Source organism: Malus domestica, chromosome 15 (assembly GCF_042453785.1).
Source record: "Malus domestica chromosome 15, GDT2T_hap1".
In the NCBI taxonomy this organism is placed as follows: Eukaryota; Viridiplantae; Streptophyta; class Magnoliopsida; order Rosales; family Rosaceae; genus Malus; species Malus domestica.
The window spans coordinates 42970373-43042461 of record NC_091675.1 but is presented as its reverse complement, the minus strand read 5'-3'; the positions used below and the strand labels follow the sequence as shown (position 1 = coordinate 43042461).

Sequence of the window (72089 nt, the reverse complement as noted above, 5' to 3'; positions counted from 1 at the left end):
TACCGTTTGACGCAAGAATCACTATTGATCAGGTAGGACTAGCTCGGTTACTAAGCAAAGTCTTGGGGGGAACAATTATTACTTTATTGATAACAACTAACTTTACTTTATTTAGAACAAAAATTAAAAATTACTCAGATGAAAAGTAAGTTTTCCAATCTCACTCCCCACAAACCATGTTGCTGTGAATGTGCAATTTTCAAAGTATAACTCATGAATTAGTGTATAAGCAATGATAAATGGAAAAGACTCTAGTGTGAGATTAACCTTCACCATGTCCATTTGTTCTAACGTTTAAAATAAGGGAGTTTTAACAAAAAGCCCGTGGTACTGTTCACTTTAACGAAAAATCACAATTTTACACTAAAAAGTCAAATATGATACTATTCACTTTACCCTTTATTTTGTTCTTATCGTTAAAACTCAAAGTTTTCAAATCATTTTTATTAGTTTTCTTTTAAAATAATCTATGGATATTAACTTAAAAACGAAAATTTTTAACTGACTCAAAAATTAAAAAACTAAAATTTCTTATTTACCACCCCCAAACTTAAATCACACTTTGTCCTCAAGGTGTGAAAAATAAAATAAAAATAAACCAAAACAAATTAGGCCGATAAAAAGAAAAATAAGAATAAACAATAGCTAATATTATGAAAGAAACGGACAATAAAAGACAATTAAAAAAATATATAAAATAAAACAAAAAGTAAAGAAATAAAACAAAAAGAAGGAAAAGAATGCACCTGGGGAGGATTCGAAGTGGCGACATGGTGCAAGAAACAGAGGCCCTGGAAAAACAATGAAAACGAAATCCCTAAAGTGCAGTGCGTTAGTATTGAACCCGTAACCTGCTGGAACAACATAAATTGTTGAGCCTCTTCACAAGGACGACACGTGCTGAAGGGAACCTTAACGATATAAATGGAGCTCCAGCCGTGCCTTTCTTCTTTCCTCACTGCTGCCATTCAACCATGCCTCACTGCTGCCAAAATAAAAATAAAATCAAAAAATACATAAAAAGTTATGTACGAAAATAAATCAACCTAAATAAAAATAAAATCAGAGGAAAATTAATGAAAAGGGCTTGAAAACTTTGAGTTTTAATAATAAGGACAAAATAAAGGGTAAAGTGAATAGTACCAGGATTGACTTTTTAGTGTAAAAATGTGGTTTTTCGTTAAAGTGAACTGTACCAGGTGCTTTTTGTTAAAGTTCCCTATAATCAGCAATGAAATATATATATATATATACAATAATAATTAACTAAGAATATGATAAATACAAATTATTTAAAACAATCCCCGGCAACGGCGTCAATTTCTTGATAGGGTTTTTTACCACCTACAAAAGTGCTCAAGTAAGGTCGTTTTCCATAGGGATTGAATGAATAATTTGTATTTAAACTAATTCTTAATTAATTATTTAAAACAAAGTTTGGAAAATGTTGATTTTAGAATTTAATATAATAAAAACGAATTTTAAAATAAAACAATTAAAGAAATTAACTAGAGAACAATTTAAAAGAAAATCAATTTGTAAAAGCCTAGGGTTCCGCCGTCCCCTTAACAATCCTATGCAATTTTACCAATTACTTATGAATTCCACATATATGCTTTGTGACACACCCCGATCCTAGAATCAAGGCGTGCTGGCCATCACGTGAGCGTGACGTAGCCAAAAGTGCGACACGGAAGCAAATGATATGAGAGATATGAAGGAATTTAAACCAAACACTAGCAGTAATCCAACTAGCATACTAGAGTGAGTTATAAAGTAAAACACACAATTTCAGAGCGATGATACTAGGTGCAGTCAGGTAGGGCTATAATTAAAAGTACAACACCCGCAGGTGAGTCCTACATGCAGGACGTCTGTCAGAACGCTGAAAAGAACCTCGTGAGCCACCAACTGTTAACTAGAACCTGGAGGGGCGCAAAACAAAGTTGAGTGGGTCAGTAAAACCAAAGATTTTCCAAAACATTTCATTTAAAACATTTCTAACCCCTCTCTGTAAAACCTGTATACTTTCCCAGAAAATAACATACTAGCATAATATTTACTCAACTTGTTCAAAGCATCAATCTTATCAAAATCCAGTAGTTATGCCGAGTAGTAATGTCAATGAATAAAATATGGATGCATCAATATGACAGGTGATATAATGAAATAACCGGAGACCCTACAGTGGTCCTGTACGGCTAATTCTATAGCTCAATATCCCCCCCAGCCGGAGTCACCACAGTGACTTATACAGCCCTACTCTGCACGTCACTCGGAACTACGTAAGGTAGTCTGTACGATAGAAAGGTGTAAGAATACGCTCTAGTGCTTCTCTCATCAATCATCGGCACGCATAAACTAAGGTCACCCACTAGTCGGAATCACCTCTAGCGATCTATACGACTAGCATGTCGGAACCCTCACATGGTCTGTACGACATTCACCTACTTGGATCCAAGGCGAGCGTGCGGTGCGGTGAATAATATAAGCACTAACACCAATGGTGCAGGTTATGAGCTCTCAATGCAATTCACATAAAATAAATCGTATGAATAACGTGAAACTCACCTGTGCGTCCACAGCATCAATTCATATATATATATATATGCATCAATTATCAATTCAAAAATCTCATAATATGCATGCATGGCATTTTAAAATGTATTTTCATATAAATTCATTTTCTGGGAAAATCAATAGTATATAGGTAATACGAAAACAAAACTGCCCACTCACTGGTAAGTCGATGGGTCGTAACCCCCGTGACGTCCCTGGATGCGCTCGTCCTCGGGATAAGTATCACCTATATGCGAAACAACTATAAAAACGTTAATTAAAACACATAACCAACAATTCGAAATAACTTCTCATACGGTGCTCAATTTGGGTATGTGAATATACCACATCGACCTACTTGACGTCACGGACGTCGACAAATTTTTAGAAAAAATTTTGGGTTTGCCACGCGCCCCCACGCGCGCTTCTTCTTCCTCTCGTCACCGGCACAGTGTCGCCGGCGCCGGAAACTTGCAACTCGACCTTTCTCACTCGTTTCTTCACCATTTTCCATGAAATTTTCACCTACGAGCTCTAAATTAAGAGGGGAAGGGATCTATACATTCAAAAACCTTTAAAAACCTCTGAAATTTCGTCGGGAAAATCCTCCAATTCGGCCAACTTCGAACCCGACGATCCTGAAGTCCAAAACCTTCAAACGAAGCACTCCGAGCTTCCTTGGAACCTTATTAAGCTTACTATAAGCTTAGAATTTCCTGAAATGCAAGATTTTACGTGTGCATGAATAGTGCACATTTTCGGGGTTAGGGTTTCACGATGATTCTGAGGGTTTCACTTCCTAAAACTAGTACCATTCAACTCAGAACGTCAAAAGGAAGAAGAACCATACCTTATAAGCTTCGATCTGTGATGTTTAGAGGGTCCTTGGGTGTGGTCCGTACAATTCGAGAGGGAGAGAGTGAGAGAGAGCCGTGAGGGAGGAGAGAGAGAGAGACACGGGGTGAGTGAGAGAGAAGGAAATGTGTGTGTGTTCCATCACAAATCCTCACCATCCAATTCTTTTCCTAATTCCCTAACCACACAAACAATCCAACATTTTTAAATCCCACTTAATAATTTTATAAAACTTAAGAAGTAATTGTAAGTAGTCCCAAAAGACATGCCACACACACACATACCTTAATACCCGTCAAGGGTGATTCCGTCATTTCACATCCCCAATGAATATAATCCCGGAACGGGCTGTGACACTTTGAAGGTTAGGTTTTCTTAATGCATATGTTCAAGCGAAAACGTATATCTAACATGCAATCCGTCTGTGATGTTCAGATTAAATATAAACATGTAAGAATCATTAAGTTTTGTGAAAACCCTTTGAAAAACCATGCAACTCTTAAGAGCGTGATGTTCGCCTTAAGTGAACTTACAATTACTAATCACAAGAAGCCCTCCTCAATTTCAGGGTGATGTTCCAATAGAAATTGTATCAAATTACTTGTCTAAAACCCCTAATGGTTGCGAATCACTAAGACAATTAGATAGTTTTAATCAAGGTGATTAATAATTCAAAGCAAGCATGCATCTATTCATAAGCAAATTAATAAAATTACATATTCATGCTAAGACTCAAGGCATCGCCCTAGCAAAAGAACTTAGTAACGAACAATCATAAAACAAAATATTATTAAGGCATCGCCCTAGCAAAAGAACTTAGTAACGAACAATCATAAAACAAAATATTATTAAGAACATGGAAAGAAAACACCTTGAAAATAAACTTCCAAAGCTCTCTAAAGTAGTGCTCGTGTTCTCCCCCTATTTCTTGCGTCAAAACCCTAATGACTATAAAGCGTTATTTATTTCCTCAAAATATGCCATCTTGATCTTCAAAATACCCAAAACGTCAAGAAACGTCCATCTAGGAAAGCTGCGCGCTGGACCTTTATTTCATTGCCATAGTCAAACGGCTTAGTCGAAAAATCTGAAACTTCGATACAATCATCTTGAAAAACTCACGAACATCCTCCAATTGGAATCACTCCAAAATTCATTTGTTTGATCACTTTTTGCTCTAAAGGAAGTCAAATGTCCTACATTAAAAATACATAATAAAATATCAAAATTATACCAAAATAACTAATAAATTAAACTAAAATTAAGGTAAAATATATAGTATAATATCGACTCATCAATATGTTGCTTCTAATTTTTTGTGGTATATTGGCCTTCTAGAGTCATGCAGGATAATAACAAGAGATTTGACCAAGTAGGATGTTAATACCCCTTTCTTTGATTATTTAAGAAAAAATGAAATTGAGAGAAACCGATGGTCTTCGTTTGACAAAGAAAAGAAAAATATTGGTGAGGGCAACACTTGATTATAGTACAAGAATCTTTTAATCAATAGTTGGTTATTTGTATAATTTGAAGGTATTTCTATCTATTTAAGTGATATTTTGGATAAAATTAAAATTTTATTTTTTTATAAAAAAATGACATTTTTAAACTTAAGAGTTAATTTTTAGCTATTATTTATAAATTCTGAATTTGACAGACAACCATTCATTTTTTCTTAACAAAATTTAAGCAAGCAACTGAAAAATAACACATTCATCCACCCAAAATGGTAAGCAAACAGAGCATGTAATCGATACCAATATATTATATTCTAAATAAATATTTGGTATATATTGTCTCAACGAGTTCTTTTGTCGATTTGAACAGAACTTGTTGTAAACATTCCTTAGACTATGGATTTTGTCCCTACTTGGGTTTTTGCCATAGCCTTAGGGTTTTTTTAGTGAGACTTACTACTTATGCAAGTTCCTACCTTATTGAGAATAAGCGTTGTTCCTTGGAATCAGTGCCGACGAGTGGACTTCCTTAACTTCTGCATGATGCTGAATCTGCCTTAAGTATTTGCACACTCAAGGGGGAGTGTTGTAAACATTCCTAGAATAAGTATGATTGTGTAAATCCTAGATTAAATTTGATTCTAGTTATCCTTTCCTATTACAACTTGTATTACTTGGAGGAGAAGGAATATCTTCTTTCCCTTTACTACTATAAATAAAGGCACAATGTAGGAGGGATAACAACACACACATTCCCCTACAATTCTACAAACACACATCTCTCTTCTCTCTCCCACTGCCGCCGGCCCTCTCTATTTTGTCAGATAAAAATAGACCACAACACGTTATCAACACGCTCCTACCGCTGCGCTTAGGAATCTGACGTTGGAGATTTTTTCTGCATCAAACCAGTTCATCCATATCATCACGCAATCAGGTTCTTTCCAAACAACGGCTTTTAACTCGATATTTTGCAAGCCCTGATAGCATGAACATTCACCATGATGCATGACCCAACTTTACGTTTAACGTATTTTAGATTCTACATAAATTGTGTATGCTTCATAACCAAAATTGCTCCAATTATGTGAATTTGATATTTGTCATGAATTGAATCTTACATATGTACATGCATTGAAACTATTATTTGCATATGCATCAAAGTAAATATGTGATTCATTGAATTATATATGTATATAATTGAATTGGAAAAATATTGGAATTGGGGAACTAGGGTTCAGTTCGAACCCGTGCTTTGCACCTTGCAAGGCCGCAAGCCACCAGGCCTGCAGCCTGCATCCTAACCGCAAACGCCGAGACCCAGGTTGAAACCCAGGACAACCCGACGCCAACCACGGTGTCCACCACCATCATAAGATGGCCTGCAGACCACCTTCACACTGTGAGTCACACACCGAGTCCCCATGAGGGCTCCTGAACCCGTGACCCCGTTGGAAACCCGACGCCTATGGCGTCCCAAACCCAGAAAATCCACATCGCTTGAAACGATACCATGACTTTGCCGTGTGATTTTTTGCATCAATCCGACATGGAATCATGATCTTTGATCCAATCTCACTGAAATTCCTGAAGAATTTCATCTAATTTTTATGAAATTTCAGTTTAAATTTCATTAGGTTTTCCACGATTTCGATTCAAAATTATAGGGTTTTTCATAACAAATATCAAGATTTTTTCAAATCTCCGTTCATATTTGTGGTTTTCGTAGACCTACGAACTTGTCCCGACCTTGGAAACGCCTGTTGACACGGTGCCGTCCACTAATTCCGGTGTTCTTCCCTGGTGAACACACCCATCTACGGCTGGGATGCCTTTTGGACTCTACCCGAGACCTATTGGGCTTTGATTCTCGGCCTGCTTCCTTCACCGGCCCGCGAACATACAAAACAGCAGCAGTTTCTTCGATTGGGCTTGGATGCTGCAGCCCAATCCCCTGGCCCGGTTTTATCCGTTCCCTCCAACCCGTGAAAAAAGAAAGAAAAAAAAACAATTTTTCTGGGCTCCTCTGGAGCGGCCCGCATAAAAAAAAAAGAAATTTTTTTTTCTTTTGTTTTTGTTTTCTGGGCTTGCCTGAAGCAGCCCGTGTTGGAATTTTTTTTTTTTTGGACTGCCTGCAGCAGCCCAGCCCCCTCCCCGTAGGCCTGCAGCCTACACCTGAGACCCCTAGCCCAATTTTTGGGCCTAGGTAGTACGGACCAATTTTTTTCAAGTCACCCGTGGCTTAGTTTTTTTGTTTGTACCCCGAATTTTATTTGCTTAATTAATTTTTCACCCACATTTTAATTTGGCCCCGAAGACCCACATAAAATTAATTCAATTATAATTATACAATATTTCTTGCATATATTTGTAGCATATTTGTTTGCATATATATATTTGTGTTTGCCTGCAGGAATCTATGAACCTGAAGTTCATAATTACTTTGAAACCCGAAGTTTCTTATAAACATGCCTTGTTTGAAAACCTGAAGTTTTCTCTTACACATATCACCCATGAAAACCCGAAGCTTTTCATGCAAAATTAAACCAATACATGTCCATTAGAACCTGTATGTTCTACTCTTATGTGAATGGATTGATTTTTCTCCATTACACTAACCACATCTTGTCCATCTATTTGTGATAGGAACATGTCGAATTTGAACAAACTCGACTTCACCGCTTTGGAGGTCTCTGGAAGGAACTACCTCAAATGGGTTCAAGATGTGAAGCTCCACCTCACTGCTAAGAACTTGCGTCCTGCTATTGAAGAAGCAACAACTGAACCTGTTGGCGAAGCTGAAATAGCCACTGCTATGATCTTCATCCGAAGACATATTCATGACGCTCTGCAAATTGAGTACCTTGCTGAGGAGGATCCACGTGCATTATGGGTCGCTTTGGCTGATCGTTTCGATCACCAAAAGGACATATTCTTGCCTGAAGCAAGACACGACTGGCAGCACTTGCGCTTCCAAGACTTTAAGTCTATGAATGAATATAATTCTGAAGTTTGTCGAATCCGATCACTTCTCAAGTTTTGCAATGAAACTTTGACTGAAGAGGATCTCCTGGAGAAGACCTACTCGACCTTCTCTGCTTCTAATATTGTCCTGCAGCAACAATATAGAGCTCAGAAGTTCACTAAGTTCTCGGATTTGATCTCTGTTTTACTTCTTGCTGAAAAGCAGAACCAGCTGTTGATGAAGAATCATCAAGCTCGACCTACTGGGGCTACTGCTGTGCCTGAAGCACATTATAGCACTAATCAGCACCCAAAACGCCAAAAGAGGCGTGGTAAGGGCGGCCAGAAGCCATCCCACCAAGGTCAACAGAGTCAAGGCTCATCCAAGGGAGGAAACAAAGCCCAGAAGCGCCCAAACCTCGCTCCCAAGGCCCCGAACTTCAAGAATAAAGGCAAAGCACGTGCCACAATGAATGACGATATGTGCTATCGTTGTGGTTCAAAGGACCATTGGTCCCGTATTTGCCGTGTTCCCAAGAAGGTTGTAGATGAATATCATTCTCGTCGTAAGAAGTTTGAATCAAACTCCATGTAAGTGGACGAACCGGAGACTACAAAGATGGAGGTTTCTGACTTTCAGGAGGATACCACTCCTATGGAAGATTAGAATCTTAGACATAGACTTTTTTTTAGTTGAAATAAGACAATTGGGGCCGAATTCCACATAGTGGCCGCACCCCACCTTGTTTTTTGGTTGATTTTGAACAATTTTCCTTTATGTTTTGGATTATTAGTTGGCGATTTATTTTGGATATTCAGTTTTAATCCTTGAATAAATGAAATTATTTTGAATTGATACTTGTTTTTATAAACTTTTATGCATGTGACCAATTCAAATTAATTTTTCATTCTAGGTATGACTAGTGGGAAAGTTAGTTGTCTGGCAGATAGTGCAACCACGCATACTGTTTTGCGTGAACGCGTCTATTTCACTAACTTCGTACCTAAGAATGCACCTCTGACAACCCTCTCAGGCCCATCCAACCTGATAGAAGGATACGGTAAGGCACGTATAATGTTGTCCAATGGTACAATCTTGACCATTGCTGAGGCACTCTATTCTCCACGTTCCGGAAGAACGTTACTAAGTTTCAAGGACATTAGAGATAACAATTACCACGCTGAAACCCACGTAGAAAACGGAGTTGAATTTCTGTGCGTAACTTTCTACGAATATGGCCAGAAGTGTATTCTAGAGAAGATGGAGCGTAACCCGAGTGGTCTGTATACTACGACCATACGCCCCATCGAATGCCACTATGTGGCCGGCCCTACCACAGGGACCGCGCACGAAATTACACTTTGGCATGATCGTTTGGGACATCCTGGACGAATAGCGATGCGCCGTATCCTCAAAACTTCACACGGGCATCCACTAACCCGAAGCTTAGGTTCGATCCATGAAATCGCATGTCAAACATGTTCTATGGGAAAGCTTATTACTAAGCCTTCTTATGACAAGATTCGTTCGAATCCTGCCATTTTTCTACAACGGATTCAGAGGGACATTTGTGGACCGATTCAACCTCCCTGCGGACTATTTAGATAATTTATGGTTTTGGTTGACGCTTCTACACGTTGGTCACACGTGTGCTTGTTGTCCACAAGGAACGCTGCATTCTCCAAATTGTTGGCTCATGTTATCAAGCTCAGGGCTCACCACTCTGATTATCCGATCAAATCTATTCGATTGGATAATGCTGGAGAATTCACATCTAAAACTTTTGATGACTATTGCATGTCGGTTGGGGTTGAAGTTGAACATCCTGTACCCCATGTTCACACCCAGAACGGCTTGGCAGAGGCTTTCATTAAGCGTTTACAAATGATTGCTTGATCATTGGTCATACGTACCAAGCTCCCGATCGCTGCTTGGGGCCATGCAATATTGCACGCAGCAAAGTTGGTCCGCCTGAGGCCTGTTGCGACACAACCATTTAGTGCCCTTCTGTTGGTCACCGGATGCGAACCCGACATATCGCATCTGCGCGTTTTTGGTTGTGCGGTCTATGTGCCGATTTCGCCGCCCTTACGTACAAAAATGGGGCCTCAGCGAAGGATGGGAATCTATGTCGGATATGATTCTCCTTCGATTATTTGTTACTTAGAACCTTTGACAGGCGATCTGTTTACCGCTCGTTTCGCGGATTGTCACTTCTATGAGACAGTCTTCCCGCCGTTAGGGGGAGATAAGAACGTCAACGTTCCGAATGAATGACGTGAATTATCGTGGACGACTCCCACTTTGTCTCATTTAGATCCCCGCACCGCTCAGTCTGAAGCTGAAGTGCAGCGCATATTAGATCTCCAGAGCATAGCTCAGAGCATGCCAGATGCTTTCACCGATCTAGCGCGCGTGACAAGATCACATATTCCAGCTGCGAATACGCCTGCAAAGATAGATGTACCAAATGTACGACGGACTACCCTCCTGGAAGCCCGGGATGCCAATTCTGGTGATCCACGTACATTAGCGGCTAGCCAATCATCTGCCCCTACACAAAAGTGTGGCAGACCCCTTGGTTCAAAGGATTCACACCCCCGGAAGAGGAAAACCACGGCACAAGGTCCTGAAGAGCCTACCGTGAATCCGACTATCGCTTACTCATTTTATCCAACTCATGAGGACATTCTAGATTATGGAAGCGTCCTTGAAGAGACGAATCCTCCTCCCGAGAATCGTGAGATTTCGGTCTATTATGCTAGCTTAGATGATGTGTGGCGTAGAAATGAGATGATTGTCGACGATGCATTAGCATTTGCAGTAGCTACTGAGATCATGTTAAGCGATGACATTGAACCGCGTTCTGTTGATGAATGTCGACATAGAGCTGATTGGTGAAACTAGAAACAAGCAATCCAAGTCGAACTTGATTCACTTGCGAAACGTAAGGTGTTTTGACCTGTAGTTCCTACTCCTCCACATGTGAAGCCCATTGGCTACAAGTGGGTTTTCGTTCGGAAGCGTAATGAGAAGAACGAAATTGTGCGTTACAAAGCTCGTCTTGTAGCACAAGGTTTCTCACAATGCCCCGGGATTGACTATGACGAAACTTACTCACCCGTTATGGATGTGATTACTTTTCGATACCTTATCAGTTTGGTAGTTTCTAAAAAACTGGATATGCAGCTGATGGACGTAGTAACCGCGTATCTCTATGGGGATCTTGATACGAAAATTTATATGAAAGTTCCCGAAGGACTTACATTGACTGGTTCAAATATTTCCAAACCCCGGAACACGCTCTCAATTCAGTTGAGGCGTTCACTATACGGTTTGAAACAATCCGGAAGAATGTGGTATAACCGTCTGAGTGAGTATTTGACTAGTCAGGGATATGTGAACAACGAACTATGCCCTTGTGTGTTCATTAAGAAGTCATATTCCGGATTTGCGATTGTTGCAGTATATGTCGATGACATGAATCTCATCGGAACTCCTGAAGAGCTCGCGAGAACTGCTTCGCACCTGAAGTCGGAATTTGAGATGAAAGATCTAGGAAAGACTCGATACTGTCTCGGTCTCAAGATAGAGCATTGTTCGGATAGAATCTTAGTACATCAATCGAACTACACCCAGAAGGTGTTGCGCCGTTTTAATGAGGATAAAGCGAAGTCTTCGAGTACTCCTATGGTCGTTCGTACGCTAGATGCAAAGCGAGATCCCTTTCGTCCGAATGAGGATGATGAAGAGATTTTGGAGCCTAAAGTTCCTTATCTAAGTGCGATAGGCGCTTTATTGTACTTAGCTCAATGCACTAGACCCGACATCTCCCTCGCTGTTAATCTTTTGGCAAGATACAGCAATGCACCAACACGCAGACATTGGACTGGCGTGAAAGACATCTTCTGTTACCTTAAGGGTACTACGGATTTGGGCTTATTCTATCCCTACGAATCCTCGAGTGATGCCACACCCTATGCTCATCGGGTTGATTCTCGCCTTGTTGGTTATGCCGACGCTGGATACTTATCTGATCCGCACAAGGCGCGTTCTCAAACGGGTTATGTCTTTACCGTTGGAGGCACCACAATATCTTGGAGGTCAACTAAACAGACCTTAGTTGCCACTTCGTCTAACCATGCTGAAATTCTCGCCTTACATGAAGCAACTCGGGAATGCTTTTGGCTGAGAGCAGTAATGGGCCATATTCGAAGCTCCTGTGATCTTTATCTCGCTGTTAATGCCCCGACGATGATTTTTGAAGACAACGCAGCTTGCATCGAACAGCTTAAGAAGGGTTACATCAAAGGAGACAACACCAAGCATATTGCGCCGAAGTTCTTCTTTACACATCAACAACAAGAGCATCAGAAGATTGAAGTCACGCAAATCCGATCACAAGACAATCTGGCCGACCTTTTCACCAAATCACTACCGAAGGCGACGTTTCAGAAGCTTGTTCATGGAATTGGTATGCGTAAACTTTCTGAGTTGTAACTTTGCTATTTCTCTTTGGAATTATGTCAAACTCAGGGGGAGTATCTTCTGGATACTTGCTTGATCTTAATGTACTATTTTTCCCTACGATTAGAAGCATTTTTCCCACTGGGTTTTTGCTACCTAACTAGGTTTTAACGAGGCACCCACCTTGGGCTGGTCATATCCCTGATGACGTCCTGTAGACGTTTTTTTTGACTTTGCATTTCTCACGCATTTTTCCTTAGACTATGGATTTTGTCCCTACTTGGGTTTTTGCCATAGCCTTAGGGTTTTTTTAGTGAGACTTACTACTTATGCAAGTTCCTACCTTATTGAGAATAAGCGTTGTTCCTTGGAATCAGTGCCGACGAGTGGACTTCCTTAACTTCTGCATGATGCTGAATCTACCTTAAGTATTTGCACACTCAAGGGGGAGTGTTGTAAACATTCCTAGAATAAGTATGATTGTGTAAATCCTAGATTAGATTTGATTCTAGTTATCCTTTCCTATTACAACTTGTATTACTTGGAGGAGAAGGAATATCTTCTCTCCCTTTACTACTATAAATAAAGGCACAATGTAGGAGGGATAACAACACACACATTCCCCTACAATTCTACAAACACACATCTCTCTTCTCTCTCCCACTGCCGCCGGCCCTCTCTATTTTGTCAGATAAAAATAGACCACAACAGAACTTATATTATTACAGCATACTTTTGAAGTAGTTCACATTTTTGTACGACCACTAAAAGTCCTATAAAACTATTTGTATATGTAACTTACAGTTAAAATTGCTCCTAATTTTTTAAACCCTAAATTTATTTTTTGTATTTCTGTTGACCTTGACAAGAATACAATGAGATCAAAATTAAAATTGAAAATCCCACTTACAATTGTGTGGATTCCAATGGAGGCAGCTAATATGTCATAAAAATAACATAATTTTTTTAGACTAAATTACACAAAACTACTTTAACTATGGGTCGAACTACAATCTCATACCTTATGTTTTAAACATTGCAATGTCATACCTTAACTTATGAATTCGTTGCAATGTCATACATCCGTTAAGTTTTTTTGTCAATTTGGCTGTTAAATGATAACGTGGCATGGGCGGGGTCCACTTATTCCCCACGTCATCATTTAATAGCTAAATTATTAATGTTTATTAATTTTAATATAAATTATTAATTTTTATTCATAAATAAATAAATTATTAATTAGTTAAATTTGTATTCTAGTAGGTGAAAGAGTGGGCTCGGCTCTTGTCACGTCATCATTTACCAATCAAATTGACAGAAAACTTAATGGAGGTATGACATTGTAACAAATTCATAAGTTGATGTATGAAATTGAAATGTTTAAAACATGAAGTATGTGATTGTGGTTCGACATATATAATTCAGGTAGTTTTTTGCATGGGCTAGGCCGATTCGCTGAATTGGGCCTGTCCCATTTTGCTAAGAATTTGTTAGCATGGCCATTGCAGCAGTGGCGACGGTGACAATGGCACTGGCAGCAAGGCCAGCCTCGAATTTGTTCCTAACACCGCACAAGATGAGGTGGGTCTTCACCCCTTTTGCCGTTTCGTCTTCTTCTTCTTCTTCAAAGCCTTCACGAGCACTCATTCTCTACTCGAAGTCCGGATGCTGATTGTGCGATGGCTTCAAAGAAAAACTTCAGGCCGCTTTCTTACTTTCCGGCCCTGATTCCCTCCACGACGTCGATTTGCAGGTAAACCCACCAAGTTTTTTTATTTTTTATTTTTTATTTTTTTATTCTCTAATAACATTTATAATCTCAAGCTTTTGGTTTTCTCTGGTTTCAATGGAGTTTGCTGTGTTGGGTTTTGCTCAGGTGAGGGATATTACGAGCAATCCAGAGTGGGAAAGAGCTTACCAGTATGAGATACCAGTTTTGGCCAGAGTGTTGTCTGATGGCACTGAGGTTAGTTTCTTCCATTTAGTTTGTTGGGTTGGCTTTAATTTCAAGATTAATTTGTGCAATGTGCTGGTTTTGCATTGGAAAAGCTTACAAATACAGTAATTTATTTGTTCTACTAAGTGAGTTGGAACTTAAACTTTATTATTGTTCGAACAGAATCCCGGGAATTTTCCAAGTTGAGGAACGCCACTTAAGTAAAAGAAATATTTAAAGCTAAAACATTGAACTTCTGATCATGACCAGAGACCTTTTTTTTTTTTTTTTTTGGGTTGTGTGTAAAGGATGCATTCACATGAAGCTGTCGTACTGAGTTTATGTGCGCTTTCGGGGATTTTTAGAATAAACGAAGAAACTGAAATCACACAAGCACTCAAAACTTGATCACAAGTTTTGAATTTACGTAGTACATACTACATGTCCGTAGTCCAATATAGTAATGTGTTGCCTCACCAAATATCACAAGCAATGCAAATAAGGGAAGCTATCCTGGCCGGACGCAAGCCTAGACTGGACCTAAAGCAACTGTCCTTTGGTTTTCACATACCTATGGCTGATTTGGTTTCAGCGATCCCAACAGAGTTTAGCTCGGGCTGTATAAGGGTTGAGGTACCTGTTAAGCCTGATAGGCTGATCCATATCATAATATGAGGCCTACTTCCAAAGTAGACTACTTTCCTTCTGTACATATTTTATTATTACTTGAATTTCTTGTCTTAATATCATTGTTCAACTTACCTTATTTTATTTAGTAATATAAAGTGTCTAATAAACAAATATATTTTGATAATGCTCCCTTTTATCAAATTACTGTATCCTTTATGTTGCATTTGCTTTCATAGTAGTTTTCCATTAACCTGGCGCAATTAGTGAAAGCTTTGATGCCCATCGTGACACCAAAGACAGATTTAATATCTTGCTATTGACACTAAATGGTTGAATCAGTTCTTTGTTGACGAGAATGCAATCATTTGAGAAACAATTAAGATGGCATTCAAATAAGATGATTTTAATGTCTGTATGTTGGGTTTGAATGTCTATGATTTGATGAATCTCATAAATTCTTCTATCCTGATGATTAAAATTTTTCGGAATCATATGGCTGAAATGAATAACTCCGCCTGTGTAAGTTTATCTTACATTGTCGGTCCCAAACCTGGATAAAGAAGGAGGGGGAGGGCGTCAGGTAGTCGACAGCCGGCACTCATCGGTTACGTCGAATCCTTATGAAAATGAATCCAGAACGAAATCGCACTAAAGCTAGAGCGTCACCCGTAAGTGGCGCGCTGTGTGGCCCGAGCACAGTGATAAATAAGTAAGGGTCGCTGTATCTCCATTGGCACCTGGATGCAGTGTTAAATGAGCAAGGGGGCCATAGAAACTTCTTTTCGAACGACTCCACTCAAAGTTGTTTGGGAGCATATGCTCCTATCAACTTTACACAGGACACACAAAAGAAGTACTTTGATCCTATTAGATGGGGGAGGGTGAAGAAGCTAGGACAGAAGAGTAGAGTTCAAGAGAGTAGAATGCGTTTAGGAACGTGGAATATAGGAACCTTAACGGGAAAATCTATGGAAGTAGTGGACGTTATGGTGAGGAGAAAGATAAATATTATGTGCCTACAAGAAACTAAGTGGGTTGGTCTTAAGGCAAAGGATTTAGAAAACTCAGGGTTTAAACTTTGGTATTCGGGTACAAATAGAACGAGAAACGGTGTTGGCATCATTGTGGACAAGACTTTGACACAAGATGTTGTAGATGTTAAGAGGGTAGGAGATAGAATCATGGCAATCAAGATTGTAATAGGACAAGAACTCATCAATGTGATTAGTGCGTACGCACCTCAAGTAGGGTTGGATACGAGTTCGAAGGAGAAATTTTGGGAAGACCTTGGAGACTCGGTGCAAGGAATTGCTCAGACGGAGAAGTTATTTATAGGAGGAGATTTAAATGGACACGTGGGCAGGGAGATAAGCAACTATAGAGGTTTTCATGGTGGCCATGGTTTTTGGGAGAGAAACGAGGATGGGGAAGCTATATTGGATTTTGCAATGATATATGATCTCTTCTTAGCCAACACCTTCTTTAAGAAGAGAGAAGAACATGTGATCACCTACAAGAGTGGGTCGTAAAAAACACAAATAGATTTTCTTCTAATGAGGATAGGGGATTGTATAACTTGTAAGGATTGCAAAGTTATACCGGAAGAGAGAATCAACATCGCTTGTTGGTGATGGATGTACATATCAAAAGAGTGAGAAAAAAGAACAAGACTTGGAAGTGCCCAAGGACTAGATGGTGGAATTTAAAAGGAGAAAAATAAGCCATTTTCAAAGAGAAAGTAATCACCTAGTGTGTGTGGGATAGAGAGGGGGAAGCTAGCCAAATGTGGGATTCCATGGCTAGTTGTATCCGAAAAGTAGCAAAAGAGGTATTAGGAGAGTCCAAGGGCTTTGCTCCACACCAAAAGGAATCTTGGTGGTGGAATGAGGAGGTACAAACAAAGGTGAAGGCTAAGAAGGAATGTTGTAAAGCCTTATACAAGGATAGGATCGATGAAAATGGGGAAAGGTATAGAAAAGGGAAGCAAGAGGCGAAGAAAGCTGTGAGAGACGCTAAGTTAGCGTCTTATGACGATATGTATAAGCGACTAGATACCAAAGAAGGAGAGTTGGATATCTATAAACTAGCTGGAGCAAGGGAAAAGAAGACAAGGTACCTAAACCAAGTGAGGTGCATCAAGGATGAGGATGGAAAGATTCTTGCTACAGAGAACGCGGTCAAAGACAGATAGAGAGGTTATTTTCATAATCTTTTCAATGAAGGACATGAAAGGAGTACTTCTTTAAGAGAGTTGAGTAACTCAGAAGAGTGTAGAAACTACTCCTTTTATCGTTGAATCAGGAAGGAAGAAGTGGTTGTAGCTTTGAAGAAGATGAAGCATAGAAAAGCAGTGGGCCCAGATGATATACCGATCGAAGTGTGGAAAGTCTTGGGAGAGACAAGTATAGTATGGCTCACTGACCTTTTCAATAGGATTTTGAAAACGAAGAAGATGCCAAATGAGTGGCGAAAGAGCACTTTGGTGCCTATCTACAAGAATAAGGGCGACGTACAAAATTGCATGAACTATAGGGGTATTAAGCTAATGAGTCATACAATGAAGCTCTGGGAGAGAGTCATTGAGCATAGATTGAGGCAAGATACATGATTTTCGGACAACCAATTCGGGTTCATGCCAGGGTGCTCAACCATGGAGGCAATCTATCTCTTACGAAGATTGATGGAAAGATATAGAGATGGGAAAAATGATTTACACTTGGTCTTTATAGACTTGGAAAAAGAGTATGATAGGGTCCCAAGAGACATTCTTTGGAGGATTTTAGAGAAGAAATGAGTATGAGTAGCATATATCAAAGCTATAAAGGATATGTATGAAGGAGCAAAGACTGCCGTAAGAATTCATGAAGGACAAACCGAAAGCTTCCCCATAACTGTAGGATTACATCAAGGCTCATCCTTAAGTCCTTACCTTTTTGCGTTGGTAATGGATGAGTTAACAGGACATATTCAAGATGATATTCCTTGGTGTATGCTTTTCGCAGACGATATAGTGTTGATAGATGAAACTCAGGAAGGGGTAAATGCGAAGCTTAACCTTTGAAGAGAAGTGTTGGAATCTAGAGGTCTTCGCCTAAGCCGATCAAAGACAGAATATATGGAGTGCAAGTTCAGTGCAAATGGAGGCCAAAATGAGTTAGGGGTGAGGATCGGAGATCAGGAAATACCAAAGAGCGACTGCTTTCGCTACCTAGGATCTATCTTGCAAAAGAACGGAGAATTAGATGGAGATCTCAACTATAGAATACAAACTGGATGAATAAAGTGGAAGAGTGCATTCGGCGTGTTGTGTGATAGCCGTATGCCACTGAAGCTCAAGGGAAAATTTTATAGGACGGCAATAAGGCCGGCGATGCTGTATGGCACAGAATGTTGGACGGTGAAGCATCAACACGTACACAAAATGAGTGTAGCGGAGATGAGGATGCTTCGTTGGATGTGTGGGCACACGAGAAAGGATAAGATTAGGAATGAGGATATCCGAGGTAAAGTAGGAGTAGCCGAAATTGTAGGAAAGCTGAGAGAAAATAGGTTACGGTGGTTTGGACATGTATAAAGAAGGTCTATTGACGCTCCGGTTAGAAGATGCGACTACGGGACAGAGGTTCAGGGCTGAAGGGGTAGAGGAAGACCTAGGAAAACTTTGGAAGAGACTCTAAGAAAAGACTTAGAGTACTTGGATCTAATGGAGGACATGACACAAGACCGAGCACAATGGCGTTCTAAGATTCATATAGCCGACCCCACTCAGTGACTTGGATTTTTCAAGTCTCCAACCGAGAAGTTTTCCTCACTCGGGAAATTAAGGGAACACTACCTCAACCTACATGCTCCACTCACAAAGCTTCAACATACAAGCTTCAACAAAAGAAAAATTCAAAGAACTTAGTGAAGAAGGCTTTGGTGTATTTAACACAATACGTTGAAATGAAGCAAAGCTTATTTATTGATATCTCCGATAAGTTACAAATATGTACATATACATGAGTCAAAATAAACAAACAAGAGGGAGCCTTCACAAAGGTTGCTTAGGAGAAGTCTCAACAGTCGGTAGAGCCCCAGAAAAAGAAGGCACTAGAGGGTGATCATTCGGAGCCTCAGTACTGGACAGAACCCTAGAAGGAGAAGGCATCAGAGGTCGATAATTTGGAGCTTCATTACGCGGTACAGCCCCAGAAGACGAAGGCAATAAATGCATTTGGAACAAACCCACAAACCTTTGATGATCAAGTAAAATCTGACCATCAGATTCCTTCATTTGGTCAAGCTTCCTCTTTATGTTTGTAGCATAGTCATGTGCGAGCCGGTGCAACTGTTTATTCTCATGCTTGAGCCCTCTAATCTTATGTTTAAGACTTATCACTTCACCCGCCAATGATTCAACTTGGCGGGTTCGAGCGAATATGTGTTGGGCCATATTAGACACAGAACCTGCACACTGAACACTGAGAGCCAGAGAATCCTTAACAGCCAACTCATCAGACCGTTTAGAAAATAGTCTGTTATCTTTGGGAGTGAGAAGGTTCCTGGCCACCACCGCAACAGTCATATCATTCTTCATCACGGAATCCCTAACGGTAAGAGGACCAGTAGGGGATAAGAAGGATGGGCGCCATATGTTGTCTGGAGAAGGCGTGGCTGCCTCTTCAACAAGGTTCAAGTCAAAACGACGGTCGGAGGAGCCAGACATTTTTCAAAGGTGTTGAAGAGAGAAGAGGTTGGACAAATCAAGATCTTAGAGTGCAAGAAGGGAGCTTCTACTGGTGGAGATTCAAGTGTGCTTTGGAACTTAATGCCAGCCTCTATAAAAATCTGCACTCGACGGAGCTTCAGAAATCGAAGAGGCGCCTGCTCAGAAATCGAAGAGGCGTTTGCTTTCTCAAAAGCTGGGCTGCTCAAAGACCACGAAGGCCGATCTCAGAAATCGAAGATGCGCTTGCTTTCTCAAAAGCTGGGCTGCTCAGAGACCATGAGGGCCGATCTCAGAAATCGAAGAGGCACCTGCTTTTTCAACCTTGTCAGCACCTATCACATGCACATTCAGCTTTGCGAAAATTACGGGCATTCTGTCAAAGATTTCTGGTGAAGTATAAAGCACGTGAATCTTACTGTTCAATCATCCACTTTCAACACGCAACATCAACTCATGGGTACCACAAATAACTTTGCTAAAGATCTCTGACAAATTTTAGACATGTGAAGCTTGCAGCTCCCACTACATCGCTATGACCAAGAAGGGTAAAAGAATAGCAAAGAAACAGCACTAACAAAGTTTAGACACATAAATTTTGAAGGTCTAGCTACCATATTATTACCCACAAGGGTAAAGGAACAACACCACTGCTGGATAATTGGAAAGTCCCTGTGTGTCAACCTTTGTGCTCCGTGGCAAGGTAGACTAGCAAACATGCCCAACCTTTACTCACATTCGAGAAAACACTCCCAACAAGATTGCTTGCACCAAAATCGAAGAGGCACCGCCCTCCGAATCTCGAGAGCCAGACTCCCAACATGATTACTTTCTCAAAAATCGAAGAGACACCGCTCTTCGAATCTCGAGAGCCAGACTTTCAGCAGGATTGCTTTCTCAAAAATCGAAGAGGCACCGTTCTCCGAATCTCGAGAGTCAGATCCCCGACAGGATTGCTTGTTCGAAAACTGAAGAGGCACCGCTTTCTCAACTTCGAGAGCCAAATCTCCTTGGATAAAGCTTGTCTGTAATCTTCACACGCAACATCAGCTTTTCAGATACCACAGACCACTTTTTCAAAGTGTTCTGACAGAGTTAAAACACGTGAAGTTGGCAACTCCCATTACAGTGCTATGACCAAGCAGGGTAAAGGAATAGCATTACTACTTGTTGTTAGGGAGACTCCTATATATGTCGACCTTCATCCTCAACGGACAGGCAGACCTGCAAAAATGCTTAACCCTTCCTCATATCTGAGAGGGCACTCCTAACGAAGCCTCTCGAAATACTCAGCTTTCTTTCTCCTCGATAATACCTCTGCAAACAAGCTACACCAGAGCAAGAATATCTCATATCATCAGGGTTAAAAGCAAGAGTATCCCATATCATGCTTTTTCCCTGTCTTTTCCTTTGTCCTTATTCTTACCTGCAAGATAAGGAGAAAGAGAGCAATCAGTCAGCACTTGGAATCAAGCTTCCAGTCAGGAACTAACTGCCTGGAACCCCTTACCTGATTACCTACCTGGCATTGCTCTCGAGTACTCATCTTTAACATCTTATGCTTCCAGAGAAAATACCACATCTGTCTAAGGAACATATAGGGCAAGTGAGAAGGATACAAGGAAGCATGTGGAGACAAGCGTAACAGAACACGTGCCGATACATCCACTACTTTGTCAACAGCAAAAGTATCCCATATCAGCAGGGTCGAACGTACTCTAGATTTGATGGACTTATTTTGACCTTCAAATTCTTCAGTCGGCCTTATACTCTGGAGGAAACCAGAAAACCCTCCAGCCCAGTTCAAGAATAAGCCTGTGGAAAGTTACTTCTTCAAAAGCAAAAGTATCTCATATCATCTCTTCTCCTTTTCTTCTCTTTATCCTTCATGCTGCCTGCAAGATAGGGAGAATGAGAACAATCAGCTGGAACTCGAAATCAAACTTCTGATCTGGGGCTGATTGCTTGGAGCTCTGATTGCTTACCTTGTCTGTCACCTCTTTCAACAGAGCCCCTAGCTCGGCGACTTGAGGGACTCCTACTACATGGTTTGTATCGCGCTTGACCAAGCCTGAAACTACAAGTAAGCTTCAAGTGAAATTGAGACATTACCTTGTGCATCTCCACCAGTTAAAGATACCACCCCTGGATGGAGGAAGGGTATTTCCAGAGAAGATGCCACATCTACCTATGAGACAGATAAGGCAAGTGAAGACGATACCACACTTCGGTACTTAGAAGTTTCGTGATTACTCAGCGGCTTGGATCTTGCAAGTCCCCAACCAAGGAGCTTCCCTCACTCGGTAACTTAGGGGAGCACTGTTTGTACCATACTTGACCAATCCCGAAACTACCGAGCACTGGTCAACGTTACACCGTCAAGGACCCAGAAGAGTTTTCCTTCAACCAGGAGGCCAATCACAGAGCGACATGTGTTGACATCAGAAGCCAATCATAGCGCGACACGTGCTAACATCGGAAGCCAATCACAACACGATACGTGTCAATGTCAGAACAAGGTTAGAAACTCTCTTCTATAAAAGGAGATCATTCTCCCACAATATTTCCTAATGTCATTTGTACTAAATCATTCACTTGTACTCACTAAAGGAGAGCTTGAACCTATGTACTTATGTAAACCCTTCACAATTAATGAGAACTCCTCTACTCCGTGGACGTAGCCATTTGGGTGAACCACGTACATCTTGTGTTTGCTTTCTTGTCTCTATCTATTTACATACTTATCCACACTAATGACCGGAGCAATCTAGCGAAGATCACAAACTTAATACTTTCTGTTGTACCAAAGTCCTCACTGATTTTGTGCATCAACAATCCTTAAGTCCTTACCTTTTTGCGTTGGTAATGGATGAGTTAACAGGACATATTCAAGATGATATTCCTTATTGTATGCTTTTCACAAACGATATAGTGTTGATAAATGAAACTCAGGAAGGGGTAAATGCGAAGCTTAACCTTTGGAGAGAAGTGTTGGAATCTAAAGGTCTTCGCCTAAGCCGATCAAAGACAGAATATATGGAGTGTAAGTTCAGTGCAAATGGGGGCCAAAATGAGTTAGGAGTGAGGATCGGAGATCAGGAAATACCAAAGAGCGACCGTTTTCGCTACCTAGGATCTATCTTGCAAAAGAACGGAGAATTAGATGGAGACCTCAACCATAGAATACAATTTGGATGGATGAAGTGGAAGAGTGCATCCGGCATGTTGTGTGACCGTCGTATGCCACTTAAGCTCAAGGGAAAATTTTATAGGACGACAATAAGGCCGGCGATGCTGTATGGCACAGAATGTTGGGCAGTGAAGCATCAACACGTACACAAAATGGGTGTAGCGGAGATGAGGATGCTTCGTTGGATGTGTGGGCACACGAGAAAGGATAAGATTAGGAGTGAGGATATCCGAGATAAAGTAGGAGTAGCCGAAATTGAAGGAAAGATGAAAGAAAATTGGTTACGGTGGTTTGGAGATGTGCAAAAAAGGCTTACTGACGCTCCGGTTCGAAGATGTGACTACGGGACAGAGGTTCAGGGCCGAAGGGGTAGAGAAGACCTAGGAAAACTTTGGAAGAGACCTTAAGAAAAGACTTAGAGTACTTGGATCTAACGGAGGACATGACACAAAACCGAGCGCAATGGCGTTCTAGTATTCATATAGCCGACCCCACTTAGTGAGAAAAGGCTTTGTTGTTGTTGTTGTTGTTGTTGTATATGGCTGAAAGGAATGGACATCCCATGAAACTTTTTGTAAAGTTATCAAGTGGACCATTTCATTTGATAGTCCGTTGTGTCTTGGATTGTGAGCTAGCCCTATTTGGTTAAATGCGGAGCTGAGTGATTGGTAATGTAATTTGTAAATGCTGCCTAGGATTCGTCGTCCTTTTTTTGTTTTTTTGTTTTTTTTTGTTTATTTGTTTTGGAACTTTGGTCTAATGAACTTGTTTGCACAAAAACTGCTTTCAATACCAGCTGATTGATTGGATGCTGAAGTGGTGAAACCAATTAATCTTCGTTACGATTGATTAAAATTGGCTTAGGCTTCGTATGCACATGCAACAATCATATAATGTGAGCCATTACCCTTTAATAATTTTCTTACTTTTGAATCAATGTGTACACACCCTTATCTTTTTCATATTTTTTCTAGTTGGTGCTCCCAGAGTACATACTACCCTTTCTAATCAATTTCTAAAGGGATTATTTTCAAATATCATTCTTCGTTTTTGCTTTCTTACTTTTCTTTGTTCCCGCTGCTGTGAACTATCTTGTGACACATTTGATTCTTACTCTAGATGCCTAACGACGGATGCAGATTCTCTTTGCTATCGGGTGTGTCAAATATTTTTTTTTGCCATCTGTTAGTTGTAAGATCCATGATCAATTTTTTTTCAGTAATAGATATCTGATTAGGATTCGCTTTTTTCCCTGTGCTGTTGTGCATGATTGCGATGATATGGCTTTAGTTGTTAGTCTCTTTTCAAGATATGTATATTTTTTGCTTCGAGTATCAAGCAATTACTTTGCTTTAGATAGTGGATTGACTATCAAATCAACATCCAACTCAATAATAGATGGAATTGCCTCTATGAGGTGGCCTATCTTGCTTGAATCATCTCAAGTTTACTTACCCTGTTCGTTTCCTTTTAGCATGGCTAAGATATTTTGTAGATAGTGCAAGACTTACTACTTGCGCTTGTTTCCTCACTCTACCATTCAATTAGCATGTCAACATTATTTTAACGAAACAATCTATAATTTTTTGTTATAGCAGATCACATTTGTAGTTTCATCTGACGAAAATATTATTTTCCTGTTCAGGAAACTCTACCCAGATTATCTCCTCGCCTTGGAGTGGAGCTGGTTCAGAAGAAAATAGCTGCTGCTTTCAAACATTAGCGGGTTTGGGAGCCCCCATGTAAAAGTGAAGTTATTTTTCATTGGAATGTACATCTTTGATCCTTTATAACTCGCTTGAACTCTCCTTTCCTGATTCCTTTTGTTATCTTTTCATTTCTTTCTATCAATGAAAAATGCAATTCAATTCCATCACTGCAAATGCAAAGATAGGCACTTTTCTCCTTTCTTTGTTCTTCCCTTGTCAATAATTGGTCTCTGGGGGTCTATGGAAGGAGACTTTAGACTAACCACAATCCAAAGCAATGTGATATTTCTAAAAAAACAAAATATTAAGAAAAGAAGTATTTCATGTGTTTTGTTTTTCGTGTTCGTGTTGCATTGTATGAAGTTATCCTGGATTTAAACCCGATCCATTAACTAAACGTGTTAAGATATATGAATCTGTTAGCATAATTATCATTTCATGTCTCTGTTGTGTTAAAATGTGTTTGACGAATAAACACTAACTTGACCCTTTACAAAACACGTGCTTATTGTGTGAATGCGTTACAGATATGCTAAGATACGACTTGAGCTCTTAAATTTTTTTGAAGAATCACGGCACCGTGCTATCGTGTCGTATATAATTTTTATTCATCTGTGTATCAGTGCAAAAGTGGTCCATCACCTATAAAATATAGTAAATAGAGTGTCTACACGTTTTGAAAGTTGTATGATTTTTAACTAAGCACACCATTTTTAAGCAATTTGCACTAGTCTTTCTTCGGCTTTTGTTGAAGCAGATGGCTCTGTAGTTGTTAGTTCCAAAAAAACATAGCAATTGCAGGGTCCTGCCTTACGTGCCCCATTTTGCATTGCAAATTTGCAATTTAAAAGAAAGATTTCCCAACTTTTAAGCATTATTGAAGCAGCAACAACAACAACAACAAAGCCTTTTCCCACTAAGTGGGGTCGGCTATGTGAATCCTAGAACGCCATTGCGCTCAGTTTTGTGTCATGTCCTCCGTTAGATCCAAGTACTCTAAGTCTTTTCTTGGGTCTCTTCCAAAGTTTTCTTAGGTCTTCCTCTACCTCTTCGGCCCTGAACCTCTGTCTCGTAGTCACATCTTCGAACTGGAGCGTCAGTAGGCCTTTTTTGCACATGTCTAACCCACTCATTCCTAATCTTATCCTTTCTCGTGAGCCCACACCTCCAACGAAGCATCCTCATCTCCGCTGCACCCATTTTGTGTACGTGTTGATGCTTCACTGCCCAACATTCTGTGCCATACAACATCGCCGACCTTATTGCCGTCCTATAAAATTTTCCCTTGAGCTTCAGTGGCATACGATGGTCACACAACACACCGGATGCACTCTTCCACTTCATCCATCCCACTTGTATTCCATATATTTTGTCTTTGATCGGCTTAGGCGAAGACCTTTAGATTCCAACACTTCTCTCCAAAGGTTAAGCTTCGCACTTACCCTTTCCTGAGTTTCATCTATCAATCGTATATTATCTGCGAAAAGCAAACACCAAGGAATAACATCTTGAATATGTCCTGTTAACTCATCCATTACCAATGCAAAAAGGTAAGGACTTAAAGATTGTTGATGAACAAAATCAGTGAGGACTTTGGTACAACAGAAAGTATTAAGTTTGTGACCTTCGCTAGATTGCTTCGGTCATTAGTGTGGATAAGTATGTAAAAGGATAGAGACAGGAGAGCAAACACAAGATGTACGTGGTTCACCCAGATTGGCTACGTCCACGGAGTAGAGGAGTTCTCATTAATTGTGAAGGGTTTACACAAGTACATAGGTTCAAGCTCTCTTTTAGTGGGTACAAGTGAATGATTTAGTACAAATGGTATTAGGAAATATTTTGGGAGAATGATCTCCTTTTATAGAAGAGAGTTTCTAGCCTTGTTCTGACATGACACGTGTCGTTTTGTGATTGGCTTTCGATGTTGACACGTGTCGCGCTATGATTGGCTTCTGATGTCGTGTCGCTCTGTGATTGGCCTCCTGGTTGGAGGGGAAGCTTCTCGGTTGGGGACTTGCAAGATCCAAGCCGCTGAGTAATCATGAAACTTCTAAGTACCGAAGTGTGGTATCATCTTCACTTGCCTTATCTGTCTCATAGGTAGATGTGGCATCTTCTCTGGAAGTACTCTTCCTCCGTCCAGGGGTGGTATCTTTAATTGGTGGAGATGCACAAGGTAATGTATCAATTTCACTTGAAGCCTACTTGTAGTTTCAGGCTTGGTCAAGCGCGATACAAACCATGTAGTAGGAGTCCCCCAAGTCGCTGAGCTAGGCGATCTGCTGAAAAAGGTGACAGACAAGGTAAGCAATCAAAGCTCCAAGCAATCAGCCCCAGATCAGAAGTTTGATTTCGAGTTTCGGCTGATTGTTCTCATTCTCCTTATCTTATAGGCAACATGAAGGATAAAGAGAAAAAAAGGAGAAGAGATGATATGAGATACTTTTGTTTTTGAAGAAGTAACTTTCCATAGGCTTATTCTTGAACTGAGCTGGAGGGTTTTCTAGTTTCCTCCAGAGTATAAGGCCGAATGAAGAATTTGAGGGTCAAAACAAGTCCATCAAATCTAGAGTACGTTCGACCCTGCTGATATGTGATACTTTTGTTATTGACAAAGTAGTGGAAGTATCGGCACATGTTCTGTTACGCTTGTCTCCACATGCTTCCTTGTATCCTTCTCACTTGCCCTATCTGTTCCTCAGGCAGATGTGGTATCTTCTCTGGAACCATAAGATGTTGAAGATGAGTACTCGAGAGCAATGCCAGGTAAGTAATTAGGTAAGGGGTTCCAGGTAGTCAGTTCCTGACTGGAAGCTTGATTCCAAGTGCTGACTGATTGCCCTCTTTCTCCTTGTCTTGTAGGTAAGAACAAGGCCAAGGGAAAAGACAGGGAAAAAGCATGATATGGGATACTCTTGCTTTTAACCCTGATGATATGAGATATTCTTGCTCTGGTGTAGCTTGTTTGCAGAGGTATTATTGGGGGGGAAAGAAAGCTGAGTATTTCGAGAGGCTTCGTTGGGAGTGCCCTCTCAGATATGAGGAAGGGTTTAGCATTTTTGCAGGTCTGTCTGTCCGTTGAGGATGGAGGTCGACATATATAGGAGTCTTCCTAACAACAAGTAGTAATGCTATTCCTTTACCCTTCTTAGTCATAGCACTGTAGTGGGAGCTGCCAGCTTCACGTGTTTTAACTCTGTCAGAGCACTTTGAAAAAGTGGTCTGTGGTATCTGGAAAGCTGATGTTGCGTGTGAAGATTATAGACAAGCTTTATCCAAGGAGATCTGGCTCTCGAAGTTGAGAAAGCGATGCCTCTTCGGTTTTCGAACAAGCGATCCTGTCGGGGATCTGGCTCTCGAGATTCGGAGAACGGTGCCTCTTCGATTTTTGAGAAAGCAATCCTGCTGGGAGTCTGGCTCTTGAAACTTCGGAGAGCGGTGTCTTTTCGATTTTTGAGAAAGTAATTCTGTTGGGAGTTTGGCTTTCGAGATTCGGAGGGCGGTGCCTCTTCTATTTTTGAGCAAGCAATCTTGTTGGGAGTGTTTTCTCGAATGTGAGTAAAGGTTGGGCATTTTTGCTAGTTTACCTTGCCACGGAGCACAGAGGTTGACACACAGGGACTTTCCAATTATCTAGCAGTGGGGCTGTTCCAATTATCCAGCAGGGAGCTTCAAAGGTGTTTCTTTGCTATTCTTTTACCCTTCTTGATCATAGCGATGTAGTGGGAGCTGCAAGCTTCACGTGTCTAAACTTTGTCAGAGATCTTTGGCAAAGTTATCTGTGGTACCCATGAGCTGATGTTGCGTGTGGAAAGTGGATGATTGAACAGTAAGATCCACGTGCTTTCTACTTCACCAGAAATCTTCGACAGATTGCCCATAATTTCCGCAAAGCTGAATGTGCATGTGACAGGTGCTGACAAGGCTGAGAAAGCAAGCGGCTCTTCGATTTTTGAGATCGGCCCTCGTGGTCTTTGAGCAGCCCAGCTTTTGAGAAAGCAAACGCCTCTTCGATCTCTGAGATCGGCCCTCATGGTCTCTGAGAAGCCCATCTTTTGAGAAAGCAAATGCCTCTTCGATTTCTGAATAGGTACCTCTTCGATTTCTGAAGCTTCGTCGAGTGCAGATTTTTATAGAGGCTGGCATTAAGTTCCAAAGCACACTTGAATCTCCACCAGTAGAAGCTCCCTTCTTGCACTTCTAAGATCTTGATTTGTCCGACCTCTTCTCTCTTCAACACCTTTGAAAATGTCTGGCCCTTCCGACCGTCATTTTGACTTGAACCTTGGTGAAGAGGCAGCCGCGCCTTCTCCAGACAATATATGGCGCCCATCCTTCTTATCCACTACTGGTCCTTTTACCGTTGGGGATTCTGTGATGAAGAATGATATAACTGCTGCGGTGGTGGCCAGGAACATTCTCACTCCCAAAGATAACAGACTTTTTTCCAAACGGTCTGATGAGTTGGCTGTTAAGGATTCTTTGGCTCTCAGTGTTCAGTGTGCAGGTTCTGTGTTGAATATGGCCCAATGCCTATTTGGTTGAACCCGCCAAGTTGAATCATTGGCGGCTGAAGTGATGAGTCTCAAGCAAGAGATTAGAGGGCTCAAGCATGAGAATAAACAGTTGCATAGGCTCACACATGACTATGCTACAAACATGAAGAGGAAGCTTGACCAGATGAAGGAATCTGATGGTCAGATTTTACTTGATCATCAGAGGTTTGTGGGTTTGTTCCAAAGGCATTTATTGCCTTCGTCTTTTGGGGCTGTACCGCGTAATGAAGCTCCAAATGATCAGCCTCTGATGCCTCTTCCTTCTAGGGTTCAGTCCAGTACTGAGGCTCCGAGTGATCACCCTCCGGTGCCTTCTTTTTCTGGGGCTCTACCGACTGCTGAGACTTCTCCTAAGCAACCTTTGTGAAGGCCCCCTCTTGTTTGTTTATTTTGACTCATGTATATGTACATATTTGTAACTTATTGGAGATATCAATAAATAAGCTTTGCTTCATTTCAACGTATTGTGTTAAATACACCAAAGCCTTCTTCACTAAGTTCTTTGAATTTTTATTTTGTTGAAGCTTGTATGTTAAAGCTTTGTGAGTGAAGCATGTAGGTTAAGGTAGTGTTCCCTTAATTTCTCGAGTGAGGAAAACTTCTCGGTTGGAGACTTGAAAAATCCAAGTCACTGAGTGGGGTTGGCTATATGAATCTTAGAACGCCATTGTGCTCGGTCCTGTGTCATATCCTCCGTTAGATCCAAGTACTCTAAGTCTTTTCTTAGAGTTTCTTCCGAAGTTTTCCTAGGTCTTCCTCTACCCCTTCGGCCTTGAACCTTTATCCCGTAGTTATATCTTCTAACCGGAGCGTCAGTAGGCCTTTTTTGCACGTGTCCAAACCGCCGTAACCGATTTTCTCTCAGCTTTCCTACAATTTTGGCTACTCCTACTTTACCTCGGATATCCTCATTCCTAATCTTATCCTTTCTCGTGTGCCCACACATCCAACGAAGCATCCTCATCTCCGCTGCACCTATTTTGTGTACGTGTTGATGCATCACCGCCTAACATTCTGTGCCACACAGCATCGTTGGCCTTATTACCATCCTATAAAATTTTCCCTTGAGCTTCAGTGGCATACGGCAGTCACACAACACGCCGGATGCACTCTTCCACTTCATCCATCCAGCTTGTATTCTATGGTTGAGATCTCCATCTAATTCTCCGTTCTTTTGCAAGATAGATACTAGGTAGCGAAAACAGTCGCTCTTTGGTATTTCCTGATCTCCGATCCTCACCCCTAACTCATTTTGGCCTCCATTTGGACTGAACTTGCACTCCATATATTCTGTCTTTGATCGGCTTAGGAGAAGACCTTTAGATTCCAATACTTCTCTCCAAAGGTTAAGCTTCACATTTACCCCTTCCTGAGTTTCATCTATCAACATTATATCGTTTGCGAAAAGCATACACCAAGGAATATCACCTTGAATATGTCCTGTTAACTCATCCATTACCAACGCAAAAAGGTAAGGACTTAAGGATGAGCCTTGATGTAATCCTACAGTTATGGGGAAGCTTTCGGTTTGTTCTTCATGAGTTCTTACGGCAGTCTTTGCTCCTTCATACATATCCTTTATAGCTTGGATATATGCTACTCGTACTCCTTTCTTCTCCAAAATCCTCCAGAGAATGTCTCTTGGGACCCTATCATACGCTTTTTTCCAAATCTATAAAGACCATGTGTAAATCCTTTTTCCCCTCTCTATATCTTTCCATCAATCTTCGTAAGAGATAGATTGCCTCCATGGTTGAGCGCCCTGGCATGAACCCAAATTGGTTGTCCGAAACCCGTGTCTTTTGCCTCAATCTATGCTCAATGACTCTCTCCCAGAGCTTCATTGTATGACTCATATGCTTAATACCCCTATAGTTCATGCAATTTTGTACGTCGCCCTTATTCTTGTAGATAGGCACCAAAGTGTTCTTTCGCCGCTCATTTGGCATCTTCTTCGTTTTCAAAATCCTATTGAAAAGGTCAGTGAGCCATGCTATACCTGTCTCTCCCAAAACTTTCCACACTTCGATCGGTATATCATCTGGGCCCACTGCTTTTCTATGCTTCATCTTCTTCAAAGCTACAACCACTTCTCTCTTCTTGATTCGACGATAAAGGGAGTAGTTTCTACACTCTTCTGAGTTACTCAACTCCCCTAAAGAAGTACTTCTTTCATGTCCTTCATTGAAAAGATTATGAAAATAAACTCTCAATCTGTCTTTGACCGCGTTCTCTGTAGCAAGAATCTTTCCATCTTCATCCTTGATGCACCTCACTTGGTTTAGGTCCCTTGCTCTAGCTAGTTTATAGATATCCAACTCTCCTTCTTTGGTATCTAGTCGCTTATACATATCATCATAAGCCACTAACTTAGCTTCTCTCACAGCTTTCTTCGCCTCTTGCTTCGCTCTTCTATACCTTTCACCATTTTCATCGGTCCTATCCTTGTATAAGGCTTTACAACATTCCTTATTAGCCTTCACCTTTGTTTGTACCTCTTCATTCCACCACCAAGATTCCTTTTGGTGTGGAGCAAAGCCCTTGGACTCTCCTAATACCTCTTTTGCTACTTTTCGTATACAACTAGCCATGGAATCCCACCTTTGGCTAGCTTCCCCCTCTCTATCCCACACACACTGGGTGATTACTTTCTCTTTGAAAATGGCTTGTTTTTCTCCTTTTAGATTCCACCATCTAGTCCTTGGGCACTTCCAAGTCTTGTTCTTTTTTCTCACTCTTTTGATATGTACATCCATCACCAACAAGCGATGTTGATTAGCCAAGCTCTCTCCCGGTATAACTTTGCAATCCTTACAAGTTATACGATCCCCTTTCCTTATTAGAAGAAAATCTATTTGTGTTTTTGACGACCCACTCTTGTAGGTGATCACATGTTCTTCTCTCTTCTTAAAGAAGGTGTTGGCTAAGAAGAGATCATATGCCATTGCAAAATCCAAGATAGCTTCCCCATCCTCGTTTCTCTCCCCAAAACCATGGCCACCATGAAAACCTCCATAGTTGCCTGTCTCCTTGCCCACGTGTCCATTTAAATCTCCTCCTATAAATAACTTCTCCGTCCGAGCAATTCCTTGCACCAAGTCTCCAAGGTCTTCCCAAAATTTCTCCTTCGAACTCATATCCAACCCTACTTGAGGTGCGTACGCACTAATCACATTGATGAGTTCTTGTCCTATTACAATCTTGATTGCCATGATTCTATCTCCTACCCTCTTGACATCTACAACATCTTGTGTCAAGGTCTTGTCCACGATGATGCCAACACTGTTTCTCGTTCTATTTGTGTCCGAATACCAGAGTTTAAACCCTGAGTTTTCTAGATCCTTTGCCTTAAGACCAACCCACTTAGTTTCTTGTAGGCACATAATATTTATCCTTCTCCTCAACATAACTTCCACTACTTCCATAGATTTTCCCGTTAGGGTTCCTATATTCCACGTTCCTAAACGCATTCTACTCTCTTGAACTCTACCCTTCTGTCCTAGCTTCTTCAACCTCCCCCGCCTAATAGGATCAAAGTACTTCTTTTGTGTGTCATGTGTAAAGTTGATAGGAGCATATGCTCCCAAACAACTTTGAGTGGAGTCGTTCGAAAAGAAGTTTCTATGGCCCCTTTACTCATTTAACACTGCATCCGGGTGCCGATGGAGATACAGCGACCCTTGCTCACTTATCACTGTGCTTGGGCCACATAGTGCGCCACTTACGGGTGATGCCCTAGCTTTAGCGCGATTTCGTTCTGGATTCATTTTCATAAGGATTCGACGTAAATTAGGAGTGCTGGCTGTCGACTACCTCACGCCCTCCCCCTCCTCCTTTATCCGGGCTTGGGACCGGCAATGTAAGATAAACTTACACATGCGGAGTTTTTAAAGCATTATTGAAGCAATAAACTAAAATTCATGTAAAGTTTTTTCCCACTTTAATTAGTCTAGCTCTCTTGCTTTCTCCTAAGAAGACAGATTTCCATCACTTTAATTTCCTTTGCTTGATCTTCGAGTTCCAATATATATGGATATTTTTTTAGGGTTTTTATCACAAATTGTCCCTGAAATTGACCCACCCAATCAAGATGGTTCCTGAAATTGAAAATCGATCAATGTAGTCCCTGAAAATGGTTGTTGCAAATCAATGTGGTCATTCCATTACAATTCTGTTATAATTTCCGTTAAGTGCTGATGTGGCACATAAATAGATCCCACAAATTTAATTAAATATTATTATGTGAATAAAAAATATTTAAATAATAAAAAACAATTGTTATTTTTTATAATTAAAATCTTGAAAAAAAAAGAAGGAGATGATTGAACACTGTTCATCATCTTCTTCTTTTCCTATTCACAGAAATATTCACATAAATGATGAAATTGGAAGGAGAAATCCCAAACTTTTTCATAGTGTGGATTTTGGTTGTGGCATCACTATCCTACTTTCACACCGTCAGCAAGCTCACTTCTTCGGGCACCACTAGACTCCTTACCATCCTACCCGTTGCATTCTTCTTCTTCTACCTCCCTCTCAATCTGACCACCATGTTTCTCGGCGGCCCGTCCTCTTTCTTCCTCGCTTGGCTTGCCAATTTCAAGCTTGGGATTTCTCCTTCCAATGTCATCATTTACGTGAATAGGAGGGGAAGAAGATGATGAACAGTGTTCAATCATCTCCTCCTTCTTTTTTATTTTCTATTATTTAAATATTTTTTATTCACATAATAATATTTAATTAAATTTGTGGGACTCATTTAAGTGCAACATCAGCACTTAACAGAAATTTTAATGGAATTGTAACGGAAGGACCATATTGATTTGCAACAGCCATTTTCAGGGACTACATTGATCGATTTTCAATTTCAGGGACCATCTTGATTGGGTGGGTCAATTTCATTAATCATTTGTGATAAAAACCTTTTTATTTTTTTTATAGCGCATTAAAAGGTGAAATCATCCTTATTTTCCAATGAAAATGATGTTTTTATTTTTTTTTGAGAAAAAAAGGATAATTCAGATTAATTCATCTAAATTACAAAAATTTGATTAATTTTACTTGATCTTCCATTTTCAATATATATATATATATATATATATATATATATATTTTATAGGGCATTACGAGGTGAAATCATCCTCATTTTCCAATGAAAATGATGTTTTTTTATTTACTTTTTCTAGAAAAAAGATAAGATAATTCAGACTAAATTACTAAAATTTGAGATTCAACTTAAGTACATAAAGGAAATTACTATTGTTCTAACCAACTTAGCTAAATTCAAAATTACAAAATGCAGTTCAATGGATATATACCACCCAAATAATTTGACATAATATTTTTTTGTAAAGAAAGTATTATACTAATACATGATATTTTATACAAAAAAAACTTTTTAAAGAAGCTAATAAAAGGTGGATCTTATTTTTGTCAATTTGCTACAAGGAAAATCCTAGAGGGAACAATCATTGATAATGTATTCCATAATTATATAGTTATCAACTCAACTTTGCTAGTAGCATTTGAAAAAGAAGGTGAAAAGGAAGGAGGATTATACCTAAAAGCCCTAGGTCTTGAACATTTTGCAGAACTGAAGAAGGCCGATGAAGTTTCAAATGACACAACATCGAAAAGTACTGATGGGTGCTGATATTCTTTGACCAAGTCCTTTTCATCCCTAATCCTAATGCATGCTTTCTTGCTTCTAAATATCTTTTAAGCTTGTTTCTGCTGCTTTAATTTCCCTTTCTTATTTTAAAAAGAGGTAGCAAGTGTGGGCCTATTAGACCACAACAAGAAGAAATATTATAGTCATGTACGAATTATCACTAGTAAAAAAAATACTTTGTACGACATACGTACCTTCATTGCGCAAAGTCAAAAATCGTTGCCTAAGGGTTTGCGCCACGCAACCTTTGTCGCGCACTGACTGTCGCACCAAGGCAATGACCGTAGGGTTTGCACGACGAACAAGTAACGTGCGTCGCGCAAAAGCGGTTTTGTGCGACGCACATCCTACGTCGCGCAAAGCCACTTTGCGCAATGCACGTCCTGCGTCGCGCAAAGTGACTTTGCACGACGTAGGACGTGCGTTGCGCAAAACTGCTTTCCACAACGCAGAACGTCCATTGCGCAAAGTGGCTTTGCGCGACATAGGCATGTGTCGCGCAAACCCCTTTTTTTTATAAAAATTATTTTTGTTTTGGTCAAAAATAATTTTTTTTTGATAAATATTGTAATTAAATTCTAAAGAATAATTAATTAACCAAGCAAAAGTATTTAATTATAAAATATATGAAAATGTACATACAAGATGTCCGAACAAAAAGAAAAAACTACAAGTGAACTAGGTTTAATACATCAGGCTACTGGGTATCGGCAAGGCAAGGTGGCTCTGAAGATGGAGCAAGATGAGGTGGTGGTAGCGAGATTTGGAGGCCGGACATCTGTATGGTTTGTACAAGGTCTCTCACCGTCCCAGCATAGTTCCTCATCTCCTCGCCCTGGGCCCTCAGCTGCGCCCTCATCTGGTCACTCTGGGCCATCATCTGCGCCCTCATCTGCTCGCCCTAGGACGTTTAAAAACGTAAAAGGACTTCCATTCAGAGGTCAACCAGATAACAAGCACACATAACTCAAAATTATTCATCCCTGTAACTATGACTTTCTAATAACAAATCCATACAAACATGTGGAAACATAAAAGCACTTGCTACCCCATCAACAACTATTATGAATTGCTCACCTGAACATAGCAAGCCAATGTAACAAACAAACCAGAAAACCTATGTTCGAAAATAAACGGCTCACGGTGGAAATGAACTTTTGCGAAATCAAAGTGCATTTTTTTCTGTCATAGTATTACCTGCCTTACCTCTGGATGGGGTTCTTCAACTTTAAATTGCTCACCTGACAATTCAATGAAAAAAGTTCAATAATTATGAATTAAGTGCATAAACTCAGAACAACTAACTTGATTTACTTTTCATTAATTACACAAGCACCAACAACAAAAGATTGTTAAGATGGAGAACATGATCAGACGGGGAAGTATTTCTTGATGCAAACAACGAAAAAGAACATAAAAGCAAACATTTTCACTGAGCAAAAGATAACTAACCACTACGCTATCGAAAGAATGAGAAAGAATAATGAATTTATGAAAATCTTGCCCTGTAACCCAACGACTCCAATTAAGAGGGATTATCAGGACTTGCAACTTGTCATAGCCAGCAACCACATTGGCACTTGCAACAGCACGCAATATGTTTGCTCTAGCACCCTTAAACAATGACTTAGCACCCTCGTTTTTTATATTTTGCTTAAATGCATCCAAAGAGCTACCATATTTAACTGCTGCTCCTTAGGTCATCATCATCCGTGGCGCACTGTGTCAATGGGGGTAAGAAGCTAATCTAGCACCAATCATAATTCCCCATCCCAACAAGAAAACAAGAAGCTAGCAAAGAAGCTATCATGCAGGCCACCAGTTAAAACCACAGGTTTTAGAGAATCGTACATTCCAAGGTAAAGTCCACGATACACAATAATTCCAACACAACTAAACCATTAAACTACCTTTCAACCACCCTTCTTGGCAGCCTTGGCATCACTTGCCAAGCATTGACCTCGTATTCAACGGAGCAATTACAAAAAATATGCAATTATTTTTTCATGACCTCACATACCAGAGAAAAGTTGATGTAATCTTATTCAAGAACTGTGACCAACTCACTCAGTTAGTTTACACTCTCACTCACTTCCTAGTTTGTTTCTCCGTCATTTGCTCTAGGATTGTGACTAGACAACAACATAAGTAGTTATCTACTACTTATCAACTTGACAAACACCAATATTCTTAACAAACTTACGTCTTATTAAGAAATTATTAGTTTTTAACTAAAACGAATCTGTAAATTATCAAGAAGATGTCAATGGCAGATCCATAGGGAGAGTTTCTTTCTTTGTGATTTGTTGAGGGTCCAAGTTAGAAACCCCCACCTTCAATACATACTATCATCCCAACCATCCCATCACTATAAGTTTAGGTGTTGAGTATCTTTTTCTATACAAGCGACAATGGAAAGACATAATCAGACCTAAAGTCTCAAATGCAGAAATAATTGTTCTTAATCACTTGAGTTTAAGTTCGCTGTGAACCTACAAAACAGTGAAGAAAAAACGGGTATCATCCTAGCTAAAGTCCTAGAGTGAAAATAATCAAACAGGACAATAAAATCGAGAACAAATACTCTTAACTACTTCAGTTACTAAGATCGACAATGAAATTATTTTACTCAATATTCTCATCGTAATCAAATCACAATCGTTAATCATAAATTTTACAAGTCCCCACCCAGCATGCGCATTCAAAATGTAGTTCATATGCCAACCTTGTCAAGTTTTTCTTGTACCTGGAAACATATTGATACCAGTCCAAGGATCTCAACTCATGCAACTACAAAACACTGAGGGTGGATGGATGGGGGCATTAATGTCATGGTCCCAAACGAACAAAAGAGATGATGCTATTGAAGATGGATGCCAAGAAATAATTGAACAGTGCCCAGAAATTGTTAGCATTTTCCTCCACGTTCATACACAAAACACACATAACGAAAAAAGCAATTTGACCCTAAACCAGAACCAACATCCAATTTTATTTGGAGATTTCAACAAAGTACTCAGATATCAACATGCAATTTGAGCCTAAACCCTAAATAACAAAAACCCATCGAAAATCAGAAACCCTTACCTTGATTTTGGGACTTGATTCGCGTCGGCTTCGAGAGCGTGGTGGCCCGTCGTTTAGAATGAGGGGGAGAGATTCGCGTGGTGGTCTACGGGAAAGAGAGAGGGAGAGATTCGCATGGTGGTTCAAGATTTGGGGTTCACTAATAACAGTCAAATCCGGTGAGGCTCAGACCTTAACCTGCTTGCAAGATCAGATATGGCGGTGGAGGAAGATGAGAGGAACAACAGAAGCAAATTTGGTAAAATTGTATTATATTTTTCTAACTGTTCGAAGTGAGAGACCATATGGCTTTATAGGTAACCAAATACATATGTGAAACCTGCCACAAGGCAATACAAAACAGAAATTGTGAACAAACTTTCCTTACAGAATTACAAAATAGCAAAATAACCCTTCAACCTAACTCACTTATTACATTTAGTCCCATTTCCTGATACTTGTGATCGAAGTAATCACAAGATCATAACAATGCCTTCCCTTTCAGAATAACCTTGTCCTCAAGGTTACACTGTAAAATCTGGAAATCGTTTCTAGAACTCGTCAAAGTCTTCCCAAGTTGTATCAACAACTTCCTTTCCATTCCATTGCACTAGAAGTTGAACCCCTGTTGCATTCCCCTTTTTGTACATCCTTCTAGACAGAATTGTTGCAGGTATTTCCTAAGCCAGGCCATCATCGGTCACCAGAGGTTGTTCAATCTATGGAATCACATTATCTCATAGCTGTTTTTTAAGACAGCTAAGATGAAACATCGGATGAATTTTTGACCCTTCAGGTAGCTGCAATTTGTATGCCACTGCACCAATCTTCTCAAGGATTGCATAAGGACCATAAAACCGTGGTTGCAGCTTTTGATAGTTATGGTTTACCAAAGATTGCAACTGATAGGGCACCAACTTCAAATAAACCACATCTCTAACATCAAATTGTCACTCGGTCCTCTTTTTGTTCGCCTGCACTTTTACTCGATTTTGAGCTAGTTGCAGGTTACTTTTCAACACAGCTAATAAGCCATCTCTTTCAATCATACTCTGTTCCACAGAATCCACTTTGGTAGAACCAATCTCATGTGGAGCAATGTGAGGTAGGGAATAACCATATACCAATTCAAAAGGGGTGTACCTCGAAAAGGTGTGGTAAGCAGTGTTAAAAAACCACTCTGCCCATGGCAACCACTGAACCTACTTCTTGGGCTGCCCTCCAACAAAACACCTGAGATATGTCTCCAAACATCGATTCATCACCTTAGTTTATCTATCAGTTTAGGGATGATAACCCAAACTCATACAAAGCTTAGAACCTTGGAGTTTGAAAAACTCTTTCCAAAATGCACTTATAAACACTGGATCCCTATCACTCACAATGGAAGTAGGCATACCATGCAATCAGAAAACATGTTCTATGAACAGTTGAGCAACCATAGATGCATTGTAGGGATGAGCAAGTGCAATGAAGTGGCTATACTTGGAGAGCATGTCCGCAATGACCATGATAACTGATTTGCCTTTGCAATTAGGTAGTCCCACTATAAAATCCATACTAATATCAGACCAAACCCTTTGTGGTAAAGGTAAGGGCTGTAGCAATCCAGGTGGTGCAATGGTCTCAAACTTATTTTGTTGGCATATGGCACACTAGCCACAAACTTCCTTATATCCCCTTTCATCCCTTGCCAATAAAATCCCCTTTTGATCCTTTGATAAGTTTTATTCACACCTTGGTGACTTGATATTGGAGTGCAATGGTGTTCCTCCATAAGCTTGGTTATCCACAGGGAATTTGGGCTAATTACTGCCCTCTTCTTATAGCATAAAAAACCATTATCAACAGAATATTTTGCTAAGACAGATTTGGTATCATTAAATTTGTATGCAGTGTCCTCATTGATCTTGTCCACAATCCAAGCATTACTCTCATTATATTTCCTTAATTCATCCATCCACCCAAAGTAAGGGTAAAATATGGCAGTTAATACCATAATGTCCTCAGGAACAATATCATGATGATTTGGAATTGGAGATAAAGAATCTGCAACGGTGTTTTCATTTCCACTTCTGTACTGGATTGATAGGAGCATATTTATGCGACTTAGTTGGCTTGTTCTTGTGCATTTATGTCGTGTTTCCTTAGTTATTTTAATGTTTAAAGTCATTTTCGTGTGTTTTCAGATTTTATGGACAAAGTAGGCAAGAAGATGCATTTTGGAGCATTTTGGAGCAAAATGGAGCTTGGAATGCATGTCACATATTTGGGCCAAAGTGGATGGACGAATTTGAGAAATAAAGAGGCCAAGAATGTGAAGAATTATGGTCCAAAAGATGAAGAACTCAGCCCAAAAATTTGTCACCCCAACTTGCCTTCATTGCTATGCAAAACAACATAGAATTCCCTTTGGATTCCCATGCCATGCTTGATCACTCTTGTCCCCTACATAATTTCTGATTTCATGCTTCAATTCATTTAATTATTACACTTAATTGCTTGATACCTCTTGTTCCCTTCACCCACAAAATTTTATACAACTTTCACAACCATAACATGCACCAATTGATGCTCCATCATTCACATTTAGAATCCCATGCCTTGTGTACCACATGTTGCTGCACCTTTGACCCATTTATTGACACATTTTCACCTCCCTTTCCATCTCTATGCAATGTACACAATCATTCATGCCCCCTAGCTACAAGACTACTCCATTTTACCCTTCACACTTTGCATCATCACTTCATTTTCACCCTTGGACCATTGCACACCACATACACTCTTTGCCGTGCATTCTCCCTAGCCTAACCTGATTCTCTAAGGTTTTTGGGGCCTATATATACATGTTTACACCCTTTGGCAAAGGGTTCACACTCTCATATTCACCATTCATCACAGAAATTCGTCCATACTCACCCTAGGTAGCAAAACACCCCAAAAACACCATTCTAGTGCCTAGAAAACATAACAGCCACTCCACCTTCTTCCACCCTCTTTGCCTAGTTCTCCACCACCCTCAAACCCTCAAACACTCCTCCACACTTACCCTAAACCTTTCCATACCATTCCCCATCCATTCTACATCATAAAACTACCCAAAAATCCGTCCACAAAGCAATCTGCCGCAAGCAAGCAAAGGAGAATTCTTGGATGCACTTGCTACCCAAGTTGGAGCATTTTAGGTGTTTTCTTTCCTTTGATTTTAATGTCTAATTTTATGTATCTTTGCTTTGTGAGTATGAGGAACTAAACCCCTATTAGTTAGGGGGTGATTCGAAACCATGTTCATACTTGCAATATGATTTGATTACATCCAGTTGTGATTCATAAGTTGTGAATTCAATTTACTTATCCGATCGTATAAAAAATGATTTGTGTATGTTGGTTGAGAGTGCACGCTTAATTTTCATGCATGAATTTAACGCTAGAATATAAGGGAGTTTCACTGAATCGTTATGAACTTATATTCACAAGTAGTGAAGGTTGCTAGTCACAATCACGTTAAGTAAATTCTTGGCATAAGTTTCATGCAAATCATAGTAACGAGTGCCTCGTCAATGCTTATGTTTTTCATAGAACTTAATGATTCTTGCTTGTATCTCTATTATGCAATTCATGTAGGGAACTTGTAGGGAATGTTTTGGGTTGTCGTATGCAATCATCCAATCCAATAACTTGTGGAAAAACCGAGGGTTAATTAGTGCAATTCACGGTTAATTTGGGGCGTTGAGTATTCATAGCTTATCGAAAAGCAACTGGAAATCGTTTTGTATGCAAGTGTGACATGTGTGGAGAAGAACCTCCTAGCTAGCCTTCCATCCATAAGTTTCATTCAAATTCATTTTACAATCTGTTTTGATTCACTTAAATTTGTCTAAGAATTTGTTTACTTTGTTCTTGTCTTAATTTAATTATTTTCGTCCAAAATCAACCCCATCTTATTTCTTTGAGTCATATTAATTAGAACTTGTCTTAGATTATGTTTTTAAGTGTTTTAGTTCATTAGAAAACCAAAATTCGTCCAAGTTTGTGTTAGAGTCCCAAAACTGCCCAGATTGTGTGTTTAAGGTAGTTTTGAGTGTTTAGGGGGTTGTTTTGAGTCTTTTGGTTTGTTTTAGTGTTTTAAAGTATAGTTTTGCATTCTTTGAGTCTAGTTAGTGTTTTAAACTTTGTTTTTACGTTTTCAAGTCAGTTTCCAAGTGATTTAGCAATCCCTCCTAATCCCCGGCCTAGAACGATCCCTACTTACATACTTTACTACAATTGATAAAAAGAGGGTTTAATTTGTGTGCTTATATATTTCGCATCAAATTTTTGGCGCCGTTGCCGGGGATTAGCAACTTTGCTAATCTCTTGGATTGTTTTCTTTCGAATTATTGTATTTTGTTTAAGTTTCTGTTTAAGTTGCTGATTTGTTTTGTTTTCTTTGTTTTTAGGTACTAGATTATGACCCGTAGCTCACAACCTGTTCGTGAGCATATCTCCGACTTTGACGGTGATTTTGAGAGGACTTTGAGAAGGAAGAAGAAATTGCAAGAGTCTAATCCTCCTAGTCCCGAGCCTAAATTAGAAGAGCAAGAAGTTGAGGTTGAAGAGAAGGCCACGACACAAGTGGGTGGAGAAGAGCAAGGTATAGCCATGGACAACCGTACGCTCAAGGAGCTTGCCGCCTCGGGTTTGGATAATGCCGCACCATTGTGTATCCAATATCCCATGGCTGCTCAAGGTAAAACCGAAGAGTTCGAGTTAAAGTCAAGTTTGCTCCACCACATTCCAAAGTTCCATGGGCTGTCCATGGAGGATCCGAACAAACATTTGAAAGAATTTGAAGTGGTGTGCTCAAGTATGACTCCGGTTACCGTTGACGGAAGTATTTTAAAAATGAAGGCTTTTCCATTCTCTTTAATGGACAAAGCCAATGATTGGTTATACGAGTTGGCTCCCGGTACAGTTACATCTTGGGAGAGTATGAAGAGGGCGTTTCTGGAGAAGTTTTTCCCAACTTCTCGCATCATTCTTCTTCGTAAAAAAATAAGTGGAATTCAACAAGATGAAGGTGAGTCTTTTCCTACATATTATGAACGATTTAAATCACTTGTTGCTTCTTGTCCACAGCATCAGATGAAGGAGGAATTGCTTTTGCAATACTTCTACGAAGGGCTCCTACCACTAGAACGTCAAATGCTCGATGCCTCGGCGGGTGGAGCATTTGTAGACAAAACGCCCATGGCTGCAAAAATCTTGATTGCTAATCGAGCATTGAACGCTCAACAATACGAGGGTGTAGGCCAAAGAGGACCCCCACGGCAACAAGTGCATGAGGTAAGTTCCACTTCCAATATTCAATCTTAGTTAGCTAATCTTACTTCTCTTGTTTCACAGATGGCCGAGGGAATGAAGATTCAAGGACCCATGGTGTGTGGCGTATGTTCTATCCAAGGACATGCATCCGAAAAGTTTCCTCAACTCATTGATAATGGTGGATGGGAGAGCGCTAATGCCATTGGGTTTCAAAGCCAAAATCAGCCAAGACATGATCCATATTCCAACACGTATAATCCGGGGTGGAGAGACCATCCAAACTTCAAATTGAGAGAGCCACAACAAGCCCAACCACAAGGAGGCTTTAGGCAACAACCCTCGGGCTTCTACAACAAACCATACGCACCCCCTCAAGTCCAACCACAATCTGCCCCAAATAATTCAGGTAATGCTTTGGATAATGATACACTTGTTAAGTTACTAACCACTTTAACTAATGGGCAGGAAAATCAAAACAAAAGAGTGGACCAACTAGAGAAACAAATGGGGCAGATTGCCGACGTTGTTGGGCAGATTAGAGACCAAGGAAGGCTTCCTAGTTCTACCATTCCAAACCCGAAGGGAGGCTTTGAAAGTGCAAAGGCCATACTCTTGAGAAGTGGAAAAGAGATTGGGGCAGGTTCTTCATCAAAAACAGGTCACAAAGAGGATGAAAAACTTCAATTTGAGGAGGAGAAAGCATGCCCACCGACGGCAAAGGTGGACACACCTATGCCGCAAGCCCCCATGGCTCCAAATCTGTCCAATTCATCAAATAAGGGTAAGAATGTGTTAAATTCAATTCCGACTAATGTTTTTCCTTTGAATGTCCCCTTTCCTAGCAGATTTTTGCAATCAAAGAACGAAGAGGAGGAAAAAGATGTTCTAGAGACATTTAGAAAGGTGCATGTCAACATTCCCCTCCTTGATGCCATAAAGCAAATCCCGAAGTATGCCAAATGTTTAAAGAAGCTTTGTACAACAAAGAAACGTGTCCGGGAGAAAGCGGTGGTACATGTAAGTGAGAATGTCTCCGCCATCTTGCAACATAAACTACCCCCCAAATGCAAAGATCCGGGGAGTTTTACAATTCCGTGTGTCATTGGTAATACCCGTTTCAAATCTGCCATGCTTGATTTAGGTGCTTCTATAAATGTTATGCCATATTCCATTTATGCATCTATGAACTTAGGAGCATTGAAAAATGATGGTGTAATCATACAATTGGCCGATAGATCTAACGTTTATCCAAAGGGAGTTTTGGAAGACGTTTTAGTGCAGGTTGATCATTTAATCTTCCCGGCGGATTTCTATGTCCTCGAAATGGATGAATCGGACCATGCCCCTTCATTGCCCATCCTCCTTGGAAGGCCATTCATGAAAACGGCTCAAACGAAGATTGATGTGGCCAAAGGATTAGTCACTATGGCATTTGGTGGTGACATGATTAGTTTTAAAATTTCTGAATCCATTGAGACTCCTAATGTTGTTCATTCTTGTTGTGCCATTGATAAAATTGAAAAGATAGGACTGGACCGTTCAGCACCAAGCACAAAGGATGCATCAACAACCATGAAAGACGAGGGAATTGGAGTGGAGTACAAGGACCATACGGCCACTGCCCTCACAGTGCTCAAATTGGCCGAAAGCACCATGGGGAAGAATGTTCACATTGCTACCACTTCATCACATCACATAGGTAAGCCACTTAATCCAAATCCAATTCCCATTAAAGTTGATAGGTGGTTCCCTTCTTTGGTGCAGATACCCAAGCAGATCCCCGACGGTGGGCACATGAACGTGAACCTTAGGCAACACAACACACCCATCAACAAACATCACTATCCATTTCCGTTCAAGGATGCAATGTACGAGCACTTTGTGGAGCATGTTGTGGAGGATATCCCACTGCATGCCGTGGGTTCCCATGAAGGTTGATCAATGTGGCATCGTCCGGCTGGAAGACGTTAAAGCAAGCGCTTCAAGGGAGGCAACCCATTTATTTTGCTTGATTGTCAATTTTATTACTTGTTTAATTATTTTTGGTTGTGACTTTCTATTTTGAAACATTAACAAATATGCAAAGGATTTTAACATTAAACTTCGTGGAAATGAACAGCAAACTGGGAAATAAAGAAACATAGCATAATACAAGATGGAGCCTTCACAAAGGCTGCTTGGGAGAGGTCGCAGTAGTCGGCGGAGTTGCAGTAGTCGGCGGAGTCTTAGCAGTCGGTGGGGCCACGGAAGGAGGAGGTATCGGAGGTTGATCAGTTGAAGCTTCACTACGCGGTGCCGCCCCAGAAGACGAAGGCAGATGCTGTTGGAACAAACCCACAAACCTCCGGTGATCAAGTAAAATCTGACCATCAGTTTCCTGCAGCTGGTCAATTTTCCTCTTCATGTTTGTGGCATAATTGTGTGCAAGCTTGTGCAATTGTTTATTTTCATGCTTGAGTCCTCTAATCTCTTCTTTGAGACTCTGTATTTCAGCCGCCAACGATTCAACGTGACGGGTTCGAGCAAATAGGCGTTGGGCCATGTTGGACACAGAACCCGCACACTGCACACTAAGAGCCAGAGACTCCTTAACCGCCAATTCATCAGACCGTCTAGCGAGCAGTCTGTTATCTCTGGGGGTGACAAGGTTCCGGGCCACCACCGCAGCGGTCATGTCATTTTTCATCACCGAATCCCCAACGGTCAGAGGACCAGTAGGGGATATGAGGGACGGGCGCCATATGTTGTCTGGAGAAGGAAGGGCTGCTCTTTCACCAAGGTTCAAGTCAAAACGACGGTCGGAAGGGCCAGACATTTTTCAGAGGTGTTAAAGAAAGAAGAGATCGGACAAGTCAAGATCATAGAAGTGCAAAACGGGAGTTTTTACAGGCAGAAATTCAAGAGTGCTTTGAACGTCCTGCATACCTCTATAAAAATCAGCACGCGATGGGATTTCAGAGATCGAAGAGGTGAGCTCAGAAATCGAAGAAGCCATTCGGAGATCGAAGAGGCGCCAGCTTTCTCAAAAGTTGGGCTTGCTCACAAACCACCAATTCCAGATACCGAAGAGCGTCAACTGTCTCAGCCTCGTCAGCACCCATCACACGCAACTCAGCTTTGCGAAAATTACGGGCAGTCTGTCGAAGCACCGATTCCAACCATCTGTCTCTCTCAGCCTCGTCTGCATTTGTCACATGCAATCTCTGCCCTCAACGAAGCTCAGAACTCGAAGCGTAAATTCTGGATATTAAAGAGGCCTCTGCTTTATCGAGACGTGTCAGCATCTGTCAATTTGCACATCTGCGTTGCGTAAATCACGCGCAATCTGTCGAAAATTTTTGGAGAAGCGGAATGCACGTGAAAACTACTGTTAAATTATCCCAGGCTTGCCGACACGAGCAATGGAACAATGCCTTCCCAGCCATTAAGAAAATTCTATAAATGCTGAACTTCAAAGTGAAGCAGTCTCACCCAACTTTCAGCCTCACTTAACCCTTCATCCTCTCTGAAATGGCTTTCCAACAAACCCTCTCAAGTCACTCTGTATTTTTCATCCCTTGGGATACCCCTGCAAACAACCCATCCAGAGCACAAGTATTTCATATCATAAAGGTTGAGAGCACGAGTATCTCATATCATGCTTTCTCACTGTCCTTTCTCCAGCCAGCACCTGCTCTCGAGTACTCATCATCTTATGCTTCCGCTTCGTCTCTCACGTATAAGGGAAGTGAAGATGATACCTCGAAGCATGTGGAGACAACGTGCTGATTCATCCTCAACTAGGGACAAGGAGAAAGAAAGCAAGAGGTGGGCACTTGGAAAGATTGAAGAAAGAAACAGACCAACACCTTTACCTCGTGCCCGCCCGTCGTGCAGAAGAAACAAGCAGAGAAGAATGCAGCTTGCACAATCAACCCAGCACAAGGAGTCTGAGATGAAGAACTAAAGAAGCTGCCACATCTGCTTGGAGAACAAATAAGGAACTGCAACATCACCAAAGAGCAAAGCTTCGCTGTACAATTCCAATCCAGTTCAAGATCAAAGCTGTGGAAAGTCAACAAGATCAACTATCTCCAAAACCAGATTTGCGTTCTTAAACTCTACTCTGTCTGGTTTTTACTTTGCCATATTTGTCATGTTTATTTGTCGTTTGTTATTTGCTTGTTTTTGGTGTGAGTATATGCTTAAAACATTGAGGACAATGTTTGATTTAAGTGTGGGGGGGTAACCATTGTTTTGCATGAAATTCGTAGAAATTTATCACCCATTACTTCTAGTGTTGTTCCTTGTTGTTTTAAGTATTTTAAGCTGTTTTGGAGTGTTTCAGTGTGTTTTGACATAAAAATCCGAAAATTCATAAAAATTTGAAAAATTGTTTTTGAAAATCCAAAAAAGAGTTGTTTTTGTGCGCTTATTTGTGTCTTAGGGTACCTTCCAACACAATGATGAGGATTCGGTTTGTAATTGCATGACTGTTAAAGAGAGTTATAAACATGGATGAAAGTTTGATTTACTCTTTATTTATGCGTGGTTGTGGTTATAACTTATGAAATCACATGTAATCATAAAAGAAAAAATTAGTTTTTGTAACATGCTTGAAGGAAAGAACTCAAACTAACGCTACAACCTTGTGAGACTTGAGCTTAAACGTTTATTTGGAGAGTTAAAATCTGTGCATTCTTGTTTTCTAAAGTCGTTGCATGATCTCATTATTCTTTGCTTGGTTATTACTTAGAAGGCGTTTCATCATTTAGTTCCAAATGCTAGAACTCATGCCTATTTCATTCAAAGCATGCTATTGATTTGCATAAAACATATTCAAGATGAAGTTGTGTAGTTACCACCACCAAAGCCAAACTGCCATGTATCCCATATCGTTATATGTTTAAGTTAACCCCATTGAGCCTTGATAGCCTACATTCTTTGTTAAACCACATTATCCTTACCTAGCCTAGTTTAGGACCATCCATACCCTTATTCTTGAAGCATAGTAAAGCATGATTCAAATTGAATTTCTTTTGATTAATGTATGGCAGAAAACAAGTGTGGGGGAAGTGTGAGTTATTATGCTTGTTGAAAAGAAAAGAAGAGTTGAGAAAAAAAAAAAAAAAAAGGAGTTGAAAAATATGCGAAAAAGAGTTTTAAAGTGCTGCTTGTTGAAGAAAGGGTCCAAAACATAGAATTCGGCCCTAAATATTGCTTGAATTTTCCCTTCGTGTCTAAAAGCTGATTTCTGCAATCTAAGTGAATTCTAAGTTTCAATTTCATTACTTTACTTGCTATTGCTTTAAGAACGATTGTTATCCTTATCCTTCATTTGTTAGCCATCACCCCAAGCCCCGTTACAACCCTTAACTTCATCTTGAGTGTCATGCGTTTCAATATGTGGAGTTTGAAATTGATATGAGCATATGGTGTCACTGGTTCTCGCATCTAAGTAGTAGCATTCCATTCATGAGATCATATCTAAACATGCTTATTAACTCCAGAAATTGCTTTCTTTGTGATACATATATGTGAGCGTTCGTTTTCATATCTGCATCAATCTTCTCACATATAACTAGTATAGGGTGTGTAGTTAGAAAATCTGAGTGAAAATTGAGTGCATATCTTGTAAGGAATTGAGTGATTTCTCTAAGGCATGTTACTACATCAAAAACATTATTTTAATCGATTAATTGTGAACAAGTAAGTGGTGACTATGATTAAGTATGTGCTTAAGTGTGAAGATGACTCAAATCTGTGGGGATAATAATTTTTAACATGTCATGTGCATTGGAAATCACTGAGGCAAATGTTGGAAGGTTTAGGTTGTGTTTTTTTTTTTTTACTTTGTTTCGTTTTATCTCTTTGTTTTGCTCGAGGACTAGCAAAAGCTAAGTGTGGGGGAATTTGATAGGAGCATATTTATGCGACTTAGTTGGCTTGTTCTTGTGCATTTATGTCGTGTTTCCTTAGTTATTTTAATGTTTAAAGTCATTTTCGTGTGTTTTCAGATTTTATGGACAAAGTAGGCAAGAAGATGCATTTTGGAGCATTTTGGAGCAAAATGGAGCTTGGAATGCATGTCACATATTTGGGCCAAAGTGGATGGACGAATTTGAGAACTAAAGAGGCCAAGAATGTGAAGAATTATGGTCCAAAAGATGAAGAACTCAGCCCAAAAATTTGTCACCCCAACTTGCCTTCATTGCCATGCAAAACAACATAGAATTCCCTTTGGATTCCCATGCCATGCTTGATCACTCTTGTCCCCTACATAATTTCTGATTTCATGCTTCAATTCATTTAATTATTACACTTAATTGTTTGATACCTCTTGTTCCCTTCACCCACAAAATTTTATACAACTTTCACAACCATAACATGCACCAATTGATGCTCCATCATTCACATTTGGAATCCTATGCCTTGTGTACCACATGTTGCTGCACCTTTGACCCATTTATTGACACATTTTCACCTCCCTTTCCATCTCTATGCAATGTACACAATCATTCATGCCCCCTAGCTACAAGACTACTCCATTTTACCCTTCACACTTTGCATCATCACTTCATTTTCACCCTTGGACCATTGCACACCACATACACTCTTTGCCGTGCATTCTCCGTATCCTAACCTGATTCTCTAAGGTTTTTGGGGCCTATATATACATGTTTACACCCTTTGGCAAAGGGTTCACACTCTCATATTCACCATTCATCACAGAAATTCGTCCATACTCACCCTAGGTAGCAAAACACCCCAAAAACACCATTCTAGTGCCTAGAAAACATAACAGCCACTCCACCTTCTTCCACCCTCTTTGCCTAGTTCTCCACCACCCTCAAACCCTCAAACACTCCTCCACACTTACCCTAAACCTTTCCATACCATTCCCCATCCATTCTACATCATAAAACTACCCAAAAATCCGTCCACAAAGCAATCTGCCGCAAGCAAGCAAAGGAGAATTCTTGGATGCACTTGCTACCCAAGTTGGAGCATTTTAGGTGTTTTCTTTCCTTTGATTTTAATGTCTAATTTTATGTATCTTTGCTTTGTGAGTATGAGGAACTAAACCCCTCTTAGTTAGGGGGTGATTCGAAACCATGTTCATACTTGCAATATGATTTGATTACATCCAGTTGTGATTCATAAGTTGTGAATTCAATTTACTTATCCGATCGTGTAAAAAATGATTTGTGTATGTTGGTTGAGAGTGCACGCTTAATTTTCATGCATGAATTTAACGCTAGAATATAAGGGAGTTTCACTGAATCGTTATGAACTTATATTCACAAGTAGTGAAGGTTGCTAGTCACAATCACGTTAAGTAAATTCTTGGCATAAGTTTCATGCAAATCATAGTAACGAGTGCCTCGTCAATGCTTATGTTTTTCATAGAACTTAATGATTCTTGCTTGTATCTCTATTATGCAATTCATGTAGGGAACTTGTAGGGAATGTTTTGGGTTGTCGTATGCAATCATCCAATCCAATAACTTGTGGAAAAACCGAGGGTTAATTAGTGCAATTCACGGTTAATTTGGGGCGTTGAGTATTCATAGCTTATCGAAAAGCAACTGGAAATCGTTTTGTATGCAAGTGTGACATGTGTGGAGAAGAACCTCCTAGCTAGCCTTCCATCCATAAGTTTCATTCAAATTCATTTTACAATCTGTTTTGATTCACTTAAATTTGTCTAAGAATTTGTTTACTTTGTTCTTGTCTTAATTTAATTATTTTCGTCCAAAATCAACCCCATCTTATTTCTTTGAGTCATATTAATTAGAACTTGTCTTAGATTATGTTTTTAAGTGTTTTAGTTCATTAGAAAACCAAAATTCGTCCAAGTTTGTGTTAGAGTCCCAAAACTGCCCAGATTGTGTGTTTAAGGTAGTTTTGAGTGTTTAGGGGGTTGTTTTGAGTCTTTTGGTTTGTTTTAGTGTTTTAAAGTATAGTTTTGCATTCTTTGAGTCTAGTTAGTGTTTTAAACTTTGTTTTTACGTTTTCAAGTCAGTTTCCAAGTGATTTAGCAATCCCTCCTAATCCCCGGCCTAGAACGATCCCTACTTACATACTTTACTACAATTGATAAAAAGAGGGTTTAATTTGTGTGCTTATATATTTCGCATCATGGATCTTATAATCAAAACCAAGGAGTTTAGATACCCATTTTTGCTAGAATTGAGTGTTGGTTCTCTGCCCCAAAAAATACTTCAAACTACTATGGTCAGTTTTTATAATGAAGTGCCTCCCTTGCAAATAATTTTGCCATTTCCTTACTTTATGAACTATGGCAATAAGCTCCCTTTCATAAGTGGAAAGTGCTTGATTCTTAGGCCCAAGTGCTTGACTGAAGAATGCAACTGGCCTTCAATTTTGTTGCAAAACAGCCCATATACCATTTCCAGATGCATCACATTCGACTACAAAAGTTTGAGTAAAATCTGGAAGTGCTAAAACCTGTGGTGAAGACATAATTCTCTTGAGCTGTTCAAAGGCTTTAGTAGATGAATGATTCCAATCAAAACCATCTTTTTTAGTTAGATTATACAAAGGTTGACAGACCTTTCCATAGCTGGGAATGAATTTTCGATAATACCCAGTAAGCCCCAAAAACCCCATTAACTCCTTTACATTTCTTAGTTGAGGCCATTCCTGGATTGCTCTGAGCTTAGACGAATTAGCAACCACCCCCTCTTTAGATACTATATGTCCAAGGTACTCTACACTACTTTGACCAAATGAGCACTTAGACTTCTTAAGATACAATTGCTTTTGGTGCAAGACATTGAATATTTCCCTTAAATGAATCAAATGTTGCTGCCAAGATGTGCTATAGATGAGTATATCATCAAAGAAAACAAGCACAAACTTCCTGAGGAATGGTTTAAACAAGTCATTCATCAAGTTCTAAAAGGTTGCTGGTGCATTAGTAAGGCCAAAGGGCATCACTAAAAACTCATAGTGACCCTTATGAGTTCTAAAGGCTGTCTTTCCCACATCCTCAGGTTTCATTAATATCTTATGGTACCCCGATCTCAAATCGAGCTTAGAAAAATAATTGGAACCATGCAATTCATCCAACAGATCATCAATGAGAGGGATATGGTACTTGCCCTTCATTGTGAGAGCATTCAATTTCCTATAATCAATGCACATTCTCCAGGTGCCGTCTTTCTTCTTGACTAATAACACATGGAATGAAAAGGGATTATGACTTGCCCTAATAAATCCTGCATCCAAAAGTTCCTTCACAGCTTTCTCAATCTTCGTTTTTTGAATGAGACCATAATGATAAGGTCTCAAGTTAGGAGGTTTAGCCCCAGGGGCTAAGGCAATAGAATGATCATGCGATCTCGAAGGTGGCAACTTGGTAGGTACCACAAAAATGTTGTCAAACTCTCCCAACAGTCCTTGTAACTTCTGCAATTGGTGAAAATTAAGATCACTGGCCTCCAACTTATTATTCTCCAATGAATAAAGGCATATACCAAGATTAGAATTGTGAAGCTCCTTGTCTATGTGCTGCAAGGATAGTTCCTGAATAAATGGAGCCTGTGGAAGACTATGAATCAACTTGAACTTCTAATCGCCCTTAGAAAACTCCATAGTTAATGACTAGAAGTCCCACAAAACCGGGCTCACTGAAGAGAGCCATTGTACACCCAACATTGCATCATATCCACCTAATGGCAAAGCATAAAGGTCCACTGCATACTCATAACCCCCCAATGACAGAGGCATAGCCTTACAACATCCCGAACTACGCACTTTTCCCCCATATGCAATCATGACTTCAAAAGACTTTGTGTACTGAGCTTGATAACCCCATTGTTTCAAGAGCTTGAAGTCCACGACTTTGTGAGTACTCCCTGAATCTAATAATATCTTAATAGAATGACCTTGCAACAGACTGTCCACTTTCATTGTTTGTAGTGTTTGGCTCGTAGTGGTACCATAAAAGGCACACTCACTAAGTGCCATATGATGCAACTCAGGAGCCTCAACCTGTTCTTCAGTAAGAACATTAACTTCTCCATCCAGTAAATCTAGCATAAGAAGCTGTTTTAAACCACATTTGTGACCCGTGGTCCATTTATCCTGGCAGAACCAACACTCTCTTCGCTCCCTCTTTCTTCGAACTTCTTCAGGGGTCAATTTTTTAACTGCTAAATTACCTGTTCTAGGGGTAATGTGAGGAGTAATAGGGGAAGGCACCAACTGATTTTTCAACACAGAAGAGGATTTAGCCTGACTACTCTTAAACTAATTTAGTTTGGCATCTAATTGGACAACAATTGCAATTGCATCATGCACAGTAGCCGGTTTTAACAATTTGACATCAAATTTAAGCTCTCGTTTCAATCCTCCTAGAAAACAACTCTTAAGTAACACATGACTAATATAAGGAGTACGATTAGCCAAACGCCTAAATTCAGAGATGTAATCCTTCAAAGCACTTGTGTGGCGCAATTTAAAGAGTGTTTCAGTGGTGTCCTCAAACTCAAGTGGTCCAAACTCCAGGCACAAGGCTCAAGTGAACTCCTCCCATGTTGGCGTGGTATGCAAACAATCTCTCCATTTAAACCATTGCAAAACCTCCCCATCGAAATGGAAGAAAGCAGTAAGCACACGATGAGTAGTCGGAGTATTGTAAAAGGAGAAGAATTGCTCAGCTTTGTAGATCCAAGCAAGCGGATCCTCACCGTCAACAAAACGAGGAAACTCCATGCGTTAGACCCATGGCGGTCATGGCAGTTGATCATCGCTAACATGAATCAGATCCGGAGGACGTGGATTTGATGCAGCGACATGATGATCTGAGCAGTCAGTAACCCCAGAACCTGAAAGGCCACTACCGCCCGGTTGAAATTGCAGCTTGTGACGGAATTGCTCGAAGTAGAGCTGCAATTTAGTGTCGAGAGTAGCCGCTACTGTATTGTCAACCAAGGAAGGAAGCGAAGCCATGGAAGCCTCGAGCGAAGCCACATACGTATGGAGGGAAGCGATAGAAGTCTCGAGCGCAGCAACACAACCATCCATTGCAGAGAGACGAGTAGTGGTAGTAGCATGGGGCATACACGGAAGGGAACCAGGACCAGAGGCTGATACCAATGATAACCCCTAAATCTGGCGAGGTCAGACCTTAACCTGCTTGCAAGATCAGATATGGCGGTGGAGGAAGATGGGAGGAACAACAGAAGCAAATTTGGTAAAATTGTGTTATATTTTTCTAACTCTTCAAAGTGAGAGACCATATGGTTTTATAGGTAGCTAAATACACATGTGAAACCTGCCACAAGGCAATACAAAACAGAAATTGTGAACAAACTTTCTCTACATAATTACAAAATAGCAAAATAACCCTTCAACCTAACTCACTTATTACATTTAGTCCCATTTCCTGATACTTGTGATCGAAGTAATCACAAGATCATAACATTCACGGGAAAGAGAGAGGGAGAGATGAGCAAGAGGGAAGAAAGAAAGAGTTGGAGGTCTACGGGAAGAAAGCTTTGGGGTTCAACATTTGGAGGTGCACGGGAAAGAATTGGAAAATTGAAAAAATGGCCTATTTTTCACTACTGCACCGCCAAAATTATCACAACTAGCGTGACCTGGGTATACAATTTGACGTCATGCAAAGTGGTTTTGCGCAACGATCATATTAAGACGTCGTGCAAGGTATTTTTTTTTTAAATTAAAAAAATATATATTATAAAAATTACTGAAAATGTGATTTTCCTCCTTTCAAATTCAATTTTTTTTTACATAAACCCCACAATAATATATTTTTCCAACAAAAACACACAATAATTTTTTTTACATATATATCATTAAATTTTTAAGTGTTATAATTACAAAATAAATAAATTAAAATATACTTAGTAAATATATATACACACACACCATTGAACTTGATGGGAAACACATTGTACGAAACCAGTTTCAAATATCCAACCGTCAAACTTGTCTGTATATGTTTCGAGATCACATACGCAAAAAATCGCAAAAAACAAACATTCAGATATCAAGTAACGGGACAAAACTTTTCGACGGTTATAAATGAAAAATTACAATTTAACACTTATATTAACTCCGATTTTGATGATTTTTTTACAGCTACACTCCTTGACCCTATATGAATACTATGAACTGATTCGATCATCAATTTAAAATATTTACACAAGTGGATACCACAAAATCTTATGTTATAGATGATGAAAGTATTAATAAATTCCAAGTGTTAGTGAATCTATCGTTTTGATGGGAAACGCATTGTACAAAACTAGTTTGAACGATATAACTATCAAACTTGTTTGCATATGCTTCGAGATCGCATATGCCAAAAATCGCAAAAAAAATAACATTCAGAGATCAAGTAACGGGAAAAAACTTTTCGACGGTTATAAACAAAAAATCACGATTTAATGGTTATATTAACTCTGACCCTATATGAATACAAAACTTTTCGACGGTTATAAATGAAAAATTACAATTTAACGGTTATATTAACTCCGATTTTGATGATTTTTTTACAGCTACACTCCTTGACCCTATATGAATACAACGAACTTATTCGATCGTCAATTTAAAATATTTACACAAGTAGATACTACAAAATATTATGTTATAGTTGATGAAAGTATTAATAAATTTCAAGTGTTAGTGAATCAATCATTTTGATGGGAAACACATTGTACGAAACTAGTTTGAATGATCCAACCGTCAAACTTGTTTGTATATGCTTCGAGATCGCATACGCCAAAAATCGCAAAAAACAAACATTCAAAGATCAAGTAACTGGACAAAAAGTTTCGACGATTATAAACGAAAAATCACAATTTAACGGTTATATTAACTCTGATTTTGATGATTTTTATAGCTACACTCCTTGACCCTATATGAATACAATGAACTAATTCGATCGTCAATTTAAAATATTTACACAAGTGGATACCACAAGATCTTATGATATAGTTGATGAAAGTATTAATAAATTCCAAGTGTTAGTGAATCTATCGTTTTGATGGGAAACGCATTGTACAAAACTAGTTTGAACGATCCAACCGTCCAACTTGTTTGCATATGCTTCGAGATCGCATAAGCAAAAAATCGCAAAAAACAAACATTCAGAGATAAGGCAACGGGACAAAACTTTTCAACAGTTATAAATGAAATATAACGGTTATATTAACTCCGATTTTGATGAATTTTTACAGCTACACTCCTTGACCCTATATGAATATAACGAACTGATTCGATCGTCAATTTAAAACATTTACACAAGTCGATACCACAAAAGAAAAATGCAATGCAAGAACCCCCAAAAAAAAAAAATTTTTGCGCGACGTAGGTACCACTGCGTCGCGCAAAACAACTTTGCGCGACGAAGTGTTACCTACGTTGCGCAAAACGACTTTGTGCGACGCAGTTGTACCTACGTCACACGAAGTCTTTTTTGTTTTTTGTTTTTTTTTTCCCTTTTGCTTATGAGTACAAAATAAATAAATGAAAATGTACTTAATACATACACATGAAAATGTATTTAGTAAATACACATACCATTGATTTTGATAGGAGACACATTGTACGAAATTAGTTTCAACGATCCAACCGTCAAACTTGTTTGTATATACTTCGAGATTGCATACGCAAAAAATCGCATACAACAAATATTCAGAGATCAAGTAACGGGACAAAACTTTTTGACGGTTATAAACGAAAAATTATGATTTAACGGTTATATTAACTCCGATTTTGATGATTTTTTACAACTACACTCCTTGACCCTATATGAATACAAAAAACTAATTCGATCGTCAATTTAAAATATTTACACTAGTGGATACCACAAAATCTTATGTTATAGTTGATGAAAGTATTAATAAATTCCAAGTGTTGGGGAATCTATCGTTTTGATGGGAAATGCATTGTACAAAACTAGTTTGAACGATCCAACCGTCAAACTTGTTTGCATATGCTTCGAGATTGCATACGCCAAAAATCGCAAACAACAAACATTCATAGATCAAGTAACGGGACAAAACCTTTCGACAGTTATAAACGAAAAATCACGATTTAACGGTCATATTAACTCTGATTTTGATGATTTTTTACAGCTACACTCCTTGACCCTATATGAATACAGCGAACTAATTCGATCGTTAATTTAAAATATTTACACAAGTGGATACCACAAAATCTTATGTTATAATTGATGAAAGTATTAACAAATTCCAAGTGTTAGTGAATCTATCGTTTTGATGGGAAACGCATTGTACGAAACAAGTTTGAATGATCCAACCGTCAAACTTGTTGTATATGCTTCGAGATTGCATAAGCCAAATATCGCAAAAAAACAAATATTGAGAAATCAAGTAACTGGACAAAACTTTTTGACGGTTATAAATGAAAAATCACGATTTAACGGTTATATTAACTCCGATTTTGATGATTTTTTTATAGCTACACTCCTTGACTCTATATGAATACAACGAACTGATTCGATCGTGAATTAAGAACCCCCCCCCCCCGGAAAAAAAAACTTTTTGTGACGTAGGTACCACTGTGTCGTGCAAAACAGCTTTGCACGATGAAGTTTTACCTACGTCACTCAAAACGGCTTTGCGCGACGTAGTTGTACCTACTTCGTGCAAAGTCTTTTTTTTTGTTTTCCCGTTTGCTTATGAGTACAAAATAAATAAATGAAAATGTACTTAGTAAATACACATACCATTGATTTTGATGGGAAACGCATTGTACAAATTAGTTTCAACTATCCAACCGTCAAACTTGTTTGTATATACTTCGAGATCGTATACGTCAAAAATCACAAAAAACAAACATTTAGAGATCAAGTAATGGGAAAAAACTTTTTGACGGTTATAAACGAAAAATTACAATTTAGCGGTTATATTAACTCCGATTTTGATGATATTTTATAGCTACACTACTTGACCCTATATGAATACAACGAATTGATTCAATCGTCTATTTAAAATATTTACACAAGTGGATACCACAAAATCTTATGTTATAGTTGATGAAAGTATTAATAAATTTCAAGTGTTAGTGAATCTATCGTTTTGATGGGAAACGAATTGTACGAAACTAGTTTGAACGATCCAACCGTCAAACTTGTTTTTATATGCTTCGAGATCGCATACGCCAAAAATCGCAAAAAAAAAAAAATATTCAGAGCTCAAGTAATGGGACAAAACTTTTCGACGGTTATAAAAGAAAAATCACAATTTAACGGTTGTATTAATTCCGATTTTGATGATTTTTTATAGTGGTAATCTAACATGGTGTTTGAGGTTCGGTTCCAAGAGGTCTTGCTTTGAAACCTCTAATCCCGCACTCCCCAATTGATGGGGAAAACATATAAAGCTCCATTAAATTCTAGAAAATAATAAAAAACATAACAACAAAAGGGTGTAATAAAAACTAGCAAGTCCATGCAAATCTGAGTTAAACTCGATCGTAACGAACTTAAAAGGTTGTGGTTTAAAAAGCTATAGCCTTTGATATGCCTCTATATAGCAAAAGAAATGGAAGCCAATAAAATTTTAATTAACACCATACTCTTCTGCCGAGGCATCAGGCTGTCTTCAAGCAAAAGGTTCGACACCACCATTTCAATTCCAAAATTTGTTTTTCGTTCTTAGTCAAACACTACATTTAACGACATAGGTAAACCTGGTTAATGAGACTGTGAAAAAAACCACTCCTCTGCTCGATAATCGATAACCTTTGTTCCATGATCTTAATAAGTTTTGGAGATAAATCAGGCTCCAATTCTAAATCAGCCATTTCACTTTCGGTTGAGAATTGCAAGACAAAATGAATCGATAAGCAATAAACTCATATTAAAATTATACTTCATGAATTTCAAAGAATGGGAAAATGGGTAGAAGGTGAGTTTCATACGATTACATCACCAATTATTTGTTATGACTTTAATGCACGAATAATAAGGTAAATCCAAAAATCAGAAGCAAACTTAGCAAATGTACTGAATGCCCAAAAAAAAATTCACTACATTTGTGGTTTCACTTTGCGCGACGCAAATGGGCAATCATCGTGCAAAACTGCTTTGTGCGACGCACTGGGGCAGGCGTCGCGCAAAACTGCTTTGTGCAACGCCAGAATTCGTCACACAAAGAAGCGTCACGCAAAGCATTTTTGCTCGACGATTACCCATGTGCGTCGTGCAAAGTTGGGAAAAAGCGGTAAATATCATTCGTTTGGCGCCAAAATCTTGCACGACCCACAAGAGCGTCGCGCAAAATCAAATGCCTTTTGCGCGACGCCACCTTCGTCGCGCAAAGTTCCATTGCGCAAAAGACATTTGCACGATGTTTTGAGTTTAGCATCGCGCAAACACACTTTGCGCAATGAAATTTGCTCCGTCCTGCAAATAGATTTTTGTACTAGTGTATATTCCTTTTCATATCATTAATGTTTAAAATATTGATATGCATGAAAATTGATATGCAAATATCGACTGTCTTTGTTGAAAATTTGAAATGGGGTGGGTATATCAACTCATACAGATTTAGTCGAAATTAGAGAAAAATTTCTCAAAAAAAAAAAAAAAAAGAAAATCAAAAGTTCAAAATTTGGAATGGGTTCTGACAAAATTTAGGTAGTGAATCGTTATTCATTGATTTTCCTATATATAGAGTGAAGTTTGCATTTCACCCCCCTTTCTATATCGATCCTTGATTTTTCAGATATTTCGAAAGAAATACCAACAATTTCATGGATATTGTAAACTGCATATGATGAGTCAACTCTCTTTTATTAAGCGCAGACGTGAGTTATATCAATTGGTTAAGACAATGTGTCCTTTCTTTATTGTCATGTTTGAATCATTCTCTAATAAATTGGAGTAGTTTAGAATATAAGATTCTCCCTCAATAACGGGAATCTGCCTAGGAAGAAAGATATATCCTTTATTTTATAGTAACCTGCCAAAACAAATACATCCATGCAAACCTTTGCTTGACATTCAGATGAGCACTGCCAAACATTACTATCAAAAGGATCAAAATGGATTTCTCCTTGCAAATTCATCACATGATCATAATTCAGAAGGGACCAGGGAATGTCATAGGCAATGATATATACATGTATATGTATGATTTTGCTCAGGAATGTGTTTTGCCCATTTAGGTAACCGAAGGGACCAGTGAGAACAACAACAAAATCAAGTGGTAGACATAATGTAGTTGGTAAATTTATACTTCTCCAATGAAATTAAAGGTTCCAGATTCATACCATCTTAGCCGAATCTCGTATTTGATGGCAGAAAAAAACACATCGCAATTTACTGAATGTTATAGTGGTTCCCCAAACATGGCAAACCAGCAGTTTTTAGGTTTTTATTTTTTTATTTATTTTTTTCAATTTAGTTTGACTTGAGCAATATAAACCATATTTTTTTTATGACCGTACAAGTTTTGCATCAATAGTGTTCCCCCTGCTTCTATCATCTCTGCTACTAGTTTTTCTGTCATGAGCATGACACACTCACTTGCTGGAACAGTACATTGCTGGCAATCATGTTCTCTTGTCTTAATGTATGATTCAATTTCAAATTAGTAAATTTGTGTATGACCAAGTTGGCTAAAACAATATATATGTTCTTTCCTCTGAACCTAAGCTTGGATACTTCTCTCCTAGTTTAGATTGTACAAGCATATGCTTACACACTTTGTGTGTGAATATTTTTATCTTTGTTTTAAAATAGGAATGAGAGAGGGAGAGCGAGAGTGGGAAGAGAGGTTTTTATTATTTATTTTATAATACTAGATATATTCTAAAATCACTTGTGGATGAAGATTCAATAAAAAAAATCAAAATTTGGTTTTGTGAAATAACATTATTACCCATCAATTTTTTATGTGATAAAAAACTACATAGTATTTTTACCCTCTTTTGGTTGACAAAAAAGGTTTTAGCAATAGGTAGAATATCTCCCTCCCCTAGTTTTGATTGGTGAGTTATAAATATAATATAAGACAATATGTCTCACTATAATGTTACTTTAAAAAGAAATTTACGATTATTAGGAAGAAATGAGAGACTTCGAAAGTATTACAATAATTTAGGGCAGAAAAATTGGAATAGGGAATGTATGAATAGAAACCAGATGCAAAAGCATTATGTGTCCTCATCATGCATGCTGAATGTGTAGCAATTATGCATATGTACATAAATTATGATCAATGGCTCTTTTCACGGCCACTAATAATTGGAAACCTTATAACAAAAGTTAGGTGCATCTATACATCATCTTTGTTTGTACCATACTTGACCAATTTCGAAATTACTGAGCACCGGTCAACGTTATACCTTCAAGGACCTAGAAGAGTTTCCCTCCAACTAGGAGGCTAATCACAGCACGACACGTGTCGACATCAGAAGCCAATCATAGCGCGACACGTGTCAACATCAGAAGCCAATCACAACACGACACGTGTCAATATCAGAATGAAACTAGAAACTCTCTTCTATAAATAGATTTCATTCTCTCACAATATTTCCTAATGTCATTTGTACTAAATCATTCACTTGTACTCACTAAAGAAGAGTTTGAACCTATGTATTTGTGTAAACCCTTCATAATTAATGAGAACTTCTCTACTCCGTGGACGTAGTCAATCTGGGTGAACCACGTACATCTTGTGTTTGTTTCCCTGTCCCTATCCATTTATATACTTATCCACACTAGTGACCGGAACAATCTAGCGAAGGTCACAAACTTAACACTTTTTGTTGTATCAAAGTCCTTGCTAATTTTGTGCATCAACATTTGGCGCCATCTGTGGGAACGACACTTATTCTCACCCTCTTCTGCTTTGTTAAGCTGGTTTTCACCATTCGTACAATCTCTTTTGACCAGGCATCCCTCTCCAACATGGGGAGCGAAGGAAGCCACAGCACACAGAATGACACCCTTCTTGCACCTAGTGCGAAGCAACGAAAGAAGGAAGGAAATAGGGTTGCTCTTCAAGCTAAAGTCGATGAGCTAGAATCTCAAAACAACAAGATAGCAATGAAGAATGAGGTCCTCCAGGAGCAGTATGAGAAGCTCTTTGAGATGCTTCACGAAACTAGACGTACTTAAACACGCGAACTCGTTACCCCTGTGGACATCAACCATCATCTGGATGCCTCCCAACAAGGAGGGTCACTTTCCTTCGACATAGGTATCCCTGATGAGGAGCGAGCTAATCATCAAAACATTGATCAACATGAGACTTCTCTCAACCCAGCTGCTTCGACCCGAAGCAGGAGAAGTGGAGGAAGACACCTCATTGCAAAAAGGTTGGAAGGATCGAAAGCCGTTTATTGTGATTACCGAGACTTCTTAAAGTAACGTCGAGAGAATCCCCTCTACATAAGCTCGAAGATCAATGACCCAAGGGTTTCTGAAAGACTCGGTCCCTTCCCACATCCCAGGCCGGCTACCAATTTGGGGAAGGGGCAACAAGTCCTAGAGAAACACGAAGGTATAGGGCACTCAGAGATGTTTTGACAGACATACCTTGAAAGTCAGTATGGCGAGTCCAGGGAAAAATCACATGCTCTTGATCAAGCCTTCCTACTTCCAAGAGGAGATGGATATTTACGAAAGAAAGCTCCAGTGGTACATGACTCCACTCAGGACCCTCTTGTCCTACATCTTCTTAAGGAAGTAAACAAGTTGAAGGCCGAACGACAAGCTGAGATACCTGATTGGAACCAACCTAAGCCTGGCCCTCTTACAAGAAGGATCCTCGACACCCCCCTCCAAGCAAAGACAAAGCAGAAGCTTGGCTTACAACTCTATACTGGAAAGGAGAACCCGATTGAACACCTTAACCTCTTTGAGTCCATCATGGCATACCAGATGCATACCGACGAAGAGCGATGTCTTCTCTTCCCCTCCACCCTCTCTGGCAGAGCTCTAAACTGGTATTGCTGTCTTTCACCTGAGACGGTAGACTCATTTGAGGAATTGAGGAAACTGTTTGTTTCTCAACACATTTTCCAGACCGATCGCTTGCATTCTGCATATGACTTGTACACTATTCACCAGAAGCCGGACGAGTCACTACGAGAGTATGCCGGTCACTTTAGCCATAAGTATTCTCGCTGCATTGAGGCAGATGACAAGACCGCTCTCAAGACCTTCACAGCAGGCCTACGTGATTGTTTCTTCAAGTACATGATCAATGCCAACACTTGGAAGACTTACTTTGAGGTGATGGCACATGCTTACAACCATGCCTCCGCCGAGGCAATGACATATCAGGGGAAACCCCCACAACCATCCCTTATCAGCAAGTAGGGAGTGGAAGCCAAATCCAACCAAATGAGAAGACTTCGACCTTCCAAACAGCAGCGATGCCTCCCCCTGCCTTACTTAATACTTTGCCAAGCCAATAAACATATCAATCTCAGGGCAAAAGGAAGATTTCCATCCTCACCAGTCTTATTTTAGTAAAAGGAGTAAGGGACACTACCGCGATAACCAAGGGTATCACCACGATAATTCCTGACCCTAGACAGTCAACACAGTGGGTCAAGCACGTGTCAGGACAACCCTTACCCTGAGGTATGAGGCATACACACCTTTGAATGCCACATGCGTGGCCATTTACCCCAGTATAGCACACCTGATACCGAAGCCAAAGCCGAGGCACCCGGATTATAAGTCCACGAAGAACGTGGGCACATTTTGCTGCTACCACTAGTATAACGGCCATGACAGCGAGAAGTGTATCACCCTTCGTGATCATATTGAAGCTTTGGCACGTGAAGGAAAAATTGATCAATTCCTCATTCACCCTCCAAGGGGTAACCGTAACCAACGCCAGGTGAATGTCATATACTCCATAAGTGATGGCACACCCATATCTAAATCTTCCAATAGGACCATGAAAAATAGTGAACGAGCTTTAAGGTCTGGCCACCAAGTGTTTCACGTGGAACACATCAGGGGAGGCAAGCATCAAAAGCCTAAATGGGATCCAATATGTTTCTACCGTGAGGAAGAAAGAGGTATCGTCTACCCCCACAACGACCCACTGATCGTGGAAGTTCACATAACCAACTTTGAAATACGACGAATCCTGGTAGACACGGGGGCTTCGGTCAATATCATGTTTGCGGAAGCTTTCAGGGCACTTAATGTAGCTGAACACTTGCTCGATCGCTCGATTTCCCTTCTGATAAGCTTCTCCGGTGATATCGTGCAACCTTTGGGGAGTATACACTTACCTTTCACCATTGGTACAGGCCCTTACACGGCTACCATTACCACTCACTTCCTGGTGGTTGATTGCCCAACGACATACAATGTCAACTTGGAATGCACATTTATCAATGATCTCAAGGCCATGGTATCCACACATATGTTGTTGATGAAATTTCCAACCCCCTATGGCAATGGTTACATAAGAGGAGAGCAACTTAGTGCACGATCATGTTACAACACTTCGGTCAAGCAACGACACTTGCCTGTGCCCAAGGAAACCCTTTCTATACATGACCAAGTCATAAAGACCAACCCAGACGAAGCCAACTTGGATTTTCACGGTGGCAACAGTCAACCTGACGATCCTCGAGATGACTCTTTCACCCAGCAAGCATAACTCGCTGAAGAGTTGGAGAATGTCTCTATCTCAAAAGATTATCTGGATCGCATGTGAAGATTGGCACCACCTTGTCACCACCTATTCGGTTGGCATTGATCTCTTTTTTGCAAGAGAACACTGAGGTCTTCGTCTGGTCATACGAGGACATGCCAGGCATCTCTCCCCGATATCATCTGTCATCGCTTAAGGATTGACCCTAAGACCAAGCCAGTGAGACAGAAGCGAAGATCCTATGACGTTGAACGGTACGAGGCAATGAAGGCAGAAGTTGAAAAACTCAAAGGCATAGACTTCGTCCGCGAAGTCAATTATCCAACGTGGGTAGCAAATGTTGTCCTTGTTAAGAAGAATCCGACCAAGGAAAGTCTTCTGCTCCAAAAGGTCTTGTGGAGAATGTGTGTCGATTACACCGACCTAAACAAATGATGCCCGAAGGATAACTTTCCTCTTCCTCTCATAAACAGACTTATAGAATATACAGCAGGGTGTGAACTCTTGACCTTCATGGATGCTTACTCAGGATACAACCAAATCCTTATGAACCCTCCGGACCAAGAACACACATAATTCACTATTGACAGGGGACTATATTGCTATAAAGTCATGCCCTTCGGCCTAAAGAATGCAGGAGCGACTTATCAGAGACTGGTTAATTCAATGTTCGCCAAACAGATTGGGAAAAGCATGGAAGTTTACGTTGATGATATGCTAGTCAATAGCAAACATGCTGACCAACACATCACCAACCTATATGAAACTTTCACCATTATGAAGAGGTATCGAATGAGGTTGAACCCCAACAAATATGCCTTCGGCGTAGGCTTTGGCAAATTCTTAGGCTGCATGATAAGCCAACGAGGCATTGAGGCTAATCCCGAGAAGATCAAAGCAATCATCGACATGAAGGAACCGGTAACTTCAAAAGATATCCAAAGCCTTACTGGCAAGGTGGCAGCCTTAATTAGGTTCATCTCTAAGGCCACAGATAGATGTGCTCATTTCTTTAAAGCACTTAAGGGAAGTAAGAAGTACATTACATGGACTAATGAATGTGCTGAAGCATTCAAGAACCTCAAAGACTACATGAGTAAAGCCCCTCTGCTCTCCAAACCTGAGGTTGGTGACACTCTCATTGTCTATATGTCGGTATCAGCTTCAGCAATAAGTTCCGTTCTCATTCGAAATGATGGTAATGTCGAACGGCCTGTCTACTACGCTAGCAAGGCCTTACAAGATGCGGAGACACGATACTCTAACATTGAGAAATTGGCTCTAGCATTGGTCATGTCTGCTCGAAAACTTCGCCTTTACTTCCAAGCACACTCCATCATCGTGGTTACCAATCATCCTCTTCGACAGATACTCCAAAGTCCTGACACTTCTGGGCGAATGATCAAATGGGCGATAGCATTGGGTGAGTTTGACATCTCCTACCAACCAAAGGCAGCTGAGAAGGGCCAAGCAGTGGCAGACTTCATCGCCGACTTCACATATTCTGTTTACATTGTTTCTACGCCTAAAGAAGTGGTTTCATTACCTTCGGAAGCTCAGAAAATAGAACCAACAGCCCTAGCATGGAGTTTATATGTTGATGGCTTGTCTAACCAATAGGGTTGTGGAGCAGGACTAGTCCTTATGACCCCTGACAAAGTGGCGATGGAGTATGCTCTTCGTTTCAAATTTAAGGCGTTGAACAATGAGGCCGAATATGAAGCCCTCCTAGCAGGCTTACGTTTGGCTAAACACCTTGGGGTTAAACGAATTGATATCTTCAGGGATTCTCAATTGGTGGTTAACCAGGTCACCAACAACTTTAATGCTAAGGATAGCTCCATGGCAACATATCTGGCATAAACACAATTGTTGTTCAAGCACTTCCACTACCAGATCACCCAAATTCTTCGAGCGATAAACAGTCATGCAGATGCTTTGGCTCACTTCGCCTCAGCGGTGGAAGACAAGATTGGGGAAAAATTTAGGTCGAATTGTTGGTAGCACCAAGCACCATGGTTGCGGAAGTGTGCAACTTACAACAGAGGGATAGTTGGATTACCCTGATTTATAGATTCCTTGCTCATGGCACCCTTCCAAATGACAAAGTTCAAGCTAAGTAGATTTGATACAAGGCTACCCATTACTTGATCATTAATGACCAACTCTACAAGCGGGGTTTTAACCTACCATACCTAAGATGCCTTACGCCCGCAGAGGTGGAAACTGTCATTCGGGAAATACATGAAGGAGTCTGTAGAGATCATGCTGGATCTCGATCCCTAGCACACAAGGCTTTTCGCCAAGGATATTACTGGCCAACACTCTACCAAGATGCCATCAGAATATCCTGCTCATGTGATAAGTGTCAACGTTACGCAACTATTCTTCACTCCCCTCCCGAGTTGCTCACTCCTATGATCAGCCTTTGGCCCTTCGCCTAATGGAGACTTGATTTGATCGACCCAATGCTTGTAGGGAAGGGCAAGGTTCGCTATGCAATCGTTGTAGTTGACTACTTCATAAAGTGGACCGAAGTAGAACCCTTGGCAACCATTACTGAGGCAAAAATAGAAGACTTTGTATGGAAGAACATCCTTTGCAGATTCGGTATTCCCAATGTGATAGTCATTGACAACGGGCGACAGTTCGAAAACAATAAGTTCAGGATGTTCTGCTCTAAGTTCAACATCAACTTATGTTTTGCCTCCCCAGCTCATCCTTAGTCTAATGGACAAGTTGAAGCTATCAACAAAATAATCAAGCGAACTTTGAAAACCAGCTTGGACAAGGCTAAAGGTTGTTGGCCAGAATTTGTACGCCAAGTTCTTTGGTCATACCGCACTTCGTATCGGACATCAACAGGAGAAACCCCATTCTCACTTGCCTTTGGTACAGAGGCAGTTGTCCCAGTTGAGCTTGAGCAAGCAACGTTCCGAGTCTAGAACTACGTGCAAAGCGAAAATGACAAACAACTTACCCTCAACTTAGATCTAGTCGAGGAACACAGAAATCAGGCTCACTTGAGGAATGTCGCCTACAAGCAGCGTATTTCCAACTATTATGACTCAAGGGTCAAACCTCGTTCTTTCAAAGTAGGGGACTCGGTATTGAAGAAAAGATTACTCTGCGAAAGAGTCCCGAGTGAAGGAACACTTAGTCCAAACTAGGATGGACCGTTTGAAGTTGTTGGCATCAGTCGCCCTGGCTCCTACAAACTTAGAAGCTCCGATGGCAAGACCTTTGGCCATCAATGGAATTCTGATCACTTGAAGTACTATTACAAGTAAACTCACATTGTACAAGTGTTAAGCTTCAGCCGTTCGACATCCTATGTAACGAAGACTATTTGGCATGAATTCAATAAAGAGGTGATTTAGACAACTCGGTCCTAATCCTCTTACATTCCTAGCAATGAAGCACTCGGGTTCAAAGCTTTAACATGAATGCTTCCAACATGAAACAAAGTCTAAGTATGTGTCAACAAGACTATACAAATAAACGAACAGCTTCAATGTATATTCGTTCAATCATACATTCCAACACATTCATACATAAGCCAACTGTGTTTTGAAAGGGTTTAAGATACTTTGTGTCATTCGACACTTGCTACAATGTGCCTAGACACCTTGCCCTTATGCTCACCAACCAGGTGATGAAATACGAAGAAGGAACTTATCTTCATGCCACCAACCAGGTGATGAAATGTACAACCCGTACTCTAATATCATTTGGCAACTTGCCACTCATGCCACCAACCAGGTGAAGAAGGATCTCATCTTCATGCCACCAACCAGGTGATGAAATGTATAACCCGTCCTCTTCTTCATGCCACCAACTAGGTGATGAAATGTACAACCCGTACTCTAATATCATTTGGCAACTTGCCATTCATGCCACCAACCAGGTGAAGAAGGAACTCATCTTCATGCCACCAACCAGGTGATGAAATGTACAACCCGTACTCTCTTTCATGCCACCAACCAGGTGATGAAATGTACAACCCGTACTCTAATATCATTTGGCAACTTGCCATTCATGCAACCAACCAGGTGATGAAATGTACAACCCATACTCTCCTTCATGCCACCAACTAGGTGATGAAATGTACAACCTGTACTCTAATATCATTTGGCAACTTGCCAGTTATACCACCAACCAGGTGAAGAAGGAACTCATCTTCATGCCACCAACCAGGTGATGAAATGTACAACCCGTACTCTCCTTCATGCCACCAACCAGGTGATAAAATGTGATGAAAGGTGATGAAGGAACTCACCTTCGTACCACCAACCAAGTGATGAAAACAACTCACCATTCATTCCACCTACCAGAAGACGAGTGGTACAACTTGTACATATAAACTCCTAGCATTCATAAATAATAAAAAACCCTCAAGCTTGACAACTCAACTAGGGGAGCACGTATGCCTAACAAGAGTTATAGTCACCAATAAAGCCTTATTGCACGCCAACAACAACTTTAGTGCATGGCATACGAAGATCAAGCTATTCAGCCCTCTTGCATCTGCTTCAAACATTTCCCCACTGTAACAATGCAAACACTACAACTCGTAGAAAGCTTCACACACTTTTGATCAAGACAGTGTGAAGCAAAATCAATTTATAGTGCCAACAAGAGCTTCATCAATGGAGGGCAACCACAATTCTCAAAAGCTTCACACACTCTTGATCAAGATAGTGTGAAGCAAAACCAATTTATGGTGCCAACAAGCTTCATCAAAGGAGGGCAACCACAATTCTCAAAAGCTTGACACACTCTTGATCAAGACAGTGTGAAACAAAACCAATTTATGGTGCCAACAAGAGCTTCATCAAAGGAGTTCAACCACAATTCTCAAAAGCTTCACACACTCTTGATCAAGACAGTGTGAAGCAAAACCAATTTATGTTTCTAACAAAAACTTCATCAATGGAAGGCAACTACAATTCTTAAACCTTCGAAGTAAATTCATGACTGTTCGAAGCAAATTCAATTTATATGGTTCATCCAAACCTTCGACTACTACAAGGTGTGGCTTGCATCACAATCTCTTGCTCAATAGTGTGGAAGCAAAATTTGTATATGTTGTTTCTTCCATATTTTCAAATTTCCAGTTTCGCAAAAAAAAAAAAAAAAAAAAGAAAAAAAAAAGGAAATTCAACAAAAGCTTCAACACCAAAGCTTCACCAACAAAAGCTTCATCAATGGAGGACAACTACAAATTCTTAAAAACTTCACACTATCTTGATCAAGATAGTGTGAAGCAAAATCAATTCATGGTACCCAACAAAAGCTTCAAGTCCAAAGCTTTACCTACAAAGCTTCAACTCCAAAGCTTCACTTACAAAAGCTTCAACACAAAAGCTTCACCCACAAAAGCTTCAACACAAAAGTTTCACCAACAAAAGCTTCATCAATGGAAGACAACTACAAATTCTCAAAAGCTTCACACTATCTTGATCAAGATAGTGTGAAGCAAAATCAATTCATGGTACCCAACAAAAGCTTCAACTCCAAAGCTTCACCTACAAAGCTTCAACTCCAAAGCTTCACCTACAAAAGCTTCAACATAAAAGCTTCACCCACAAAAGCTTCAACACAAAAGCTTCACCCATAAAAGCTTCACCCACAAAAGCTTGACCCACAAAAGCTTGACCCACAAAAGCTTCACCCACAAAAGCTTCACCCACAAAAGCTTCACCCACAAAAGCTTCACCCATAAAAGCTTCACCCACAAAAACTTCACCCACAAAAGCTTCACCCACAAAGCTTCACCCACAAAAGCTTCACCCACAAAAGCTTCACTTCACCCACAAAAGCTTCACCCACAAAAGCTTGACCTACAAAAGCTTCACCCACAAAAGCTTCACCCACAAAAGCTTCACCTACAAAGCTTCAACACCAAAGCTTCACCTACAAAGCTTAAATATATATATATATATATATTTATTTTTTTTTCGGAAATTCGAAAATTCGAAAATTCAAAAATTCAAAAATTTGAAAAAAAACAAAAAAAAATTGCCTAGGCCTCATCTTCTTTGGGCCTAACAACTTTCATAACAAATATATATGAAGGAGGAGTTTTGGGCTACCACTTAGAAGGGAAATGCCTCATTCGTCAACTCCCTCGACCGGAGACTTGGGAGACACCTACCATAGGCTACTGCACCTTGATATTCAGAAGTCTCACGACCACTCAGTGACTTGGATTTTTCAAGTCTCCAACTGAGAAGTTTTCCTCACTCAGGAAATTAAGGGAGCACTACCTTAACATACATGCTTCACTCTCAAAACTTCAACATACAAGCTTTAACAAAAGAAAAAAAAATTCAAAGAACTAAGTGAAGAAGGCCTTGGTGTATTTAACACAATACGTTGAAATAAAGCAAAGCTTGTTTATTGATATCGCCGATAAGTTACAAATATGTACATATACACGAATCAAAATAAACAAACAAGAGGGAGCCTTTACAAAGGTTGCTCATGAGAAGTCTCAGCAGTCGGCAGAGCCCCAGAAAGAGTAGGCACCGGAGGATGATCATTCGGAGCCTCATACTGTGCAGAACCCCAGAAGAAGGAGGCACCGAAGGTTGATCATTGGGAGCTTCATTATGTGGTACAGCCCCAGAAGACGAAGGCAATAAATGCCTTTGGAACAAACCCACAAACCTCTGATGATCAAGCAAAATCTGACCATCAGATTCCTGTAGCTAGTCAAGCTTCCCTTTCATGTTTGTAGCATAGTTATGTGCGAGCCTGTGCAATTGTTTATTCTCATGCTTGAGCCCTCTAATCTTCTGTTTGAGACTTATCACTTCAGCCGCCAATGATTCAACTTGGCGGGTTCGAGCAAATAGGCGTTGGACCATATTAGACACAGAACCTACACACTGAACACTGAGAGCTAGAGAATCCTTAACAGCCAACTCATCAGACCGTTTGGAAAGTAGTCTGTTATCTTTGGGAGTGAGAAGGTTCCTGGCCACCACCGCAGCGGTCATATCATTCTACATCACAGAGTCCCCAACGGTAAGAGAACCAGTAGGGGATAAGAAGGATGGGCGCCATATGTTGTCTTGAGAAGGCATGGCTGCCTCTTCACCAAAGTTCAAGTCAAAACGATGGTCGGATGGGCCAGACATTCTCAGAAATGATGAAGGAAGGGCAACAGGGCCGTTGGTTCAAAAATCGAAGAGGCACCACTCTTTGGATTTTGAAGAGGCACCACTCTCCGGATTTCGAAGAGGCACCACTTTCCACAAGCAATATCAGCTCATCGGGTACCATAGATTACTTTGCCAAAGATCTTTGACAAAGTTTAGACACATAAATTTTGAAGGTCTAGCTACTCTACTATTACCCACAAGGT

At 40.0% G+C, this 72089-nt stretch overlaps 1 long non-coding RNA gene and 1 pseudogene across 1 annotated transcript; one reads left to right on the top strand and one right to left on the bottom strand.

Moving 5' to 3' along the window:
• Window positions 1–13767: 13767 nt before the first annotated feature.
• Window positions 13768–24643, top strand: LOC139192033 (uncharacterized; annotated as a pseudogene).
• Window positions 24644–35302: 10659 nt separating this feature from the next.
• LOC108175119 (uncharacterized) lies at window positions 35303–38069 on the bottom strand. Its single transcript, XR_001791943.3, has 3 exons — window positions 37797–38069; window positions 35907–35950; window positions 35303–35610 (listed from the first exon to the last, which is right to left on the bottom strand). It is a non-coding gene; the product is annotated as an uncharacterized lncRNA (long non-coding RNA).
• Between the last annotated feature and the right edge of the window lie 34020 nt (window positions 38070–72089).